Here is a 72,089-nt window from a genome sequence, read left to right as displayed (position 1 = left end):
GCATCCGTGTTATGCCCACATCTAGTGTAATCTGTGCCACATACCATTTTGTTGATAGCGCTAATGTGGTTGCTAGCAGCGCGTGGCAGTGGTATACACAGTAGATAGATCATGATACCACATGGTTTATGAAGTTGATCTGACACCTACCAGCTTCTCCATTTCTTAAGCGTGCACAGCTGCTGTATGTCCAGCAGCAGGAAGGAATCCATACCTACCTACTTTAGTTAAAGGCATCATTAATTATTTGTTGGTTAGCTGTTCATTGTTTTATACTGTTTCAGAACAGTAAGTTCTCTACTCTACTTTAAAATTAGAGAGGTCGGCAGAGAGTAGTTTGGCATGTGGAGAATATTTTGCATTAACTTCGAATATTGAGGTGAAACCATTTTCATCCAGTCAAATGTTCTATACATATCATCTCCCTGGAGCTGTAGCATGACAGGGAGTTTGAACAAAGGCTGTACAGGCGTGGACAAGGTACTTATGGTGGGGGGGAAGAGGAGGGGGTCAGATTTGTCATCAGCAAGATGATCTATGGAGCGCATGTCCCTTATTTTATAATCTGGTGAGATCAGTCCCACTAAATATTTTTCTAAACATGTAACTATTACACATCGCTTAAACTTAGTTTAACCAGCTCCAAAGTGGAAAGTCAATTCCAAGATTTTCTTGTGTTAAATAAGGTGGACCTTTAGTAAATATATTATAATGAGAAAAATAGCAAATAGCAAAATCCAACACACACACACAAAACAGCTTAAACTGAAGTAGGAAGAGGTTGTCTTCCTAGACCAGGAGGTACAAACAATTAAAGTTTTAAGTTTTCAGAGTCTTTGAGTTGTGAGAGTGGAACGTCTCAAAGATTTTACTGTTATTCTTGTTTGCCCCAGGTATGGTGAGGCTTGCGAATTACCTTGATTTCTTGGTGAATGCTGATTTTTCCAAGTTGCCTTTTCACCAGCATCGGTTCCTGAGATTAGGAGAGAAAAGATCTTTCAGTTTCCTTACTGTTATCAGTTTGTGTGACAGTATCTTCCTTTTGCTGCTCAAAAGCTGCGATTGATACATCGTTGCTTGTGGATTCTGATATTTGTGTCAGTGTTCTATGCCAAGCTTGTTAGTGAAAGTAATGCTGCATGTTTCAATATATCCATTTTTCATGCGAGTGTGAGTAAAACAGGAAATGCAAATTTCTTGAAACCTCACTGTGTGTTTCATTACTTCTTATTTAAAATGATAACAACAGTTCAATTGGTTTTCTATGTAGGCTGTTTGAACTTGTCAGATGATCATAGCAACCATTTTTAGTATCTTTTTGCCTAACCAAGTTACATGCATTGATATTAAATGATGGAAGCTGAAAATGAACAGTCCATTTTAAGACTATTTTAACATCTTACTTTAGACAGGAATATGGGCCACATCATTTCCATTTTATGAAATACATGTTCACAAAAATCTCTTGCAGCTAGACCTGCAACTTCAGAGCATGAAATGTATGGCCAATGGCTACAAAGGAAACTGTGGCCATGAATTTCTTTGCATCAGAACCCTTCAAAGTTGACACATGGAGCACTTTGAAAGTCTTCAAGTTTGTGTATGTAGGTTTGCTCGCTGAGCTGAAAGGTTCATTCCCAGACATTTCATCACCCTACTAGGTAACATTTTCAGTGGGCCTCTGAACGAAGCACTGCTGATGATCTCTGCCTTCTATTTATATGTTTGGGTTTCTTTGGGTTGGTGATGTCATTTTCTAAGGTGATACCATTTCCTCTGGTGATGTAATTTCCTGTTCTTTTTCTCAGTGGTCATAGATGGGTCTAACTCAATGTGTTTGCTGATAGTGTTTCGGTTGGAATGCCATGCTTCTAGGAATTCTTGTGCGTGTCTCTGTTTGGCTTGTCCAAGGATGGATGTGTTGTCCCAGTCGAAGTGGTGTTCTTCCTTATCAGTACCTAAGGATACTAGTGACAGAGAGTCATGTCGTTTTGTGGCTAGTTATGTTCAAGTATTTACAAAATACCATGCAAGAACTGTAACAAACACTACATTGGTCAAACAGGCAGAAAACTAGCCACCAGGATACATGAACATCAACTAGCCACAAAATGACATGACCCTCTCTCACTATTATCCTTACATACAAATAAGGAAGGACACCACTTCAACTGGGACAACACATCCATCCTCAGACAAGCCAAACAGAGACAGGCATGATAATTCCTAGAAGCATGACATTCCAACTGGAACTCTGTCAACAAACGTATTGAATTAGATCCCATCTACTACCCACTGAGAAAAAGAACAGGAAATGACATCACCACAGGAAATGACATCACCAATCCAATGAAACCCAAACATATAAATAGAAGGCAGAAATCATCAGCAGTATTTCACCTGGAGGCCCACTGAAGATGTTACCTAGTAGGGTGACAAAACATCTGGAAATGAACCTTCCAGCTCAGCGAGCAAACCTACATCCAGAACCTTCAACCTGAGCTACAAATCTTCTGAAAACCTGCTAATCTTCAAGTTTGTTTCCTACTGCTGTCCAAAGGAGGTAACCGATGCTTTTTATGCCATGACAAAGGTTGAACTTGTCTCTGGCTAATACATGTGGCTTTGACAGGAAAGTCAGCTTCTTCATGGTGCCCTCCACTGGCTTTATGGGGAATGTATCTATATTGTGAGACAACCGAGAAAGAGTTGAAATCATGAATGTGTAACTGGTGTGTGCCCATGCTCAGCACCTTATGCTGATGACTACCCAGTATCTTGTCATCTACCCAGAACAGGATGCCTTTATTCTCTATCGATTCACTGTACTCTTATCATTACCCTGTCAAAGCAAAGAATGGCTGCTGGAGAACAAGGACTATCCACTCACTGATTAATTAGTCTGTTGTTCAACTGAAGCTCAGGTAGTCATCATATTATCATAATATTTAATGCAAGCCATACTACCTCAAGAAACGTAATCAAATATACCCTGAAGCAGTTGTTCTCATGCCTGGACTGATCTAGAGAAACAAGGTAGGACCCAAAAAATGAAATCTCAAAATGTGTGGTCTACTATATTCTGAATCATCTCAACATCAGGAAGACACAGATCTTCCCATTAGGAATCTTATATGCAGTTATAGAGCCGAGGAGGAACAGCAGGAAGGGAAAAGGCAACTGATATCCTTCCTTTCTAACCAGACTGTTCATGATCACCTCATCGGACACCATCATCAATGAACGCAAATGTCCATTCTACAATTGTTACCCACCTCATCTTTTCACTGTCTCTAACAAACACGTCATCACTTTCCCAACAATATTGAAACAGTTGCAGAGTTTGCAACTAATGACAAACTATTGTGAAGCAACTTTATCAGACAAAGCATTCATAAAAAAATGATACCATCACACTTATGCCTTTTGTCAATTGCTGGTCATATAAGGCTTTGCTTAATATAATTTTCCAATGCAGTGCTACCTTAGTGGTGTAAGCATGCTTGACCTTTCACACAGAAAACTGCTGACAACTTTGTGGGACACCAGTACTGGGTTTGGAAGGTGCAGCTTTGACCTGTACACTTTGGTTTGGGTATTAGCAGTCTAACAATCTGGCTGATAGGAAACAGCGGAGGCCGTGATGGGGATAACGGTGGAAATATAAATGTCATCATCCTGAGGGAGAGCATCGGGTTCTTGCTGTATGCAGCACAACTCCTGATCAAATTTATCAACATCAACAAACTTATTGAAATTATAGTAAAGCCAAATAACACTTTTCTCTGGTGAGATTTGCAACTGGCCACCTCCTGCACTGACAGTGTGCTATTCCATTTCCATTCTGATGAGTGGGAATAATGTCTCTGTGGGCACTGAAAGGTTGAAAATTAATGTCTCCTAACACCAGGATGCCATGTATTGACCTGGCAGGTCGAAGCAACATATCGATGTAGGACTTTTCAAACAACAGCAGAGACAATCTATTCTTCACTCCTTGACAATCAATGCCATAAATATTAATTTCCCCACCCACTCAGTGTTGCACTGAACTGGATCAACCTTGTAAATACTGTGGCTACAAGACCAGGTCAGAGGCTAGGAAATCTGTGATGGGTATCTTATTTCCTGTTTACCTGACATCTATTCACTGTCTACAGGACACAAGGGAAGACCATGATGGAAAACTCTCCAATTTGCTGGATGTGTGCAATTCCAAGACAGAAACCATCCAGGAGAAAGCAGCCTACTCACAACTGGCACCTAATCCAGCACCTTCAACATTCACTGCCTTCAGCCCAGGACTGCAGTAGTTTAAGAAGTCAGCTCATCAATGCCTTCTCCATGGCTATCAGAGCTGGGAAATAAAAATTCTGGCCTAGGCGGCAATACCCTCTTCCCATCAAAGAATCATTTTAAAGAGTTGCAGATGGCCTATGCACTCAGGGTGAACAGCACAGTTGTAGTTCAGGCATTTTCAAATAGCTTCTTCAATTACAAAGTATCTGGATGTCCTCTAAACAGTTTTCAAGGCATCACAGGAGCTCAATGGTTAGCATTGCTGTCTCACAGGGCCAGAGACCCAGGTTAAATTCCAGCCTCAGTCTGTGTGGAGTTTGCATATTCTACCTGCATCTGCGTGGGTTTCCTCCAGGTGCCCTGGTTTCCTTCCACAATCCAAAGATGTACAGGTAAGGAGGACTGGCCATGCCAAAGTGCTCCATAGTGTCCAGGGATCTGCAGGTTAGGTGGATTAGACATGGGAAATGCAGGGTTATGGGGATTGAGTAGGGGTCTGTCTTTGGATAGGATGTTCTTTGGAGGATCAGTGCAGACTCAATGGGCTAAAGGCCTCTTTCCATGCCATAGGGTTCGGTGATCTAGGTGTTGTAGTGAATTCTTGGAGTTGATAGGATATTACTGCAATCAACCAGATCAAACCAGTTGGATTTGGTGAAAGGTTCAAACAGAGTCTACAAGAAGTATGCAGAGAGCAGTGCCAGTGATTCTCAGTCCATGGAACAATGGATGAGGTAAAACAATTATTGAAGAAAAGGAAATGTCCTGTGCCAACTTAGACTTGATGTGACAGGAGTCTGCCTGGCATGTCAACCCATATATTCAACATCTCTATGTGCAAGTTTATCAGCTCTCTCCTCTATGGAATCCTATTAATATCTTGATCTGAGTCTCTTCATTTGATTTTGCTGTTATTAATTTTGTCCCTTCTTGAGTTGCTGTGACTCGACACATGGCAAATCCTAAAAGCAGAAAATTAAATAGTGTAGGGGCAGGGGAATGGGGAAGCAAGAGGTTCATCATTACACCTTTAAGGGACTCGCTGATTTGCCAGACAGCAGAGTAAATGGATGCTGAGAGTTGAGGATGGATTGTAATATGTAAGATGCAAAATATGGAGGGTGGTCATTAATTAATACTTGTTCTAAATTTGGAAAATTCCTTTAGCAATCTGTCCAGTTTCAGAACTATTTACCCAACCATACCCAGAGTGATTAAGACAACTTAGAGCTTGGAGTAAATTTAACTCCATAGAATGCAGGGAGGTAAGGTGCTAATGTAATTCCTATTCCATTAATGTATTGGATGCTCAACAAAGTATTTAAATTATGACATCCCGAAATACTTCAATGCAGGAATGGTGAATTGGTCTTTAATTGTAATATGTTTTTAACTTAACATGTTTCCTTGATATGCTGTTTACCACTTACCTGCTGCCAGCTGAGTGTGTTTGTCTATTTTTGTTGCTATATGATCGTTGCCTGTTTGCACCTTTCTAATCTGAATACTTTGTCAGTATAAGAATTTTTGGATGCATGTCAGTGTGGTTCAACTGTTGGGCTAGGAATGTGTCTGTTGGATATAAAACCTTAATTATTGAATGACAGTCAACGTTCTCAATGATTTTGGATTCCCCAGACTCTGTCACAGCCAGCTGCATGATATAGCGAACAATCTCCTCCACAGGGCTCTAGAGGTGAGTTTCATGGACTGGGATTCTGCAGAATGACATGAAAAAGGAGGTGACTGTTCCTGTGAGAATGGCTGTTTTTTTTTTAGTAAATATGAGACCGTTGAAGGAGTCAAGGCTCTGGCAAATGTTGAAGGTCTGAAGCACTGTGCACTGTTGGAGGCTTCAAAGCTCAAGGTGCTCTTTGTGCATCTAGGGTTGTCCAAGGGAATGCATCTCGTATTAGGGGCTGTTGCAGAGGGTTAAATTCCAGGCAATGATGGGGTTGGGGGCTGCTGTGGATACTGGGGGCTCCTGGGGTTTTGTCCCTGAAAGTGAGACCCTGAAAGCATCCCAACACCCCAAAGACTGCAGCAGCTCAAGAAGGAAGTTCACAACACCTTCTCCAGGGCACTAAGAGACAGACAATGGATGTTGGCCTTGCCAGCATCATCAATATCCCACAGCAAACTAAAAATAAACTGGGGTCTGTCAGAGGAGAAGACTCTCTGGAGGCTATTTGGATGGAGTGAGGTTCAAGGAACTCGGAGTAGGGTGAGGCTCTGTCTCTATTGGAAAGGGCAAGTTGTGAAGGCTATTGGACTTTTCAACTTGCTGAGAGATTTTGTGGGCTGATGAAGGTGGTAAGGTTTTGTGGCTGTTTGTGCAGTAGTTTCTGGTGGTGAGACGAGATATAATTTAGGGAATTGGGGTCATCATTGGTGAGAACTGATAATGAAAAATTCACTTTATTTTGACACACACAACATTTTCAAGCTTCCTACCCAGGTGTTAATGCCTCTAGAACAGAATAGCCTTCAGCAGGTAATGGGCAATTTATTGTTAAAATGTGGAAAACAATTCCATATCTATTTTTCTAGTTCCTGATTATCTTTTGCAATTGCCCAGGAAGTAAGAAATAATAAGAATAAGAAATGATAATACAGAGATCCCAATTAATCAGTTGCTTTCAATAAAATTCTGTTAGTGTTTTTGCATTTTTATATTTTCAGTAATTGTGATGTTTCTGCTTATTTCATAACCTAAGATGTTGGAAAAGTCATCAAATGAACTGTTAAACAATCAAACATTTGCTTCGGTTCAATAGACTTCAATTTCAGGCCTGCCTTTCAGTTTTTTTTTAACTGATCATAATTTTCCTAAGAGCATTGAATATGTTGGAGAATTGTTAGCTTTTTATGCCAATTCTAAATGCCTTTCAAAGGGAAAGGTAGGGCAAATGAATCCAGAGATCACAAGATGATAAATGAGAGGGAATTTAAGTAAAAAGAAACAATTGTTTCTGAAAGATATCAAGCACAGAGTACGATTGACAATGAGGCCAGTTCAGAATTGAGCTGCTAAATGGAAAGGCAATGGCTCAGTGGTATTATCATTAGACTATGAAGCCAAAGTTCTTGGTAATAATCTGAGGAAAGGGATTCAAATCCTGCCATGGAGAGTGGTGGAATTTGAATTCAATAATCAAAAAAAAACCTTTGGAACTATGGGTCTGCTATGAAGGCCCATCTGCTTCTCTAATGTCTTTTTGGGGAAAGAAACTGCTGTCCATTTCTGAAATGGCCTACATGTGACTCCAGACCCATAGCAAAGTGGTTGACTCTGTTTTGAAGTTGAAGGTGTGTACTGTACCTTTAAGAAAGTGTAAAGGCTGTTTTAGCAATGAGAGCTTGCAGGCAACTGTCATGCAACTGACCAGCAGTGTCAGAGTGTACTGGAAAATTGAAAAAAATGTAACGTGTGGTTGTAAACTAGATACCACAGTTGTTTTGATCACCATTTAAATTTAATCAAACAGTTTAAATTATGCCCCAGGATATTAAAACCTAATTGAATTTTAATTTTACTGTTTTGACAACATTGAACCAATGAGATGATCCAATGTTCGGGGTATAAATAAGCTGGCATTTTATGGGTTAGCCAGGCAGAGAGCAACAACTTACCATCGAGAGAGAGAGAGAGAGAACTTCAAACAACTAGCAAAGTTAGGGTCTGGGCTACTGTCTTGAAATGTTTTGAGGAGTCTGGCCTGGTCCATAACAAGGTACTGAGACCACCATATCTTTCTTGATTTCTCTCAGAACTGTGAGCCCTTCATCAGGATGGCTTTTGCCTGAAACGTCGATTTTCCTGCTCCTTGGATGCTGCCTGAACTGCTGTGCTTTTCCAGCACCACTCTAATCCAGAATCTGGTTTCCAGCATCTGCAGTCATTGTTTTTAACTGGTTGAATTTTGTATTTGTCAATTAAGGGAGAATTGATGTTGGCAGCTAATCACAGAGAATGTTAATAAAAGAGAGGAAGAAGAGTGTGAACATAGTCCTGACTGGGATTTTAAATCCGTGAGGGTGTTTAGAAAAAAAAGGGATGGCGCTGCTGTGTTTTGCTCTCTCTTTCTCTCTTTGGTTTTCACTGTGGTTGTAGACTTGGTAAGAAAACATGAGAGGGATGAATAATCCTGGAAGGCTATCAGTCCTGCTTTTATAAATTGATGATGTCAGAATTCAAACAAGACCTACAGATTTGTTAATTCTGCTTTCTCTCCAAACACATTGCCAGACTGGCTGAGTTTCTCCAGCAATTCTGGTTTTGTTTCAGATCTTCAGCATCCCTAGTTCTTTGTTTTCGTTTCTCCTACAGTTTACTTGTCTGCGAATAATTCCATTAACCAAGGATATCTGAAGGCCTAGTAGCCATCATTAAAATAGTTATCAAACCGACAAATAACAACCCTTTTATTTTCTTCTTAATCTATTCCTTACCGTCTGTCTGTCTATGGGAATGTCTGTCTGTGAATGGGATGTATGATCAAAGAAGGTTGAGAATGTCAGAGACATTAATTAGCTTACCTTGTTGTTCAGCTTTATTCTGCTAAAGTTACAGTATTAATAACAAAGTGTTAATTTCTGTTTAAATTATAAACTTCATGTCAGATATCTGTTATTCTTAAAGTCTGTTTAGGAACAACTGGTCATCAAATGTCTTAATTTCACTGTGTTGTGAATCTGGAGTTAAGAAGCTTGAATTGGTCTAGCTTGCTATTTCTGTGTCCTAATACAGGACAGCAGCACATGTACATTTTTGACTGTGCAGTAGCAGTTACAATGAGAAACAAAGTTAATAACGAACCAATATTATACATGAGATAGAGTTTAACCTATCTATTGAAGCAGTGTCCAGAATTCTATACCACATACAAGTTGTGTGCAACAAAGAAGCACTGCAAACTGACATGCAGAAACTAATTGTTAAGAAAAGCCCAAAATGCAGCACAAAACTCAACAACACTTGGAAAAGATTCAACTAAAGTCCAAGACAAAGGGTTTTGCCAACATTGCACACTTGAAGTATAAATATATAGATGAAGTTTAGTAAATACCCGTAACAAAGCAGCTTCTAGATCCTAGGCAAATTATACATCTGGTCAATCTGACACACCACATCGATAACTTTGAAGAGCTGAAGCATCTATTATGATCTGGATTATGTATTCCATTAAAAAAATGGACAACACAAATTGTAACCCATGCATGTATGAGTGGTAACATATCTATTTATTCATCCTAGCTTTATACAAGTACATACAACAATCTGGTGAACTAACACATGTTAAACTCACTGGTAAACTCACTGTTTATAATGGATCTGTGATCCCATGTATTGGCATTGTTAGTCTCAAATGCTAATATTGTTCTTCTGGATACACTCCAGAAATTCTCTGCATTGCCAAACAAATGGACCAGACACTGGCTTAACAGTGTGCACTGATCTTTGCATCATAAGGATCCATGACGTAGCAAAAACATTTTTTTATTCACTCATGAGATGTGGGTATCTGTGGATGGGCCAGCATTTATTGCTCATCACTCGTTTCCCAGTTAAGAGTCAACCACCTTGCTGTCTATCTTGAGTCAGATATAGTTCAGACCAAGTAAGGATGACAGATTTCATTCCCTGACGGACAATAGTGAACCAGATGGATTTTTCCTGACAATCAACATTGTTATTACTAGATCCTGAATTCCAGATTCTTTATTTAATTGATGTTCCACCATCTGCCAGGGCAAGGTAGGAGACAAAAGAATTGACCTAATCCACTTTGGTCATAAACTGACAGAAGCAAGTCAACATGCTACATCTGACCATGACCAGCTATACCAGCGGAAATTAATCCTCATTGACATGTGGCCTGAACATTTTAAATAGATTTCTGAACCACTATGTCATTTTTGGCCATATAGGTAAGAGTTAAGTCTATTTAGAAACATCACTTTTAATGATAAGGACGTTGTGATTTCCAAAGTCTTGCATTAAAACATGTTAGGGCATGTCCACCTAAATCACATGGGCACAGAGAAACCCAAAAGATTGGTACACACATCCGTCTATTGGCCTGGCAGATTGATTGATACCATCAGGCATAGCATAACAACTTCACCAATCCCAGGAGTATTAAGAATAATGTATTCTCCATAAAATTCAATCTGAACCATGACACCAGATTGCTAAAGGTGTATGTCAAGTCCACAGTTCTTGGTGAGAAAGTACTTCACCAAATTTCCTTTTCCTAGGCAAGCCAAGGACAGCAGTAATATCACAGTCACTGACAAGTTAATTGCTACCTTCGCCATGTTTGGAATTGTACAGCAGATTGTGTCAAACAACAGTCCTCAGCGTGTTGGCAAGCCATTCTGAGATATGTGCAGGAAGAGAGGAGCATATCACCTCCTCTCTACATTACTCACAATCCAACAGTCTGGCAGCACTTGCTGCATGCACAGTTTTAGTAATTACCATAAATTTAAGGCAACTTATCAAACCCTTAGGATTGCTATGTTAAACTTGAGCTACAATTCAAGGTAAAGATCTGCCATCAGCTGAAAGAACTTATATTCTATGTCTTCCATTTTACAGGCTTTCTTCCCAACCAGATGCACATGATTTTTGTTGGAAAGAATAGAGAAAAGGATCTAGGAAAATTATCACAGAATGTACAGACAATTACCTCAGCTTCACCCAAATACAGGTCAATTTGTAAAGCCTATTTTTATTTTATGAAGTAATACAGAATAGTTACAATGCAGAAGGAGGCTATTTGGTTCATCATGCTTGCACTGTTTCTATGACCCAGTGCTAACCTCCTGTACCCCAACTAACATACTCGCTTTGTGAAAACATGTTTTCTTACATCACATGCTCGGCAAGTCAACAAAGAGCTGGCAGATCGAATACTTCGTGGCAAACTGTGAGGTTGCATATTTTGGCAGGAAGAATAGAATAGATTATTTTCTGAACGGGGAAAGGCTCCAGAAATCTGAAGTGCAAAGATCCTGGGAGTCCAACCTCAGGATTCTCTTATGGTTAGATAGGCAAATGCAATGTGAGCACTCATTTCAAGAAGGCCAGAACACAAGAGCAGAGATGTGTGTGAAGGCTATACAAGACCGCATTCAGAATGTTGTGAGCAGTTTTGGGCTCCGTATCTGAGGAAAGATGCTTTGGAGTTGGAGGGATTTTTTTACCATTTACAAAAATGATCCTGAGGATGAAAGGCTTGTTATGTAAGGAGCAGTTGAGAAATTTGGTTCTGTAGTCGATGGAGTTTGGAATGATGAGGGGGGCAGAACAAATTGAAATTTACGGGACTGTGCAAATAAAGTCATTGAGTGTATTTATGGCAGAGATAAATAGGTTCTTGATTGGTAAAGGGATAAAGGGTAAAGGGGAGAAAGCAGGAGAATAATAACAGCCATGATCAAATGGAGGAGCAGACTTGATGAGCCAAATGGCCTAATTCTTTTCCTATATCTTATGGTCTTATAGTCTAGAGTCATAGATTTATTGAGGTCTACAACACAGAAAAAGGCCGCTTGGCCCATCAAGTCTGCCTTGGTCAAAAATTGAGCTGAGATGGCACCTGTTGTTAAAGCTAACTTGAAAATATAACTTTAAAAAAGTTCTGGATTTACATATGAAAGAACTGAAACTTACATGGTCATTCTAAAAGATGCCAAGAGTAAAGAAACAATCCAGATTTTTTTCAAAATGTCATTTTTGTGGCATCACACTGTAATCTTTTGCTATAAATTCTGTGTCATAGAGTCATAGATTCTTAGAGATGTACAGCATGCAAACAGACCCTTCGGTCCGACCTGTCCATGTCGACCAGATATCCCAACCCAATCTAGTCCCACCTGCCAGCACCCGGCCCATATCCCTCCAAACCCTTCCTATTCATATACTCATCCAAATGCCTTTTAAATGTTGCAATTGTACCAGCCTCCACCACTTCCTCTGGCAGCTTATTCCATACACGTACCACCCTCTGTGTGAAAAAGTTGCCCCTTACGTCTCTTTTATATCTTTCCCCTCTCACCCTAGACCTATGCCCTCTAGTTCTGGACTCCCCGACCCCAGGGAAAAGACTTTGTCTATTTATCCTATGCATGTCCCTCAACTTCCAACGCTCTATAAATCACCCCTCAACTTCCAACGCTCCAGGGAAAACAGCCCCAGCCTGATAAACCTCTCCCTATAGCTCAAATCCACCAACCCTGGCAACATGCTTATAAATCTTTTCTGAACTCTTTCAAGTTTCACAACATCTAATCTAATCTAATATAATCTTTCCGATAGGAAGGAGACCAGAATTTCACACAATATTCCAACAATGGCCTAATCAATGTCCTGTACAGCCGCAACATGACCTCCCAACTCCTGCACTCAATACTCTGACCAATAAAGGAAAGCATAACAAATGCTGCCTTCACTTTCCACTTTCAAGGAGCAATGAACCTGCACTCCAAGGTCTCTTTGTTCAGCAACACTCCCTAGGACCTTACCATTAAGTGTATAAGTCCTGCTAAGATTTGCTTTCCCAAAATGCAGCACTTCCCATTTATCTGAATTAAACTCCATCTGCCACTTCTCAGCCCATTGGCCCATCTGGTCAAGATCCTGTTGTAATCTGACGTAATCTTCTTCACTGTCCACTATACCTCCAATTTTGGTGTCATCTGCAAACTTACTAACTGTACCTCTTATGCTCACATCCAAGTCATTTATGTAAATGACAAAAAGTAGTGGACCCAGCACCGATCCTTGTGGCACTCCACTGGTCACAGGCCTCCAGTCTGAAAAACAACCCTCCACCACCATCCTCTGTCTTTTACCTTTGAGCCAGCTCTGTATCCAAATGGCCAGTTCTCCCTTTATTCTGTGAGATCCAACCTTGCTAATCAGTCTCCCATGGGGAACCTTGTCGAACGCCTTACTGAAGTCCATATAGATCACATCTACCGCTCTGCCCTCATCAATCCTCTTTGTTACTTCTTCAAAAAACTCAATCAAGTTTGTGAGACATGATTTCCCAAGCACAAAGCCAGGTTGACAATTCTTAATCAGTCCTTGCCTTTCCAAATACAAGTACATCCTGTCCCTCAGGATTCCCTCCACCACAACCTGCCCACCATCGACGTCAGGCTCACTGGTCTATAGTTCCCTGGCTTGTCCTTACCACCCTTCTTAAAGAGTGGCATCTCGTTAGCCAACCTCCAGTCTTCCAGCACCTCACCTGTGACTATCGATGATACAAATATCTCAGCAAGAGGCCCAGCAATCACTCCTCTGGCTCTCCACAGCATTCTTGGGTACACCTGATCAGGTCCTAGGGATTTATCCACCTTTATGCATTTCAAGACATCCAACACTTCCTTCCCAGTAATATGGATGTTTTGCAAGATGTCACCATCTATTTCCCTACATTCTATATCCTCCATATCCTTTTCCACAGTAAATACTGATGCAAAATACTCGTATAGTATTTCCCCCATTTTCTGCGGCTCCACACAAAGGCCGCCTTGCTGATCTTCAAGGGGCCTCATTCTCTCCCTAGTTATCTTTTTGTCCTTAATATATTTGTGAATCCTCTTTGGATTCTCCTTAATTCTATTTGCCAAAGCTATCTCATGTCCCCTTTTTGCCCTCCTAATTTCCCTCTTAAGTATACCTCTACTGACTTTATAGAACATAGAACATAGAACAATATAGCTCAGAACAGGCCCTTCGGCCCACGATGTTGTGCTGAACATTTGTCCTAGCTTAAGCACCCATCCATGTACCTATCCAATTGCCGCTTAAAGGTCGCCAATGATTCTAACTCTGCCACTCCCACAGGCAGTGCATTCCATGCCCCCACCACTCTCTGGGTAAAGAACCTACCCCTAAGTATTCACTTGATCTATTCTGTCTATGCCTTATATATGCTTCCTGTTTTTTCTTAACCAAACACTCAATTTCTTTCTTCATCCAGCATTCCCTATTCCTACCAGCCTTTCCTTTCACCCTGACAGGAATATACTTTCTCTAGATTCTCGTTATCTCATTCCTGAAGGCTTCCCATTTTTTACCTGTGAACATCCGCCCCAATCAGCTTTTGAAAGTTCTTGCCTAATACTGTCAAAATTAGCCTTTCTCCAATTTAGAACTTCAACTTTTAGATCTGGTCTGTCCTTTTCCATCACTATTTTAAATCAAATGGAATTATGGTCTCAGGCCCCAAAGTGCTCCCCCACTGACACCTCAGTCACCTACCCTGCCTTATTTCCCAAGAGTAGGTCAAGTTTTGCACCTTCCCTAGTCGGTACATCCACACACTGAATCAGAAAATTTTCTTGTACACACTTAACAAAGTCCTCTCCTTCTCAACCCTTAACTCTATGGCCATCCCAGTCTATGTTTGGAAAGTTAAAATCCCCTACCATAACCACCCTATTATACTTACAGATAGCTGAGATCTCCTTACAAGTTTGTTTCTCAATTTCCCTCTGACTCTTAAGGGGTCTACAATTCCATCCCAATGCGGTGATCATCCCTTTCTTATCACATGATCTTATACTCCATAGCCACCTGATGAAAGAGCAGTGCAGGAAAGCTAGTGCTTCTGAATAAACCTATTGGACCATAACCGGGCATTGTGTGATTTTTTAACTTTGTCCACCCCAGTCCAACACCAGTACCCTCAAATTCTGGTCAAAAGCCACTCTCTTACTTTTCTAATCCCATTTCCAGCCCCATGGCCATGTATCGAGAATGTTGTGCTGGAAAAGGTAACATCCAAGGAGCAGGAGAATCTGATGCTGCTTGACCTGCTGTGCTTTTCTAGCACCACATTCTCAACTCTAATTTCCAGCATCTGCAATCCTCACTTTCTCTATAGTCATGTATGTCTTGGTATTGCAAGTGTACATCTAAATGCAGCTTAAATGTCATAACAGTTTCTAGCACTCTTACAGGCAAGGAGTTCTAGATTCCCACCAACCTCTGGGTGAAAAGACTGTTTCCTCACATCTCCTCTAAACCTTCTGCACTCCGCCCCCCCCCCCCCCACCTTAAATCAATGCTCCTGTCATTGTTCCCTCCCCCGAGGGGAAAAGTTCCTTCCTGTCCACTCTATGTATGTCACTCAAAATTATATGGTTCTCAATCATGTCACCAACCCCCATCACCTCAGCCTCCTCTGCTCCAAGGAAAACATCCATAACTTCAGCCTTGGCAATATCCTGTTAAATTTCCTCTGCATCCTCTCCAGTGCAATTACATCCCTCCTATAATGTGGATTCCAGAACTGCACATGATACTCTGAGGCCCAACCAACATCTTACGCAGTTCTGGCATAACCTCCCTGTTCTGAAACTACACACCTTGGCTAATAAAGACAAGTGTATCGTATGCCTTCTTAACCACGTTATCTACCTATCCTACTACATTAAGGGGTGAGTATAAATGCTCACATTTCTTCAGATCATCAGTGCCACTGTTCATCATGCATTTCCTTGACTTGTTTGTCCTGCTAAAATGCATCACCACATATTTTTTCCAGACTGAATTCCATTTACCACTGATCTGCCCACCTGGCCAGTTGTCAATTCCCTCCTCTGATCTAAGCTCATCCTCCTCAGTATTTACAACACTAACTTCCATAAATTTACTAATCAATTCTCTGAAAGCCAAATTTATTTTTTTATAAAGGCCATTAACAGCAAGGGTCCAATGTTGATGCCTTTAGAACCTCACTGTACACAGGTATCCAGTCACAAAAATACCCACCAATTATCATCCTCTTCTTCCTGCCACTTGGCTGATTCTGGATCCAATTCAGCAAATTTTCTTGGATTCTATGGGCTCTTCCTTTCGTTGCCAGTCTCCCAAGTGGGACCTTATCACAAGTTTTGCTGAAGTCCAAGTACATTACATCGAATGTATTGCCCATATCTACACAACTGGTTACAACTTCGAAAGATTCAATCAAGTTCGTCAGACGTGACCTCCCCTTGACAAATGGTTCTTGATTAATCTCTCCCTCTCCAAGTTACTGCACAACAATATGAAATTGTTTGACCATATCTTGAGAACTATACAAGAATTTGATTCAGTCACCTTATATGTCCCCATCATACGATCTTAACACGTATCATTAATGTGTGAATGCACCTCTGTTTCTTTTAATCACTATTCTTATGCTTGTTTATTGAGGAGAAATCTTACTTTGTAAAGGAAAAGAGTGGATATTGTAATATCACATAAATCTACAAATAAGCAGGCATGATTCTTTAAAGGTGATGATATCGGTGTAACAATATGTTATGTGATGCTGGAGTATAAAGACAGCAGCTCCATTTTGAATAACTACTGCTGTATTTTATAATTCATCAGAAACAGCAGTTAGTCAACCAGCTTGAGCCCAGTGCATACCGATGTCAATAGTTGAGTTGGAATGTATTTAGCTGCTGTATGGATTAATCATCTGAAAATTTGTTCTTAGTAGAAATTTATTCATAGTGTTTGTGTTACCAGAGTTACAACAATTACTTTCAGGGGAGCAGGCTAGTCAGAAATGAACCCACTGCATCTCCCTTATGTACTTCAAATAGTGAACAGTCAGTATGGATTTCACAAAGTTCAATTGTATTGCTCTACCCAGTCAGATTGATTATTGATTCACTTCTAAGCCCACACATGAAAATATGTATTTGGACAAAATAGCGACAACTTGCAAAAGCTGTTGACTCCAAGAAGGGTCAGGAGGATCTCAAGAAAAGTTGGAAGAAAGGAACAAAAATAACCATTTGGACTGGACCATGCCAAGCACATGAAGTGAGCTCTTGAGACAGGCCAGAAAGAAATTGTGGTCAATGTCTTTTTATTGAGCAGCACATACTTTGCTCTGTGGTAATAAGATCAGTCTTTAAAGTATCTGCAGGATGTCATTTTTCATTATTACTGAGATGCATCAAATAGGAATGAAATTCTGTGATGTAACCTCTTGTTCAGCATTTCCTTTCAATGGTTTTCTTTGCTTCATGTCCTTATCAAATCCAATCGATTGGCAGAAAATAAAGTTGAAGAGAAAGAAAACCTACTGTTTTTCCTGAAATCGGATATTATTGTCAGCAGAATATCAAACATAAAATTAAACATTAAACATGTTTGGTACAATCAGGTTAGCTTGGGTTCTGCTCAAGGGTGGTATGTAAATTTGTCAAACATTCACATTTCTGTTTAAATTTGCAAAATTAAGGTAAAAGTGTTAGAATATGGGATGGGATGACAAGGCAAAGCAGGTCAAATGACTGGTAACTAGGTGACACTGATTAAAAGTAATTGGAACACAAAAAAGAAACAAAGTCCGTATGAAGAAATGTTTGTTTTAATGCTGCAAACCACTGTGATCTAGAATTGCACAGCCTCAAAGAATAGCAGAAGCATATTAAATTGTCAATTTCAAATTCAAAATCACAGAATTGGTACAGTGTAAAAAAATACTGTTTTGGTCATTGTGACTGTTCCCACCCTCTGTCAGATCAAGGTACTGAGTGTCACTGCCCTTCCTTCTCCCTACAGCCTTGCACTTTCTTCCTTTTCTGACAGGAACCAATTCCCTCTTGATTGTCTCCATTTAATTTGCTTCTGTTACATTCTCAGGCAGTGCATTTCGTATCTTAACCATTTGCTGTGTGAAAATCTTCTTCACCTTTGCTTATTTTCCCAATGCCTTCAACCTGTGACCTCTTGATCTTGACATTTCTTTCAGTGCAAGCACTTTTCTCCCTGTCTATTCTTTCCAGACCTTCCCATGATTTCAACCACATCTATCAACATTCCTTTCAAACTTTGGTTTGCCAAGGTAATAAATTCCAACTTCTCCAGCATATCTGCACAACTATATTTTCTCATCTATGCAATTATTCTTGAGAATTTTCTGCACACTCTCCCTAATGCCTTCACATCCTTCTGTAATTGTGACACCCAGAACCAAGCTCCAGCTGAGGACCCATTAGTGTTCTATGCAATTTTAACATAAGTTCCTCAATACATTTTTAGATTAGATTAGATTCCCTACAGTGTGGAAACAGGCCCTTCGGCCTAACCAGTCCACACTGACCCTCTAAAGAGTAACCCACCAGGACCCAGTTTCCTCTGACACCTAACACAAGGGGCAATTTAGCATGGCCAATTCACCTGAACTGCACATCTTTGGACTGTGGGAGGCGACTCACGCAGACATGGGGAGAATGTGCAAACTCCACACAGACAGTTGCCCAAGGCTGGAATAGAACCTGGGACCCTGGTGCTGAGAGGCAGCAGTGCTAACCACTGAGCCACCATGCCACCTGCTGACATGCTACCAACATGTCTTGACATATTCAATGATACATACATATATACCAAGTTCTCTCTGCTCCCCTACCCCTTTTTGAATTATGCCCTTTGTTTTATATTGTCTTTCTGAGTCTCTCCTATGAAAATAAATGACTTCACAGTCGTGGCATTAAATTTCATCTGCCACATATTCACCCATTCCCCAACCAAATTCCTTTTGAAGTGCTGCACTATCCTGATCATGATGCATCCAAATTTTATACCATTAGCAAGTTCTTAAATTATGCCATTTACACCATGATAGAAATCATTAATATGTGATGAGGAAAAGCAAAGTTTCCAACACTGATACCTGGGAAATTTCACACCAGAACATCCCCGGTCCAAAAACAAACCAGTTTCTGCTCCCACCAGTCAGACAATTATGTATCTATTTACTAATTGCCCGTCTTATCTCATGATCTTAAATTTTCTGATAATTCTGTTACACAGAACTGCATCATTGGAGTTTGCACATTCTCCATATGTCTGCGTGAGTTTCCTCCGGGTGCTCCAGTTTCCTTCCAAAGTCCAAAGATGTGTAGGTTTGATGAATTGGCCATGCTAAATTGCCTATATTGTTGAGGATTGTGTAGGTTAGATGCATTAGTTCAGGATAAATGTAGAGTAATAGCGTAGGGGAATGGGTCTAGATAGGTTACTCTTCAGAGGGTCAATGTGGACTTGTTGGGCCAAAGGGTCTGTTTCCACACTGTAGGGATTCTATGATTCTATGATCAAAACTGAAGAAAATCCATTTTCTCTTTGCCTACAGCATTAGCCTCATCCTACATCTCTGTTACCTCATCAAAAAACTCAAGCAGTTCAATTAAACATGATTTGTCCTGGCTTTCTCAAATTTAACTGCATCTACTAATTTGCTATTTAAAAAAAAATTGTTTCTAGAAGTTTCCTGATCACCAAAGTAACTGCTCTGTGTTGGCTAGGTTTATCCTTAACATCTTTTATTTTTGAGTATGTTATCGTAAATAAGCTTGAACTGAGCTCAACCATCAATAAAAGTAAGTTTTCTTTAAGATTCTGGAAAGTTGCCACCTGTTCCTGACTCCAGTGCCATTGCTGGCATTTTTTTTTGTCAAATGTAGTCCTCTTTGTGTAGTAAATATATGGTTAAGATCAGGATTAAGTTTCCCATCAGATTTAGCACCAAAAATCATTTTTGGGCTTTAGTGCTGGAATTCACTGATGGCCCTTGTCTTCCTTAGATCCACAATGATAACTCCTTCTCATAGACAAATTGTCCTTAAAAAAAAAGGGATTATTGTTTTCAAGAATTAGCATCCCTCATTTATTGCAGGTCTCAGGAGTGCAAAAGCAAGATAGCTTTGCTCCAATTGTGCATGGCTTTGGTGAGACCAGAACTGAAATGTTTTGCATAATTTTGATCTCTACATCCAAGAAAGAATATATTTGCATTGGAAACAGGCCATTGAAGGTTCACTACATTGATTCTTTGCTGATGGGCTTGTTCTTTGATCAGAGGCTGAGTGAACTGAGGCCTGGGAATGAGGAGGTCGAGAGATAATCTCATTGAAATGTGGAATCCAGAACATGAGAAAATAAGAAATCCAATATTGAGGTTTACCATGAGAAAAGCATTTCTTCTCTCAAAGCTTTGTAATTTTGAGAATTCTCTTCCCCAAAGGCTTATGAATATGCTTAAGGCTGAGAAACAAAACAAAACTTTAGACGAATCAAGGAATAGAGAAAGCAGGCAGAAAAATGAAGCTTGAATAGCTGAGATTTTATTGAATTGTGGAGTGGGCTTAAAGGTCTATTCCTCATCCTACTTCTGATGTTCTTTTATTTACTGTACTTTGAAATGTTAACACATATATTAACATAGTAAAGATAAATTAAATGCTTTTATGCTCCTTACTGTTGGTCAGTAACATACTTACAGCAGTGTTGGTCTTTATAGTCACTAGCTGCACCATGTATTCTCATTAAAATGATTGATAATTACAGACATGCAGACATGAGCACACGAGCACACATAACAATAAAACACAACTCACTTGCTGTTAATTCTTAAACACTCTAAAAGAATAATTTTCTAACATTTTCACTCCATGAATAATAATGTAATTACAGAGTTCTGGCTAAAATCTCTATCTTCAGAAAGAGATATATAATTACAATGGTAAACACCACATTTGAAGCAATTGAGATAGATTTAAATCACTCCAGTCTCCAGCATTATGGCCTATTTTAAACAGATCATAAGAATATGTTGATGCTTTGTTTGTCTGGTGGAAACCTGGATAATGTGAAAGAAAATAAATTGATTGTGTTGTGATGAAACTGAACCTGTTCACAATAGTAGTACATTATAAGTCACTGGTTCAGCCCACACATACTTACCTTGCTCGGATTACATATCAATCTGGATTACTTGCACAGGAAATCCCAACAACCTATTAGGTTGATCTGTAAATTCACAGATAACACAAAATCAATAACAAGAGGAGGAAAGCCTGAGACTACCAGATGATATAGGTCATGGTCAGATGAGCTGAACAGAGGCAAAGTGAACTTCATCCAAAAATAAGTGTGTGGTGATACAATTTGGGAGGATTCACCAGGCAAAGGAGTATGCATCAAATGGCAGGCTCGTAGGAAGTGCAGAGGATTAGAAGAATCTTGATGTGTACGTCCAAAGATCCTTGAAGGCAACAGGACAGATAGTTAAGGTGGTTCAAGAAGGCATATGGGATATCTGCTTTTATTAGTGAAAATATTGAATTATAAGAGCAAGAAGTTAATGTTGGAGGTGTATATAATTTTCAGTGGCCTCAGCTAGAGTACTCTGTGATGTTCTGGGCACTACACAATAGGGAGGATATAATTACACTGGGACGTGTGGGTATAGAGGTGATTCACTAATATGTCACCAGGGCTGAAGCAATTCAGCTATGAAGAGAGACTAGACAGGCTGGGGCCATTTTCATAGAGCACAAAAGTCTGAGTGGGGACCTGATAATAGTTGACAAAGCTCTGAGGGGCACAGACCAGTCAGGGAGAGAAAAATGTTCCCCTTCAGTAGAGGAAGTAATAACCATGGGGACAGTTTTAAGGTAAGAAGCAGAAGGTTTCCAGAGACCCGGACACCCAGAGCTTTTTATGAACCATTCTATTATCAATAAGTCCAAATCAGTCACCTTTGAGAAAATGCTGTATAATTTCTTAGCAAACATTTTCCGTTCACTGCAATGACCCAAAAAGCAGATTATTTACCTATCTCCAGTTTTCCACAAACCACGAAGAACTTATGATGTATCTTAATCGTAGCATATGTGTCACATTTCAGAAAGATGAAACAGGGCATGAGTATTCACAATTAATGAGCAAAAACAGTCAAATGCATATGTTGTAAAAGTTTCAAAACTAGAGAAAGCAATATTTAAGGATGTAAGAATCAAATTCCACTGATAAGGGAAAAACTGTTGTAGCCTGTTGGTTATCAGTATGAAAAGAAAACATTCTTTGTATTAAAGTTATGCCTTCTTGGAATATCTTAGATTTGAACTGATGTCTATGCACTTCATTTAAACGTAGTATCTGGAGGGTTACTTAATTGCTTTCGTGAGCTATCTTTATACTCAACGCTTGCAATATCTTTATGAGAAAGATCTCATTCTTCCTTATCAGAACTGCATGCTAATTTGTTCTCCTCCATGATATTAACTTTAATTGCTAATTCTAATCCAGACTGGTGCTTCAATTTCCAAACTGAGCTTTCTTGCTTTCAAGAACCTTGAAATTTAGTTCTGAAAGCTCAGCTCAGACTTGTCTTGAATGTTGGAGAGGATCGTAACAAGCTCCAGAATGACATTGACAGACTGGTGAAACAGGCAGACACATGGCACCTGTACTGAAATAAGAAGTGTGAAGTGATTCATTTGAGTGGGAATAATGAGGAGATGGAATAGGAACTGCACAGTGTATGTTAAAGGGGGCACAGGAACAGATCTTTGGAAATAGCAAGACAAGCTGAGAACATGTGTTATATCCTTGGTTTTGTTATGAGAGGAATAGAGTATATAAATAAGGCTCTGGCATGACCTCAACTAGAGTATCATATCTAATTCTAGGAAGCATATGTTAGGAAAGTTATCAAGGAGGTAACACAGAAGTGATTTACTGGAATGGGACAAGAGATGGATAACTTAAGTTATTAGATTAGATTACATTACAGTGTGGAAACAGGCCCTTCGGCCCAACAAGTCCACACTGACCTGTCGAAGCATAACCTACCCATACCCCTAACCTAACACTATGGGCAATTTAGCATGGCCAATTGACCTGACCTGCACATCTTTGGACTGTGGGAGGAAACCCACGCAGACACGGGGAGAACATGCAAACTCCACACAGTCAGTCGCCTGAGGCGGGAATTGAACCCAGGTCTCTGGTGCTGTGAGGCAGCAGTGCTAACCACTGTGCCACCGTGCTGCCAGAGAGACTGGAGAAATGAGGATTGTTCCCATTATAACAGACAGGGTAAACAGATAATTTAATGGATATGTTCAAAATATTGAGGAATGTTGATAAAGTAAATTAGGAAATATTGTTTTCAAGTGGCAGAAGTTTCAATACACAAAGGATACAGATTTGAAACGGATGGCAAAAATACCAAAGTATCATGAGAACTTTTTAAATACGATAAAATGTTCTGAAGATCAATGGAAGCGTACTCAATGGGAATATTTAACAGAGAATGTGAGAATTTGATAGATTCTTGAAAATAAAAGAAAACAAGTCAATGGGGACATTGTGGATGATCGGAACTAATTTGATAACTTCTCCAATGATCTGGCACAGTTCAAATGGGCACATGCCTGCATTACTCTAAAATTCCACATTGTAATCAAAATATTCAACTGCTCAGAAACATTTTATTTTTATCCATTCATGGAATGTGTGTGTGTGTCATTGGCTGGACTAACATTCTTTGCCTGCTCCTACTTACTCTTCAGCTGGAGATGGTGAGCTGCCCTCTTGAACCGCTGCAGTCCATGTGCTGGAGGTAGACACACAATGCTGTTATGGGAGGGAATTTCAGGATGTTGACCCAGAAACACTGAAGGAATGGTTGGCGACTCTCATATTAGAGGTAGGGAAATTACTGGAGAATGTACACATGTACACTCTCACTGTCCCAATAAATAGCTTGTAATGGTGAGGATTCAGTAATGACAGGGCCAATAAAGAAGGACAGTTAACTTTTCGCTGTTGAATCAAAGCATTTGGTATTTAATCTGACAAGAGTTACCCCACCAAAATGTCAGGCAGCATCCGAGGACCAGGAGAATCAACATTTTGGACATAAGCACTTCATCGGGATGTGAACCTTTCCTGATGAAGGGCTTAGGCCCTAAACATCGATTCTCTTGCTCCTCAGATGCTATCTGACTTGCTGTGCACAACACCCTCAACTCTGATCTCTAGCATCTGCAGTCCTCACTTTCTCCACCAAAATGTCATCCAATTCTTATTATAAATTGACATCAGAAAAAGAAACAGATGTAATGCAGCAGAGTCATAGAGTCATACAGCACAGAAACAGACCCTTTGGTCCAACTCGTCCAGGCCGACTAAGTTTCCCAAACTAAAATAGTCCCACTTGCCTGTATTTGGTCCATATTCCTCCAAATCTTTCCTCTTCATTTACGTATCCAAATGTTTTTTAAATGTTGTAACCCTACCTGAATCTACCACTTCCTCTGGTGGATCATTCACACTGAATACAAGTGAAATGTCTCCAATGTCAGAGCCAGGCTGAAATCCAAGGCCCTGATTTTGGGGAGTGCATAATGGGCAGAAGGTAAGAAGACACACACATGTCCGGATGGCTGAAATGGAAGTAGATGGCACTGCCACTTGCATGCTGGGAACTGGACAACACAAAATTATTATTAATATTGAAAGGATGTGAACAGGCACACAAATAGATATGATTACATTGCAAGGACAAGTGTTCATTGGATAACCCTGCCGTGTGATGACAAATCAGCAGTTCTGGGCAAGCTTTAAAAAAGCTTAATGTCCTACCTCCCTTCCCATCAGTATTCACATCAAGCGATGAGCTGCCACTTCCACCAGCGCCAGCAATATGTCACCACCAGATGCATATTCCCCTCCTCTCCCTTGTCAGTCTTCCGCAGGAACCATTCTGCCTGGGACACCCTGATTCACTTCTCCTTCATTCCCAACACCCCTCCACTGTCTCACGGCACCTTCCCCTGTAGAAAATGTAACTCCTGTCCATTTACTTCCTCTCTCCTCAGTATCCAAGGGCCTAAGCATACCTTCCAGGTGGGAACAGTGCTTTACCTGCACTTCACACTATCTAGTCCACTGCGTTCACTGTTCACAATGTGGTCTCCTCTACATGGGGGAAGCAAAGTGCAAACTGGGTGACTGCTTCACTGAACACCTCTGTCTGCAAAAAGGAACTTGAGCTTCTTGTTGCCTGTCACATCAACACACCACCCTGTTTCCAGGCCAATATCTCTGTCTCAGGCTTGCTGCAGTGCTCCAGGGAAGCTCAGCACAAGCTGGAAGAACAACACCTCATTTTCCGCTTGGGGACCTTGAAGCCTTCTGAACTCAATATCGAGTTCAACAACTTTAGGGCTGGAGGTCTCCTATGTCATAAACCCTACAGACCAGGCCTTCTTATCACATAGTCTGCTATTATACATCAACAATTAGCCACTAACAGTCTCCACTAACAGCTATTCACCCTTCTAGCCAGACTATTATCCTCTCCTTTGTCTGTCCAACTGTTCTTCCTTCTCTTTGGGCTCTATACCCACCTGTCGTTTACTCTTTACCCTCTCCCACCACCCTATCTTCTGCATATAATCAGATATTTTCCTAGCTACCATCAGTTCTGAGGAAGGGTCCGTCAACCCTGAAATGCTAACACTGATTTTTCTTCACAAATGTTGCCAGAACTGCTGAGCTTTTCCAGCAATTTCTGTTTTTGTTTAAAAGAGCTTCTTGGATGAACAGGAAGCTCTGCATCACAGCCACAACTTTCACACCCACATCGCTTTACATAGTTCTCTGATCCATCTGTCACCACCTTCATCCTCTATCTCAAACTTCTCTCCCCATTATTACCCTCCAAATTTAGTTTAGTTTTGTTTCTTCGTGAGATGTAAGTGTTATTGGCTGGGTCAAAATTTATTGCTCATCCTTACTTGTTCTCGAGAAGGAAATGTTGGGCTGCCTTCTTGAACTGCTGAAGTCTGTGTGGTGTAGGTTCTGCTGTGATTAGGAAGGGGGGTTACCAGTGATAATTAGAGACAAAAATATAGTTCTACATCAGGATGGTTTGTAGCTTGGAGGGGAATGTGAAAGTGGCGACACTGCCATGTGCCGACTAACGTTGTCCTACCAATAGGTTATTGGTTTAGAAGGTGCTGTCTTAGTGATAATGCATCTTACTGCTGCCACTGGTGGAGAAAGCGAATGGTGAAGGAGTTAGCCTGTGTGCCAATCCAGTGAGCTGCTTTTTCCTGGATGGTGTGGAGCTTCAGAGTGTTTTTGGAGTGTTCTTGCACTCCTCCAGACAATTGAAGGGTATTCAATCTTTATAGATGATGAGCAAGCTTTAGACAATGGGGAGTTGAATTGTAAGCTTTTTTTGAACAATCCTTCTTGTCCTGGGTCCTGTTGTGGTACACCATTCCACGGGTTATCTTTAAAGTTACATTTGCTGAATTCATTACTTGAGAGAAAATGGCGGGGGGGGGGGGGGGGGGTTGAAAAATGTGGTGCTGGAAAAACACAGCTGGCCAGGAATCTATTCCTGAAGAAGGGCTTATGCCCGAAACGTCGATTCTCCTGCTCCTCGGATGCTGCCTGGCCTGCTGTGTTTTTCCAGCACCACATTTTTTAACTCTGGTACTCCAGCATCTGCAGTCCTCACTTTCTCCTCCTTGAGAGAAAATGGTGCAATATGTCACATGATTCGTGAATAAACTGAGACTGAAGAACTAAACAAGTCTGACATTTTCTCCAACTTGAGAATATTACCACAATTTTAAAAGCACTTGAAAATATGTGTGTAAATGAATCCCTTATGCATTGTTGATACCTTAATTGTTTATTTATGCATAAGCACAGCGAGAAGGAAAACATAACATCACCCTCCCGCCCTCCATCATGGTGAAGTTCCTACAATTGCATCATTGTGAGGGCTGCGTCAACACTTGGACCCAGCTGTACAGTTTAGTGACAACCCTCTACAGATCCTACTCTGGGCCATGAAGGAATGGTGGGATGTGCTATTACCCACAGACCTAACAGGTTAATCTTTCAAAATTGCTCTATTGACTGAAAATACTTTGATTGTATATTCAAGACACATGAAGATGAAGGCTCACAGACGTTGAAAAGGTAAAACAAGATACATTTTGCAAAGAAGTAAAAACCAGTGTTTCAAGTTTCATTTCAAACACAGGTGATTTATTTGGCAATCACACCTTGAATCATTGCACATGAAACCACACAACAGCGTTTTTTTTTATATGTGGCGTAATGTCTAATAAGAATTTTTAAGAAGTGTTTAATCTGCATTTCTTTTTCTTAGCACCCAGGGGTGCAGATATGAATGTGGTGCTGTCATAAGTTATTATCAACTTCAACACAATGAGGTCAGGATTGCAGCTGTCTTACAGTCTGTGAAAACTATGCTGATGGCAGATGCTTGGCAGAACTCTCAGTAATTTAAGCTATTCATAAACCTGTAACTTCAAATGGCTTGAGTAATTCACTGAATCAATTTACTTCATAAAGACCATTTGTATGTAATTTCTCTAGGGACTGCAGTGCCTTTTGTTGATAATTTTATCTGCACTCTGGATTTTGTTTGTTATCATAATCCTGAGGAGGAAATTTATCCTCCCAATGTATTAAGATGGACTGTGCTATATTGGTTAATGAATAAATTATTATGTCGAGCAGTTGCGAAAGATATTGATAATCTCTAAATATGCAATACCAGCAAAATAATTCAAGCTAGTATCTAACTCCTGCCCTTGGTTTTGTCTCTCATTCAATTTTACTGCTGACTGGCAAATAAAGAATTGGTAGTTAGGTTCATTAAATATGTTCTTATATCAGAATATTCAAAAATAATATTTATTTAAACTTGCTCTGTGTTATATCATCTAGCTTACTGTTCATTTAACTATGTTAGCTATAGTAATACATGATTTCATTTTTTTACAACATATATGGAGACAAATTAAAGTGTAAGTCTAAACTTCACGCAAAGGATAAGATGATATCTGTTATCCCAACTTATTCTTGAACATCACTGAAGATGGGGGAACATCCAATAAAGGAACTTTAATTAAATGGTCTGCTTTGCTTCTGAGTGGGGCCATAGCTTTTGTTGTGAATCACATTGTGTATTGTGACAAAATACTATAGCATTAGATTGTTTCAGATTTTGCTTTGACTTTGTAACAGACAGCACTTTATTTTCAGATATTTGTATCCTCTGATGTAAAGCTGCTCTCTGTTTTAAGTAATCAATGTTCTCTACTGAAATGTTCGACATCAATGCTCCTTGAACAGTTTTCTACACTCGATATTCAATCTATTTAGACTGCTCATACCAGAGGTAGATCCTCTTTTGATTGAAGCAATTCAATCTCAGACTGATATATCTGAGAGACCAACAATGCTTCTGTTGCAAATGAACACCTGTAAATTTTAGTAGCTTCATGGTTCAGAATGGATGTTACTGTGACAGATTCTTTTGGAAATTAATATCTGCTATGGAAGCATCGGCATTTATTTGTTTTTGTTGTAAAATATTTAACCAAAGTTATTAAGAGGTTGTGTAACGTTACGTATTTGTCATCAGACTGTTTTCTATGGAATGCTTATATGATATTCATCGCAAACAGTAGAGAAATCTGTTCCGCATTTGATTTGACATCCAGTCCTGAAGCTGTTCAAAATCTTAGAAATGCTACTTTCCACATCTACCAATTTGGTGAACTATCAAAAGGACCTATCACATATCTGGTGAAAAGATCTGTATCAATTAATGTTGTTGCATTTGTTTATTGTTGATAGGCACTAGTTGCTGATTATATTCCTATTTGAATGATTATTGTTAGGATATTTATCTCTTTGGTACCACACATTTTATTGTTTTGTTACATACGTAATTGAAGAAAGAAAAAAAGAACTGCAGATGCTGTAAATCAGAAATAAAAACAGAAATTCATGGAAAAGTTCAGCAGGTCTGGCAGCATCTGTGGAGAATTTTGAGGAAGTGTCACTCATCCTGAACATTAACTCTGATTTCTCTCCACAGGCACTGCCATAACTGAAGGAGATTATTCTTAAATGTTTTGAAACAATTATTGTTGTCAGACTACAACTGAAAGTTGTTCAAATTTCTGCTTTTCTAAACACTGTTTTCAATGCATAGCTTTGTTTTCCTTTACCAATATGGTTCCTTCACAGAGATGAATACAGATACCCTTCAGGAAAGAAAATCCATGATCCTTACCTGTTTGGGCTTATATGTGACTCCAGAGTGTGGCTGATCCTTTACTGCCCTCTGAAATGGCCAATCACTCAGCTCAAGGACAATTTGTGATGCGCAACAAATGCTGACCTTGGTTCCACAAAATAATAAAAATGTAAAATAATTTTTTTCTTAAGATGGCTGAAAAACGAAAAGGCTGAAAGACATTCTAAAAATCTATTATGGGTAGAAACTTTCGCAAAATGGTTTCTATCAATAAAATTCTTTTGTTTTTCACTATAACAAAAATAGCTACCGGACATAATTTGTACCCTACAGTGTGGAAACAGGCCTTTTGGTCCAACCGGTCCACACCGACCATCTGAAGTAACCCACCCAGACTCATTCCCCTATTGTCTTATATTTATCCCTGAATAATGCACCTAACATGCACATCCCTGAATACGATGGGCAATTTAGCATGATGAATTTACCTAACCTGCACATCTTTGGACTGAAGGAGGAAACTGGAGCACGCAGAAGAAACCCATGCAGACACGGGAAGAATGTGCAAACTCCACACAGTTACCTGAGGCTGGAATCAAGTCCAGGTCCCTGGTGCTGTGAGGCAACAGTGCAAACCTCTGAGCCACTGTGCCCTACCTCAAACTCAACATATGATTTGCACATTTGCTTTATCTTCAGTGCTTTGCTTTAACAACTAAATTGGATACAACCTCTTAGTTTCTAAAGAAAATTGAGTTTCTTGCTCAAACTGTTGAAATAAAGATTTAACATACCTAATTATAGAGTCATCGAGATGTACAGCATGGAAACAGACCCTTCGGTCCAACTTATCCATGCCGACCAGATATCCCAACCTAATCTAGTCCCACTTGCCAGGACATTGCACATATCCCTCCAAACCCTTCCTATTCAAATACCCATCCAAATGCCTTTTAAATGCTGCAATTGTACCAGCCTCCACCACTTCCTCTGGCAGCTCATTTCATACACGCACCATCCTCTGTGTGAAAACGTTGCCCCTTAGGTCTCTTTTATATCATTCCCCTCTCACCCTAAACCTATGCCCTCTAGTTCTGGACTCCCCCATCCCAGGGAAAAGACTGTCTATTTATCCTACGCATGTCCCTCATGATTTTATAAACATCTGTAAGGTCACCACTCAGCCTCCGATGCTCCAGGGAAAACAGCCCCAGCCTATTCAATCTCTCCCTATCGCTCAAATCCTCCAACCCTGGCAACATCCTTGTAAATCCTTTCTGAATCCTTTCAAGTTTCACAATATTCATCCAACAGGATGGAGACTGGAATTGCTTTAGCATAATCAATGTCCTGCACAGCTGCACCATGACCTTCCAACTCCTGTACTCAATACTCTGACCAATAAAGGAAAGCATACCAAAAGCCTTCTTCACTATCCCACCTACCTGCAACTCTGCTTTTAAGGAGCTATGAACCTGCACTCCAAGGTCTCTTTTTTTCAGCAATGTTCCCTAGGACCTTACATTAAGTGTTTAAGTCCTGCTAAGATCTGATTTCGCAAAATACAGTGCCTTGCATTTATCTAAATTAACTCCATCTGCCACTCCTAGCCCATTGGCCCGTCTGATTAAGATCCCATTGTAATCTAAGGTAACCCTCTTCATTGTCCACTACACCTCCAAATTTGTTGTCATATGCAAACTTACTAACCATACCTCTTATGCTCACATGCAAATCTTTTCTATAAATGACAAAAATTATTAAGGCCCTGAGGCTTCAAATTTCAAGAGATAATTCTTATTCCTGACTTTTTACATGACTTTGAACCTGTTTCTCAAGAGTTCTCTCAACTGGCTTGATATTAATTTTGCTTTTGGGTAAATACTCTGTTAAAAGTCTTAACTCTGTTTCCCAGACAAGTTTTTCATGTTTCTCCCTCTAAGGAATCAAATTTGCCTCAGGCGTCCAACAACTGGCTTCTTTTCATGGGTGTTCCATACAGATTTGTTCTCTTGGCTGCAAGTGGGCTTTAGTTTATTTAACTGCCTTTTGTTCATTAGAAGCTTGCTTCCCCTATTAATGCTTTTATTAAGAGTTGTTTTTTCTTGATTTCTCATGAAAAAAGAGTTTTCCTCTACAGCCCTGTGGCTCTTCTGCCTAGTCCCAAAGCTGTAACAACAATTTACTGAAATAGGAAATTTTTTCTGAGTTTTCTTTGCTCTTTAGATGATTTCAGATGGTTTTATTTTCTCACTGCTGTTATAACTTTCTCGGCAGTGGATTCAGTCACTCCCATCATCTTTTGACATGTGTTCTTAATGTTCACATCCAAGAGTTAGGGTTCAAATCCCATTGGTCAAGGAGAAGACTAGATCAAGAAATGTGTTCCTGTGGAGGTTACTTTATGATGCTTTTCATTGTATATTATAACTAAATTGTACATGGTATTCAGAGATGCACAGTCTCTAATCATACTGTTACACTTTTGAAAGACTACTCCATCAACTTTATTGCTTAATGCTACTGTATTTTTCTGCATGTGTTTCTCCTTTCCTACTTCTTCTCTTTTCTTCCTAATTCTATCTATACTGTGCTATTTATTCTTTGGAGAGGGCTGCTCTCCAATATCGATGCAATGTTACACCATTTCCTAAATCCTTTATTTTATTCCTAACATTTCATGTGGTGCAACGCTTTTCCTGCCAATTTCCAGCACAAATCCTGCTGTAGTCTGGAAATTGGCTGATTCAGTTTCTGGGCTTGTGACTAAAGCACCAGTCAATTCACAAGGAGGCACTCTACTCTCAGCTCTATCACAGCAGATGTGCCGCTGATGGACTGAGGAAGTGCTTCAAGGATACCATCAAGGCCTCACTGACTCCTGGGAATCACTGGCCCAACACGGTCCAAAGTGGAGAAGGAGCATGTGGGAAGGTGTCGAGCACCTCAAGGCTTGCTGTCGGAAAACACCGGTAACCAGGCAAAAACAGCGTAAGGAGTGTGCTACCACATCAACGCCCCACCCACCCCTTCCTGTGACCACCATCAGCCCCAAGTGTGGCGGAGTCTGTGGAAGCCACATCAGACTGTACAGCCTCTGGACTCAGCCTGACAGTGGAAGAGACTCATCCACATCTACGAGAAATCTCCAATGAATTTTGCAATGGTCAGCAACATATTTCATATATGTTGCTGACCCTCACAAGAACGGGGTACAATACCCAACTCATTGACCGCCAGTTCTGACGTGCCACAGCAAGGAACCGTAATGACCTCCTCAGGAGACAGACACATGCTGCAACCGACAGGGTACCCTTCGTTGTTCAGTATTTCCCAGGAGCTGAAAAACTATGCCATGTTCTTCGTGAGCTGCAACATATTATCACTGAGGATGAGCACCTCACCAAGACCTTTCCCACACCTCCACTACTTGCCTTTAAACAACTGCCAAACCTCAAACTGATTATTGTTCGTAGCAAACTGTCCGGCTCTCAGGACAACTCCACACAACCCTGTCACGGTAGGCGCTGCAAGACGTGTCAGAGTGTGGACATAGATACCACCATTATGCATGGGGACACCTCTCACCTTGTACATGGCAGGTACTCATGTGACTCAGCCAACGTTGTCTATCTTATATGTTGCAGGCAAGGATGCCCTGAGGCATGGTACATTGGGGAAACCGAGCAAAGTCTATGACAACGGATGAATGGGCACCGCACAACAATCAACAGACAGGAGGGTTCCCTCCCAGTTGGGGAACACTTCAGTGGTCCAGGACATTCAACCTCGGAACTTCAGGTGACCATCCTCTAAGGCAGACTTCGGGACAGGCAGCAGCGAAAAGTGGCCAAACAGAGGCTGATAGCTAAGTTTGGTACCCATAGGGAGGGCTTCAACCGGGACCTTGGGTTCATGTCACATTATGGGTGACTATCATTGCACTACACACACACACACACACACACACACACACACACGCTTAAGGCACTCTACACTCACTACACACACACATACACGCTTAAGGCACTCTACACTCACTACACACACACACACACACATACACTTTCTCACATTCACAACCCCCAACCCAGACAGACAAAGACTCACATGCACACATATATTCTGTGGGGTGAATTTGTACTTGTAGGGTTACATTGTACTTTGCTCAAAAACTGCATAAATTCATGTAAAACTTTGTTATCTCACTTTTTAGATTAGAATCAATCTAAACATCATGGCATAGACAGAGAACACAGGGGGCTAACACCTTCAACATATTGTCTAGCTATCACCATTGTTAACAGCTAACCTGAGAATGCAACTTTTTAAAAAAAGGTTTTGTGATTTACACATGAAAGAAGTGAAACTATCATGATATTCAAACAGATGAAAGACTTAACAATCAATATTTCAATGTATAATTTCAGTTACATCACACCGTAAATTTTTGCTTTCAATTCTGTGTGTTAGGATTGAGCCCTCCACTACCACCTGATGAAGGAGCGACCCTCTGAAAGCTAGTGTGCTTCCAATTAAACCTGTTAGACTATAATCTGGTGTTGTGTGATTTTTAACTTTATATTTCATACAGGAAGTGTTGGCCATGCCTGGGTGAAAGAGGAAAAGATTTATGAAGGAGGTTGTTAGAAATATGCTGATATTTGTAAAGGAAATCCATAATTATCTGAGAGAAAGTGAGAACTGCAGATGCTGGAGATGAGAGTCAAAAAGTGTAGTGCTGAAAAAGCACAGCCGGTCAGGCAGCGTCAGAGAAGCAGGAGAGTCAACGTTTCGAGTGTATGCTCTTCATTGGGAATGTGAGGGGGCCCAAGGGGGCTGAGAGATAAATAGGAGGAGAGGTGGTGCTGGGGGGAGGGTAGATGGGAATACGATAAGTAGATGAAAGTGGGGGGTGATGATGATAGGTTGGAGTGGAGGGTGAAGCAGATAGGTGGGAAAGAAGATGGAAGATAGGTTAGTTCAAGAGGACAATGCCAAGTTGAAGGGTTGGTTCTGGGATAAGGTGGAAGGAGGGGAGATGGTGAAACTGATGATTCCGTGAGGTTGAAGGGCCCAAGGCAGAAGGTGAGGCGTTCTTCCTCCAGGCTTTGGGTGGCTGGAATCTGGCGGTGGAGGAGGCCCAAGACTTGCATCTCCTTGGTGGATTGGGAGGGGTGTTACAAAATTTGACCTCAGTTTAGTGCGTGTGTCCCAGTGATGTTCTCTGAAATGTTCCACAAGTTGGCGTTCTATCTCCCCAATGTAGAGGAGACGACATCGGGAGCAAAGGGCACAGTAGATAACAGATGTGGAGTTGCAGGAAAATCTCTGATGGATGTGGAACGATCCTTTGGGGCCTTGAACGAAGGTGAGGGGAGAGGTGTGGGCAGCTGGAATTTTCTGCTCAGAGATTTTTCCTGTACAGCCCTGTGGCTCTTCTGGCTAGTTCGAAAGCTATAACAATAATTTACTGTGATAGGGATTGTCTGTGAGTTTTTTTTTGTTTTTCAAATGATTTCAGATGAGTTTCTTTTCCCACTGATGCCACGATTTTCTAGGTAGTGGATTCAGTCACTATCATCGTGTGTTCTTAATGCTCACACCCAAGAGTTAGGGTTCAAATCCAATTAGTCAAGGAGAAGACTCAGTCAGAAAATGTCTTCTTGTAGAGGCTAGTTTGTAATACTTTTCATTATATATTAACACTAAATTGTACACGGTATTCAGAGATGCACAGTTTCTAATCATACTCTTACATTGTTGAAAGACAATGGGCTGGGCATTGGTGCTGCCAGGGATGCCCACATCCTGCAATTAAATCATAAAGAAACGTGAGATGACTTCACCCTCCACAAAGTTGCATCATCTTTCTATAATGAAGCCAGACACTCCAAATGGCTTCGGCTACTTCCTGACCAGCTCTTCACAACATAGTCTTATTGCGGAGTGGGACCATTTGGTGCAGTCATTTTGGCGCGAGCAATTTGGCACGGCCTGTTTGGTGTAGCCTATTTTGCCACAGACCTCGTTAGGCGCAGAACTATTTTGGCGCAGATATATGGTAGTAATCAACGAAAATCAACATAATAGTAGAATTATTAAATGGGTAGGTTACAGTAGTATGTAGCTATTTGTGTATCAACTGCATTTAGTCTGTGGTTAGTCCACACCTGACCGTGGTTCCTCAAAATTTCTAAAAAAAAGAGAAAATCTAACCCATTAAATTCCCTGAATTTCTTTAATTTCAATGGAATATCGTGCTCTACTACGAGATGTACAAGTTCAAAGTCACAGTTGATAATGTCAGGGTGGCATTCAGGCTGTATTTCCAGAACCATTTCCTATAATTTATCATATGTTGTTCGTAGCTTATTTGGGAGTAAAGCATACAACAGTGGGAACACACCTTTATATATTTCCCCTAAAATAACATACACTTGTGAAAATAGAGGTGGGGAAATTTTTAATGTTCCATCAACATATAACTTTTTTGATTGTTTCAGAAACTCGGCATTCCTTTTTCTTCCAAATATAAGAATTCTGCAGGTGGTGCGACCGCTGTCGGCTAGTAAAAATTGTTCTTCATTATATTCATTAACAGAATATGTTTTAAAGCTATCTGGAATTACAAGTTCTTCTAAATTTCCTGGATTTACTGGGGAAGCAGCAATTTCTTTCCTTGTCCTACGAACCATTTTCTTCAGCGCTCTGTTGTTAGGCATTGTTCCTTGGCAAGCTCCCGACAAATTTTCTAAGCACTCGTTAATCACTTGTAAAGTTCCCTCTACAGTTGTTTTTCTTTTTCTCTTATTTTAATAACAACTACAAACTACTGGAAACTACCCATTTAATAATTCTACTATTATATTGATTTTTGTTGATGACTACCGTATACCTGCGCCAAAATAGTTCTGCACCTAAATGGGTCTGCGGCAAAATAGGCTGCGCTAAACAGGCCACGCCAAATGGTCCTAAATCCATCTTATTGAGTTTATAAGCATGGTAGGAAAAGAGAATCCACCACTTTCTTTAGTAAGTGTTGCATTTGTCCATCATCAGTCTCCTCTGATTGTGTTTCAACTCTTGACAGCCATGCAAAGAATTCCGTGTAAGCAGCAGGCCTTTAAGGCTTAAAAGTCTTCCCAAACTTTCTTTACTTCAGTCTAGAACTCTAAATAATACTCTGCTCTACCAGGTCACAGAAAACCCCTTCTTTAAATATTCCACCACAATAAACATGCCAAGAGCTCTGACCACTATGCAGTGTACTTCCAGTATGTTCAGAACATTTTAACATACAGATCATTGGGGGTGGTATAAAATCGGCCCATTAAGTTTTTACAAAAAGATTTATTTTATGACCTGACATAAGACAGGCACATTATTCACAATTGTTCAAATCAAAAGAATTACTAGCAATTATCATTTATGAAAAAGTGACAGCTTATTATTAATATCTGACCATATCTGAAATAGTCTGAGTTCAACTCAAAGTTAAATCAGTTTCGTGTTATCACGATTCACTAGTTCGGTAAGTATGCTGAAAATCAAGTCTTGCTGTTTCCAGAGTCATCATCAAGTTAAACATTTGAAAGTGAAAACAGAGGAACTTCGATCATCTGGCATTCGATTATCTGAACTTAGGATCATCCGAACAAGATCCTATGGTCCCGAAACGTGGCCAACTATGTTATCATTATCTGGTATTCGATGAACTGGATGAAATACTCTCTGCCCAAGTCCTTCAGATAAGCGAGTTTCCTCTGTACACAAAGTTCCATGATCTACTTGATATTCAGATCTAGTTGATAGAAATCATGGAATAGATCTCTGTACTTAGCAATAATTTCTAATCATCACAACTAACTATGCTCTTGCTACAGGCAAACAATTATAAATCATCAACATACAACATGACAGTTAAGACTCTCGCTCCTTTATCAACTCTACCCCACCCCCATCACCCCTGCAACACACACACACCAAAATCAATATGGACAGAGGAAAACTGGAAGACATTTCATTGCTTTCTATTCAAGATCCTTGTGATGCTTATGCTGGTCAAGTTACTCTCTAGTCATCTTTCTCCAGAAGCTTCACTATTTTGCAAGAAAATACAGTGTGGCTGGTTTGCTTTTCAAAACTCTTGGACTTATCAGTAAAAGTCACAGATTACTACAACTGTGGAAGGAGCGATTAAGTTGTTTACTTCAGCCAACGATTTACTTAGCATTACCTCTCTAGTATTGGTGATTTTCCTGAGTTCCATCTTCCTTCAAGGTGGGTACGAAGCATAGGGACGGAGGAAATGCAAAAGAAATAGGCAAGAAATCTCACATCCTTATAAGGCCGGCATTCCCCTGGCTGCAGCAGCACCACTCTGAATAGTTTCAATTCTCTCTCTCACCCTCTCTTACTAATTTTCTCATCCTATCCCTCACTGGCGAAGTCAGTCTCTGAGTTTGTAACACCTATGAAGTGATGGGTCCCTCAAGATGTAAAGCTCCTCAATTCCCTAATTTGCCTGCACTAGCTGAAGTGGACTTGGAAAACAGTCTTCCCGTGAACGTTGCCTCATATGGTCTCACACTGGAATTCATTCACCTGTTCATGCCTTTATTTAATGGAACCTTCACATGCTACCTTGTCAGTTTGATAATGTCACACTGTGCATTACAATCCTGTGTCGTTTAGAGCAATGAGCAGCCATTTCATTGATGGCTCTCCTTGAATTGTTTTTTTACAGAAATTATAGGTTCAATGGTCTCAGAATGAGAATTATTAGATATTTAAGCCAGTACCTCTTTCATTTGCAAATAGCCACAGCTGTCACTTACCTGCCATTGAACTCTCAGCACCTTTCAGTGGATGAATTGCTGACATGCTGTACCCTGCATGGTCCATAGGAAATTTAAAATCTATTTCAAAATTGCTTATTAAGAGCTTAATTGCCGACTTGCAACCATTCTTTAAGTTACCTCATCAGCTATGTGACCACTCTATGAAATCCTGGTGTCAGATTCCTCACGCTCCAGTCTCATTTTACTGCCACCCCACCTTCCTTCACCCTGTCCCCACCCCAACACTTATTTCCAAGGCCATAGTCACAAATTCCATCTATTATTGTCAGCAATCAGCAACCCATACCGGGCAGGCTCAGTGACTCAGTGGTAAACACTGCCCCCTCACAAGTGCCACAGATTCAGGTTTGATTCCACCCTCAGGTGACTGTCAATGTAGAGTTGGCACTTTCTTCCCATGTCTGCGTGGATTTCCTTTGGGTGCTTTGGTGTCCTCTCACAGTCCAAAGATGTATACGTTAAGTGGATTGGCTGTGCTAAATTGTCCATAGTGTTCAGAGGTGCGTATGGGAAATACAAGGATAGAGTAAGTGTCTGGGTCTGGGTAGGACGCTCTTCAGAGGGTCAGTCTGGACTTGATGGGCCAAAAAACCTGTTTCCACACTGTAGGGATTCTGTGATTCATACGGAGAGAGAATTTTTTTGGACAGGAATGTTAATTTACATATCGAAGACTAGGTCTCCAATGAATAGTACAAAATAAGCTGATAATATGCACTTTCAATCTTGTTGATTAAAGCTAATTTGTTCATTGCTCCCATTGGATTGTCTTCAGAATAAATTGTCTCAGAATGAGAGTTATTGGATATGTGAGCTATAAACTGTATATACTCGAGTAATAGTCACATTTTTTGACTACTTTTTAAGGTTAAATTTATGGGTTAGACTGTTACATGGATACTATTTTTGAGGGGCTGAAATTCATGCTTGTCAAAATTCATACCGTATCATTAGTAGAAGCACAATTGATCTGTAAATGAAAAAAAAACAAAGAATTATGGTAAATCTGAAAACCAGGAGTGGAACTCAACAGCCAGCAGACTGAAAGACCGGGAGCGGAGCAGAACAACCGGCAGATTGGAAAGCTGGAGCGGGCTATGGTGGGTGGCACACTGATTCATAAATGTTGATCTGTTATCTGTGAAGAACTAAGGTCGACCTTTACACAAGTTATAGTGAAAATTCCAGATCATTTGGCCAAAAATAAGGGGTTGCCTTTTACATGACATCAACTATTACTCTGCAAATGACCCACAGAAGACTTCAAGGTAAAAACAATGACTGCAGATGCTGGAAACCAGATTCTGGATTAGTGGTGCTGGAAGAGCATGCTGCCTGAACTGCTGTTGTCTTCCAGCACCACTAATCCAGGACCACAGAACACTTCAGCTGAATTAACCGGGTTTGTAATATCTGCTATAAAACCATTGCTGTATCACTTTATTCTAAGAGGTATGCTACTTTTGCATAATTGGAAACTGTGAATTTCGCACAAACGATTCTCATTGGAGCTTTCAGTTGTTTTCTTAATTCTGGATAGTGGATTTGGTAAGAAAGAGCAGATTAGGTAAACTTTAATTTTGAATGTTAATTGATGCATGCACAGAGCAATTCTGATCTTAAAAAACTAATTTTAATGTATTTCACATGCAAAAAAAAGTGCTACAGGAAAAGTAGATGTCTGATACATACTGAGAGAAGAGGCCTCGAGATATGTATAAAATATTCGTTTGTTCAATGATCGACCAATAGACATTTTAAAGCACTTTGAGGACATTAACCTATATAAGAAGTTATGTTAATAATGTCGATGACTAAATACCTAGCTCATTTGTATTGTTTTCCTGCCTTGTATGTTAATAGAATATTTAATCCTTTCAAAATGAACAGGACATAAGGACGTGCTGGTTGCTAAAAATATGAATTGAAGAAATGAACACGAAATGGGCTCGCCACCTCAATCCATCCTAACACAGAGAACTTGAAGAGGAATTCTGAAATGTTCTTCATTCACTCCCAAAGGTAATCAAGCACAATGACAGAAAGTTAGGTGATGTTAAAGAACAAAGGATTTGATACTTCAAATTTACAAGACAATAACTCAGGACTTTGCAAAAAGAAGTATTGAAAGAAAATGAATGGAAAGCTGATTTTATTGCAAGAGGTATAAAATGCAAGCATCACAATGTAATGATGGATCAATTTAAGACCCATGTAAGACCAGGGTTGGATTACTTTTAAACTCAAGGCTATAACAAGGACATCTTCGCAGTAGAGACTGCAGACCCACCAGGATGCTGCCTGATATGTGGAAAGACAAATACATGTTGTCCATGCTTTGGACACTTTGACCAATATATTTATTAAAAACATTTTACACAAGCATTGTTACTCATGAGTCACACAAAGGGACACAGATTTTGGTTTGTGGTTCAACTTTGTTTAATTTACAAAATTAAATTTGGGCGGCACGGTGGCACAGTGGTTAGCACCAGAGACCTGGGTTCAATTCCTGCCTCAGACGACAGACTGTGTGGAGTTTCCACGTTCTCCCTGTGTCTGCGTGGGTTTCCTCCAGACACTCCAGTTTCCTCCCACAGTCCAAAAATGTGCAGGTTAGGTGAATTGGCCATGCTAAATTGCCCATAGTTTTAGCAGAAGGGGTAAATGTAGGGAAATGGATCTGGGTGGGTTGCGCTTCAACGGGTCGGTGTGGACTTGTTGGGCCGAAGGGCCTGTTTCTACACTGTAAGTAATCTAATCTAATCTAAAAAAAACTATTCCTTATTAAGAACATCCTGTGAGCATTTCTCAAACGCCCACAATATTTGCTCTCTATCTAGCTCTATCTGCCTGAGGAAGGATCTTACCCGGAACGATCCACATGTTTGAGCTGGGCTGTTAGAATCTCCTTCCTCTCTGAAGTAGGACTGACTCTCTTCTATAAAGGTGGATCTTGCAGGTCAGGGTTGATGCTTTTTCTCTCTCTCTTTCTCTCTCTCTCTCTCTCATCTCAGCCATGTTAGTTGGAGCTCTGCTGCTGGGCCAGCTCAAGGCTTTGCTGAGGGTCTTCACTGAGGAGGTGACTTCCAGGTGTGTATATTTATCCCTCTTGGCCTGGGCCTTCCTGAATATTTTGTGGCATTTGGCCAATGGGGTAATGTGAGGAGTTCAAACCTTCCAATAGGATTGTGCCAGCTCTTCACTATCGCGAGGTCAGAGACATGTAAAATGCATGGCCTCAAGCACTGTCTGGAGGTTAAGGTGCTGGAAAATCTGATTGATATTTCTCCAATACACAGCCCTCAGCTGGTTGTAACTAGTTTCCAACCTTTGTGATCTTGGTTTCCACTGTGTACTGGCTGTTAATTAATTTAGTTTGGTCAATTTTCTGTCAGACTTAATTTTTCTTGCTTTGGGTCAATTTAGAATGTCCAATTTAGAATGTCCAAATGTGACTGAGGAAAAGCAAGATTAATTGTCAAAGAAGGTTCTGATTTGGATTCTGTTTGACATGAGTCCTTCATTTCCTTCCTTCATTTTTTTGTGGCAGTTGGAGTGGGAGGAGCAACAGAGAGAATCAGAGGCCTGACGGGAAGGTAAATTTTAAAAGATTTAAAATATATAAAAGCTTACCTCGTGTATAGGCAGAGTGCACACTGAGAAGGGGAGGACACGAGACTGCTGGATAAGTGAGGCTTTATACTTGGATGATTGCTGAACCAGAGGGGTACCAATATCCTGGGGGGGGGGGGGCGCTGGGGGGAGCTTTGCTAATGCTCTTTGGGTGGTTTTAAACTAATTCAGCAGGGTGGTGGGATCCGAAATTGTCGTACAGGTCGAAGATCCTTTATCCGAACATCCAAAAACCGAAAGTCTCCGAAATCCAAAAGTTTTTTTGTGAATTTTTTTTCTCATTAACAAGGTTGTTTGGTGAGCAAACAGTTAACCCAAATTGACTCATACTCGATGTGTGTCACTCAGATGCAACGTGGGGGTTGTTGCCAAGCACTGACAGGCCTGGGGTTTCTCTGTGAACACCCCTTGTTGCACACCCACTCGATGTGTGTCACTCAGATGTGACGTGGCGTGGCATGTCCAAGCACCTTCTGACTTAGAAGTCTGCTTCTCCTGTAAGCTTTTTAAAAAATTTGACCATTAAACTGTCACTATTCTGAAAACTGAAAAACTCTGAATTCCGATAGACAGCTGGTTCCAAGCATTGTGGATAAAGGATCTTTTCCCTATATAACGAAACTGAATATATACAGGAGGTTGAGAGTAGTGAAGTCAGAACTAAGATTTCAAGATTGCAAGAAGGCACCAGCAAGCAAGAAGTTGATTTGAAGCATGTCTATTTCAACGCCAGGAGCATCCAAAATAAGTTTTGTAAACTTGCAACATGGCTTGGTACCTGGGATTTCAATGTTGTGACCATTTCAGAGACATAGATAGAGCAGGTATGCTTGTCCGATTTGCCACCACTTGGCTCATATCCCTCTAAACTCTTCCTATTCATATACCCATCTAAATGCCTTTTAAATGTTGTAATTATACCAGCCTCCACCACTTCCTTTGGCAGCTCATTCCATACACGCGCCACCCTCTGTGTGAATAAGTTTGATCCCTTTTAAATCTTTCCCCTCTCACCTTAAACCTAGTTTTGGACACCCCAACCCCAGACTCCACACTCTCCAATGACCACCCAAGGTATCAATGCCTCTCATGATTTTATAAACCTCTTTCAGGTCATCCCTTAGCCTCCGATGCTCCAGGGAAAATAGCCCCAGGGAAAATAGCCCCAGTCTATTTAGCCTATTATCGGATGATGTGGAGTCTGTGTGGGTGGAATTGAGGAACCACAAAGGCAAAAAAACCATAATTGGAGTTGTGTACAGACCTCCTAACAGTGGTCAGGACCAGGGACGCAACATGTACCGGGAAATAGAGAAGGCATGTCAGAAAGGCAAGGTTACATTGATCATGGGTGACTTCAATATGCAGGTGGACTGGGTAAATAATGTTGCTAGTGGATCTAAAGAAAGGGAATTCATGGAATGCTTACAGGATGGCTTTTTGGAACAGCTAGTCATGGAGCCCACAAGAGAGCAGGCTATTCTGGACCTAGTGCTTTGCAATGAACCAGACTCTATAAAAGATCTTAAAGTAAGGGAACCCTTAGGAAGTAGCGACCATAATATGGTAGAGTTCAGTCTGGAGTTTGAAAGGGAGAAGGCGAAATCTGATGTAATGGTGTTACAGTTGAATAAAGGTAATTATGAGGGCATGAGAGAGGAACTGACTAAAATAGACTGGAAGCAGAGGCTAACCGGGAAGACACTAGAGCAAAAATGGCAGGAGTTTGTAGGTATAATTGAGGACACTGTACAGAGGTTCATTCCCAAGAAAAGAAAGATTAACCGGGGAGGGATTAGACAACCTTGGCTGACAAAGGAAGTCAGGAAATGTATTAAAGAAAAAGAGAGATCCTATAAAGTGGCTAAGAACAGTGGGAAATCAGAAGATTGGGAAGGATACAAAAGCAAACAGAGGATAACAAAGAGTGTAATAAGAAATGAGAGGATCAAATATGAAGGTAGGCTAGCCAGTAATATTAGAAATAATAGTAAAAGTTTCTTTCAGTACATAAGAAACAAACGACAGGCAAAAGTAGACATTGGGCCACTTCAAACTGATGCAGGGAGCCTAGTGATGGGAGATAAGGAAATAGCAGGAGAACTTAACAAGTACTTTGCGTCAGTTTTCACAGTGGAAGACAGGAGTAATATCCCAAAAATTAAAGGGTGTCACCGGGCTGAGTTGAGTATGGTTGCCATTACGAAAGAGATAGTGCTAGAAAAGTTAAAAAGTCTTAAAATTGATAAATCTCCTGGCCCCGATGGGATACACCCTAGAGTTCTGAGAGAGGTTGCTGAGGAAATAGCAGAGGCATTGGTTGAGATCTTTCAAGAGTCACTGGAGTCAGGAAAGGTCCCGGACGATTGGAAGATGGCTGTAGTAACCCCCTTGTTCAAGAAAGGATCAAGGCAAAAGATGGAAAATTATAGGCCAATCAGCTTAACCTCGGTTGTTGGTAAAATTCTAGAATCCATCATTAAGGATGAGGTTTCTAAATTCTTGGAAGAGCAGAGTCTGATTAGAACAAGTCAACATGGATTTAGTAAAGGGAGGTCATGCCTGACAAACCTGTTGGAATTTTTTGAAGAGGTAACAAGTAGGTTAGACCAGGGGAACCCAGTGGATGTGGTCTATCTGGACTTTCAAAAGGCCTTTGATAAGGTGCCACACGGGAGACTGCTGAGCAAGGTGAGGGCCCATGGTGTTCGAGGTGAGCTGCTGGGATGGATTGAGGATTGGCTATCTAACAGAAGGCAGAGAGTTGGGATAAAAGGTTCTTTTTCAGAATGGCAGCCGGTGACGAGCGGTGTCCCGCAGGGTTCGGTGCTGGGGCCACAGCTGTTCGCATTATATATTAATGATTTGGATGAGGGAACCGGGGGCATTCTAGCGAAGTTTGCCGATGATACAAAGTTAGGTAGACAGGCAGGTAGTACTGAGGAAGTGGGGAGACTACAGAAGGATCTAGACAGGTTGGGAGAGTGGTCCAGGAAATGGCTGATGGAATTTAACGTGAGCAAGTGCGAGGTCTTGCACTTTGGCAAAAAGAATATAGGAATGGACTACTTTCTAAATGGTGAGAAACTTAATAAAGCCAAAGCACAAAGGGATCTGGGAGTGCTAGTCGAGGATTCTCTAAAGGTAAACATGCAGGTTGAGTCTGTGATTAAGAAAGCGAATGCAATGTTGTCTCTTATCTCAAGAGGGTTGGAATATAAAAGCAGAGATGTACTACTAAGACTTTATAAAGCTCTGGTTAGGCCCCATTTGGAGTACTGTGTCCAGTTTTGGTCCCCACACCTCAGGAAGGACATACTGGCACTGGAACGTGTCCAGCGGAGATTCACACGGATGATCCCTGGAATGACAGGTCTAGCATATGAGGAACGGCTGAGGATACTGGGTTTGTATTCGTTGGAGTTTAGAAGATTAAGGGGAGATCTAATAGAGACGTACAAAATAATACATGGCTTTGAAAAGGTGGATGCTAGAAAATTGTTTCTGTTAGGCGAGGAGACTAGGACCCGTGGACACAGCCTTAGAATTAGAGGGGGTCATTTCAGAACGGAAATGCGGAGACATTTCTTCAGCCAGAGAGTGGTGGGCCTGTGGAATTCATTGCCACGGAGTGCAGTGGAAGCCGGGACGCTAAATGTCTTCAAGGCCGAGATTGATAGGTTCTTGTTGTCTAGAGGAATTAAGGGCTACGGGGAGAACGCTGGCAAGTGGAGCTGAAATGCGCATCAGCCATGATTGAATGGCGGAGTGGACTCGATGGGCCGAATGGCCTTACTTCCACTCCTATGTCTTATGGTCTTATGGTCTTATAGCTCAAACCCTCCAAACCTGGTAACATCCTTGTAAACTTTTCTGAACCCTTTCAAGTTTCACAACATCCTTCATATAGCAGGGAGACTGGAATTGCATGCAGTATTATAGTGGTCTAACCAACGTCCTGTACAGCGTAACATGACCTACTAACTCCTATACTTAATGCACTGACCAATAAAGTCAAGCATACCAAATACCTTCTTCATTATCCTAGCTATCTGTGACTCCACTTTCAAGGAACTATGAACCTGCACTGCAAGGTGAATTTGTTCAGTCACACACCCAAGGACCTTATGATTAAATGTATAGTTCCTGACGTGATTGCCTTTCCAAAATGCAGCACCTCACATTTGTCTGAATTAAACTCCATCTGATCCAGATTCCAATACACTTTGAGATAACCTTCTTTACTCTCCATGACATCTCCAAGTTTGGTGTTATCTGCAAATGTACTAACCACACCGCCTATGTTCAGTGATTATAAGAAGCTTGTAATGGCAACATGTTTGACTTCTCAACTACGTTGATCATGGAATGCATCATTTTTATTTTCCACACTTTCATGTTATGTTTATTGGTTTATTAGCCCATTACAAATGCAATCATTAGATAAAGGCAAGGAGGAATAACACCACATGCATGGCACAGATATTAGGTATCAATTACCAATTATATAGCTAGTTCAGAGCTAGCAAATGACAGATGTACTGTTCATATATCACCAATTCCTTTAAGTCTTCAATGGAGCAGTTTGCAATCTGATATGGCCCTGTCTCTGTCATTCCTTATTATATCATTACAACCTTGGTCCAATGTTGGATATCAGAGCTGAACCCCAGCTAGAGGGTGAGAGTGACTGCCCTTGATAGCAAGGCAGCATTTGACTTAGTGTGGTATTAAGAAACAATGCAAGTACTTCTTAAAAATGTTATATTCCTACGCTGGACTTTATTTATCAATCTTTCAATTTTATAACAATTAATTAAGTATCTGTATCTAGGTACCTAGCACCAAAAGCGGTGAAATTGCAAATGTTTCACTGCACTCATTGGAGTACTCATGACAATAAAGCTAATTCTAATTCTAAGCAGTCCTAGCAGATATGGAGTCAATGAAAAACAGGAGGAAATCTCTCCGCTGGTTGGAGATATACTTAGCCCAAGGGAAGATGGTTGCAGTTTTTGGTGGCCAAACATCTCAGTCCCAAGTCACCACTGCAGAAGTACCTCAGGGTAATGTTCAGGCCTAACTATCTTCATCCATCATAAAGTCAGAAATGGGGATCTTCACAGATGCTTGCATAATGCTCAGTGTCATTTGTGGTTCCTCAGACACTACAGCAGTCAGTGTCCATATGTGGTGAGATGTGAACAACATCCTAACTTGGGCTGACAAGTGACATGTAAGATTCATGTCCTGCAGGTGCCAGGCAATGCTAGTATCCAACAAGAGAGAATCCAATAATTTCCCTTTGATATTCAATGGTACTACCATCACTGATCTTCCATTATCAGTGTTCTGAGCATTACCATCGAGCAGAAGCTGAACTGAGCCAGCTAAATAACAACTGTGGCTATAAGGGCAGATTGCAGTAATCATACAGTATTTTGTATCAAGTAACTTACTGCCTGAATCCACAAAAAAACTGCCTCTATCTCGGCACAAGTTAGGAGTGTTATGGAAGTCCCTCCAGTTGCCTGGATAAGTACATATCCAAGTAAGCTCAAAAACTTAACACCATCCATGACTTAGAAACCTACTTGATTGACACCCCATCATCCACTGTAAATATTCCCTTCACCCACTGTTATTGCACAGTATCAGTATTGTGAACAATATATAAGATGCAATGCAGCAACCCACCAAAGCATTTTTGACAGCATCTTCGAAATTTGCAAACTCCACTAGCCAGAAGGTCATAGGCAGCAAGTGACAGAGAATAATTTCACCTGCAAGTCTCTGTGCAAGCAATACACCATCCTGAACTGGAACTACATTGTCATTCTTTCACTGTTGCTGGGTTAAAATTCCACCATATAAACTGCAGTGGATCCAGCAGGCACCCAATCCTTACTTTCTCCAGGCATTTAGGGATGGGCAACAATTTCTGGCCAAGATAGTGATGCCCACATTACATGAATAAATTTAAAACAAATCAGGCTTGAGTAAGTCAAGATTGCCTACTTACTCAGAAATGTTTTCATTCTATATGTTTTAGTCAATTAATTCAATTCAAGCCAAATTGAATTAATCATCTCTGTTAATGGCCACAAAAATCTCAATCCCACTTTTTAGGAACAGAGAAACACAGGAACAGAAGCTGTCTATCGAGCCCATCAAATCTATTCTTCAATTCAGTTAGATTACAGTTGATCATCTGTCTCAACTCCACTTGCCTGCATTATCCCCTAGTCTCTTGATTACATTAGTCTCTAGAAATCTATTTCCATCTTGAATGTGCTTAATGATTGACCATCTGTAGCCAATTGCAGTCAATAATTCCAAAGATTCACCACATTTCCCGTGAAGAAATCCTTTTTTGCTCAATCTTAAATAGTCTCTTATTTTGGAATGATGTCTCTTAGCTCTAGAATCACAAGTCAGGGGAAATATCCTATCTACTGTGAGAGTTTTGTAATTCTCACTTACATCATGTTTAATTCTTTGAAATTTCTTGGGAGCACAGACCTTGTCTCCTCAATCTCTTACAAAACAATCATTCCATCCCAGGGATTCACATGGTACACCCTCTTTGCACTCTATAGCAAGTACATCCTTCTTTATATTAGGAGGCCAGAATGGTATGCAATAGTCCAGATGGAAGTCTGGCCATATGTCTATACAACTACAGCAAAGTATCTTATTGTCTACTTATTAAGTGGCAGAAACATAAGGTTACAGAGAGATGAAATAAAAGCTGCGCTATGAATTGATGTGGCATTTGGTCAAATCTATTTTGTGTGATCTAATTTATTAACAGTACAGCCAGTTAGAACAGGAGATCCAAATAGTTAATGAAAAGAATTCTTTGCCATCCCAATTTCATTTGTTATTTGTTTCCAGTATTTTATATTTTTACCTTTACATCTTTTGTATTTTTTTAGTAATTTTGTGAATCTTGCTGATTAAGAGTGATTAACTGCATTGAGTTTCAAACCCTGATGATATTCTAACTATTATTGTCTTCGGCTGCCGAGGTGACAGCAGGGTGAGGTTAATTGGCAATTAGTGTGGGCTGGTGACTGGTGGAGGAGAATTAGCAGATTCTGCCTCAGGACTGGAAGATTGTGAGTGCTATTATGGAGGGAGTTAGCAGCTGAAGACACAGCAGCTGAAGGCATGATTAAAACTGGGCATACACAAGAGGCTAGAATTAGAAAAGGTCTAATTTATTTTTAATCAGTCATTGGCAAGGATATGTGTCTGGGTGTTTCCTAATGAGTGGAAGTAGTCAGTACCTGGTGTGGAAACACATGGTCATCTGAATGGCTTCTTACTAGCATGACGTGTGTTGCCTTGACTCTGCAGAATGTTACACAAGGATGAGAGTGTCAGGTAATAGACCTTCACTTCTACATTACATCTGCTATTTTTTCTTCAACTTACCTCCATTCCAAAACAGACAGAGGTATGACAATGTGGACGCAAGAGTTAGTAAAGTGAATCAGCCAATTTGGGAGGCAACAGTCAAGTGGTATTCTCACTGGACTTAATCCGGGGATCCAGATAAGGTTCCAGGGACCAGGATTTGAACCCCACTACAGCAGATGGAGGAACTTGCATTCAACAAAATCTGTAATTAGGTGTCTGTTGATGAATATGAATATGAATATGACTATGTCAATAGTCATAAAAACCCAGCAGGTTCATTAATGTCCTTTAGGAAGGGAAATAGGCTTTCTTTACCTGGTCTGGCCTAATGTGACTCCAGACCACACAGCAATGTGGTTAACTCTTAATTGCACTCTGGTCAATTAGGGATGGGCAAAAAGTGCTGACCTAGCCAGTGATGCCATCATCCTGTGAATGAGTAAATAAAAGTTTAGCAGATTCAGTATAATATAGAAAAGGAGTGTTCATGTCCATAAAGATATTGTGAAAGCATATGGGGCTGGAGTATAAAGATAGGGGTATCTTGCTACAACTGTAGATGGCTATTGATGAGACCACATCAGTGCTATAGTTCAGGTCTCCTTATTTAAGAAGAGAACCATGGTGTAGGTGGTACCGATGTGGGACTGGGGTGGGCAAAGTTAAAAATCATACAACACCAGGCTATAGTACAACAGGTTTATTTGGCAATCCGAGCTTTCAGAGCAACAGACTACAACCTGATGTGGTGTGATTTTTATATTTAAGAAGAGACACACTCGAATTGAAGACAGTCCAGAGAAAATTAACCTGGTTTGTTCCGAGGCTGACGGGATTGTCTTATGAGAGAAAAAAAATGAACACAAGATCTAGAGTTGATCTTATTGCCTCGGATTCTAAGGGTTCTGGTTAGAGTAGATACTGAATGGATATTTCTTATCATGGGGCACCTAAGCTATGGGGGAATAGTTTAAGATTAAGAGATCTTGCATCAAAGATAAGGCAGAGTTTCCTCTGTCAGACAATTGTTACTCTTTTGATTTCCCAATCCTAGCTATCAATCAAGACTGGATCAATATAGCGAAAGATAAGTTTAACGGACTTTTGATTGACTGATGAATGACAGAGCAAATATGATTGACTGAATAGCTTGCTCCTACTCCTTTTTTTTATAATAGTAGAATCAAAAGGTTTATGTTTCTGTTGGGGCAGTAATGTTAAATTAGGTCCTAGCTAATTAGTGTTATATTAAGTCCTAAAGATGCTTACACCACAAAGCTGACCAGAGCTCAGCAGAGATCAGGTTCTGAACATAATAAATGAATGGAAAAGTTTAGGCTTACAGACGCAGACCTTTAAAAATTAAGATTTTATAAACTTTCACCACTGTCTACGAGATGGATGTATAAGAAACTCAATTAATTGAGTTAACTGTGGCCAGAAGACATGAGAAGCCAAGTACACGAACTGTTATAGCCAAACTTCAAACCTACTCTAATTTCTGCTAAAACTCTGCTTAAACTCAATGTTATATGTTCACATTACTTGGAAGAGTACTGGGGATGAGGTTGACCAGTGTAGTATAATGGTTCTGGCACCAGAAAAAAATAATGTAAAAGGTTTAAGTGTTCAAATCTCACCAGGTCAATGAATGTACTTGTGAATAAATCTGATGTTTTGTTGATTAAAGCCAGAAAGCTGTGCATGAAAGTCAATAGATTGTCACTTAAAATGTCCTTCGGGGAAAAGAATCAATCTCCATCAACTAAGCACCTGTGACATTTGATTTCAGTGCCACAATGTAAGGTTGCTCTTCAATGCCTTTTGAGGACATTTACCAAGCCATTTGCTGGTTAAGGATGTTAATGAGGAACCAGAGTGTAATTCAAGAACAATTTTTAAAAAACACTTACAGTAATTAGTAGTGTTGCAGCCTATGCTCATAAGGTGCTTCTGATATTTAATGATCAGCTACTGTGGGTTTAAACCCTTGTTTTGTTATTGAAGAATCTTCACTCGGAGAGAAAGAGCTGTACTATCAGCAATGGAATATCAGAGTAATGTCATTTTTATATGGTGTCAGCAAACCAGCACCTGAAGCAGGTAAGTTGGCATTGATCTTAAGAATTGTTGACAATTTAACAATCACCTGCTGGTACATCCTGTAGTAATTGTAACAAATTCAGCCAGGTGGACCTGCTGCAATACGAGTAACCTGATTGGGGCTGTTAACCTGGTCCAATCAGGGAGCCCTGGCTGACAGATACAAACAGGAGATAAGAAGAAAAGAAAAAAAGAAAAAAGAAAGGAAAAAAAGAAAAAAGAAAAAAAACAAACAGGAGATTAAAAGAAAAAAACAGGTGTTCCACAGTTCAGTTCACTAAAAAAAACAAACAGGAGATTCACTGGCCACTCGGGTGTTTTCCTTTCTTCCTGGTAGTGGAAATTGAATAAAGATTCGTACACCTTGTGTCTTTCACTGTGTCTCACACCTGCACACACACAACGTGGGTGCAGGGGATAAAAATAAGCACTACTGCACTTAGGTGGTAGTGTGGGGGTTAAATTAAAAAATATATAAAAAAGAAAAAAAAAAATAAACAGGAGGTTGAAGGGCAGTGCTTGTCACTAAAAAAAAGAAGAAAAAAAACTAAACAGAAAAAAAAACAAAAAAAACAAACAGGAGATAAGAAGAAAAGAAAAAAAGAAAAAAGAAAGGAAAAAAAGAAAAAAGAAAAAAAACAAACAGGAGATTAAAAGAAAAAAACAGGTGTTCCACAGTTCAGTTCACTAAAAAAAACAAACAGGAGATTCACTGGCCACTCGGGTGTTTTCCTTTCTTCCTGGTAGTGGAAATTGAATAAAGATTCGTACACCTTGTGTCTTTCACTGTGTCTCACACCTGCACACACACAACGTGGGTGCTGGGGGAAAAAATAAGCATTACCGCAGTTAGGCGGTAGTGTGGGGGTTAAGTTTATTAAAAAAATATAAACAACAGTTTTACACAAAAAAAAAGAAAAAATATATCCAGGAGAGTCACACCTGCACACACACAACGTGGGTGCTGGGGAAAAAGAAGCACTACTGCAGTTAGGCAGTAGTGCGGGGTAAAAAAAAGAAAAAGAAAAAATAAGAAAAAAAACAAACAGGAGATAAGAAGAAAAGGAAAAAGAAAAAAAGAAAGGAAAAAAGAGAAAAAAGTAAAAAAACAAACAGGAGATTAAAAGAAAAAAAACAGGTGTGCCACAGTTCAATTCACTAAAAAAAAGAAAAAAAAATAAACAAGAGATTCACTGGCCACTCAGGCATTTTCCTTTCTTCCTGATGGTGGAACTTGAATAAAGATTCATACATCTTATGTCTCTCACTGTGTCTCACACCTGCACACACACAACGTGGGTGCTGGGGGAAAAATAAGCACTACCGCAGTTAAAAAAAATAAATAGGAGTGTCAGAGGTTCCATTCATTCTGAGAGCTGGATCAGTGTGTGTGCAAGGACTCTCCTCCTTGACGGTGTCTGAGAAAATAAAGAAAAAAAAACAAAGAGGAGATTCAGAGTCTCCTCAATTTAGGGGACTGACTCTGTGCTGGTTGGTACGACAGTCAGTATGTTACTGTTAGTTTCTGCTTCCCTTTTTTGGAGGGGGAAACCTGATTACTGAACTGGCTGAATTATTTAGCCAGTTTGTTAACTGGCATTCCTTTTAGTGAGGAATGATTGTTAAACTCCTGATGCACATGATGTGTTTCAGGTGTAACTCAGTTCGCATTAGGGGATTATTGTTTCACTGGCTGGTTACAGCCTGTTACTCTTTTCTCTCCTTTCTGTATCTGAGAAAAGGACAATGTTAATTTTATGGTAGGGCTTAGCCCTTGGACTGTAGTTTTCTTTGGTTTTTGTATGTGTCTTCACTTTTTATCGGTGTTTTGACTGAGCCCTGTGGAAGACATACATTTTACCAGAGGAGCTGTTCCTGTGGGGAGGCCTAGCCCTGGGACTGGGCCTCTGAAGATTGAACACCTGTGTGTGTGCTGGGATGTGAGCAGTTGCTGTATCCTGGAGGCAGACTTTTCCTTCAGGAGTGGACCAAACCCCTGTGAGTTAACTGCACCTGTACAATGTACTGTTCCTGTGAGTGGGCCTGGTTTTCCAAGGCTGGGCCAGGACTCCATGGAGACTGAATACCTGTGGGGTGTGCATTTGCTGCCTTCAGGAGTGGACTCTGCCCTTGGTTGCGGACTCTGTTTTTAGCAACAGACTCTGCAGTTTGGAGTGGACTCTATTTCTGACAACGTACATCATATACAGGAGTGGAGTCTTCCTAGAAATGGATTCTATATTTTGAAGACTGTAGAGATTTGGACTGTGTACCAGAAAGGACTCTGTTTTTTGGTAATTAACTGTATTGTAGTGTTTTCTGGGTCTATCACCTGCACTGTCTTGCGTGTCCCTGGGTCTGGCAGGGCTTACTGTGAGCTAGGAGGCTCATGGGTCGTCCTGAAAGCTGTCACCCCGAGAGCCGGAGGGTGGGTAGGCCATCCTGTGAACCTAAAGATTGGTAGGCTGTCCTGAAAGCCGGAGGGTGGGTAGGCCAGTCGCCCTGAGAGCCAGATGGTGGGTAGGCCGTCCTGAGCGCTGTCGTCCTGAGAAGGGGTAATCGGGATGGGCTGTCCTAGAGGTGGTCAAAAGGTGTGTCAGAGCAGCCGAGCACCAGGAGGTGTGTAGGGACGGGCTGAGATCTGGAAGGCTTGTGGACTACCCGGCACTCTGTTGTCCCAGGGAAGGGGACGGGCTGTCCTAGAGGTGGCCGGAAGGTATGCCAGAATAGCTCACTGGCCAGAGGGTGCATCGGGGTGGGTGAGAGCCCAGTGGTACGTAGGGGTAGACCGAGAGCCGGAAGGCAGGTAGCCGTCCTCGGCGCTGTCACCCCAGGCAGGTACTGTGGCGGGCTATCCCAGAGGTGGTTGAAAGGTGCTGAGGGTGGTTTGTGAAGCCGGAAGGTGGGTAGGCCGTCCTGACCGCTGTCACCCCGGGCGGGTACTGGGGCGGGCTGTCCTAGAGGTGGTCGAAAGGTGTGTCAGGGCGTACCGAGAACTGGAAGGGGCATGGGGTGGACTGAGAGCTGGAAGGTGGGTAGGGATGGGCTGCCTTAGCATGGTTGGAAGGTGGGAGGGGCGGGGGCTTGCTAGGTCTGTATTGTATGCACTTTTGTAAGTAACAGTCTTGTCTAATGTACAAATGTCATTGTCACTGTCTTGTCATATGTGGAACTGGGATTTGAGGTTTGTCCTCATCTCCCAGTAAACTGGTTGAACGGTAGGCTTTGGGGCCTAGCTTTGCTGCTCCTCTCCCTTGTAAAATTGCTGTTGTATACAGCTGTAAATGTTAACTGTTTTTTGTAAACTGTGTTTTGTATTTGTTTAACAAAATAACAAACAGGAGTGTCAGATGTTCTGATGCTCTGAGGAAGCCGGACCATACACTTGTAAATGGTGACGTAGTGATGGGAATACCAGTCTCTGTGGAATTATTTCAGATCCAGAGGGAAAAGCTGACAAAAAGCCAGTAGCATGTGAAAATGGATGTACGTGTTATACTGAAGCTCTATTTTGGTGCAAGCAAGGCAAGTCAGACCAGCATCTGTCATTTGCTAGTTATATTGTCTGTTTCTTCTTGGCTGTCACTAAAGTTTTTTAAATTTGAATCTACGTAGTTACCAAGACTTATGTTGCTACCTCTGCAATGTTGCTTATCAAAGCTCTATTGGCTGCTTCTCTGCAGCAAAAACCCATTTATTAAACCTCCCCATTTGGCTGCTCCAATACAGATCACACAGCCTTCCAGCTGACAATGTCTGGAAACGTGAATCTTCCAGATAGACAATACTCTAACTCTTACTAAGTCACCTTCACCCATCACATACACGGTCACTGAATTACATTGAACAAACCTTGATTTGGAGATGCCGGTGTTGGACTGGGTGGACAAAGTTAAAAATCAAACAACACCAGGTTATAGTCCAACAGGTTTAATTGGAAGCACTAGCTTTCAGCGTGCCACTCCTTCATCAGGTGGTAGTGAAGATCCCAAAAGGATTACAGATCACGAACCTGCTCAAGTCGACCTACAGAAAACCAATTGTTACAGTTAACCTGAGAATGTAACATTTTTTAAAGAAGTTTTGTGATTTACACATGAAAGAAGTGAAACTATCATGGTAGTCGAACAGATGAAAGACTCAACAGACAATCAAGGTATTTTTCAATGTATAATTTCAGTTACATCACACTGTAAATTTTTGCTATAAATTCTGTGTCTTACAATTGTATCCTCCATAATCACCTGATGAAGGAGCGGCACTCCGAAAGCTGGTGTTCTTCCAATTAAGCCTGTTGGACTATAACCTGGTGTTATGATTTTTAACTTTCAACAAACCTTGGAAGTTAAAATCAACACCTTGTTTTCTAGTCCCATCCAACCTGCCTTGCACCCCTGCCTCCAAAACTCTCTATAAACTTCTCTAGCACACAGCAATCAGCATGTTATCTCAATGGTTAGCACTGGCTTACAGCTCCAGGAACTGGAGTTCAATTCCATCCTCTCTGTGGAGTTTGCACGTTCTCCTCATGTCTATGTGGGTTTCCTTTGTGAGCTCTGGTTTCCTCCCACAGTCCAAAGATATGCAGGTCAGGTCGATTAACCATGTGGGAAAAGTGAGGTTAGTGGGCTTGACCTGGTTGGGATTTACTTTGGACAGTTGGTGCAGGCTGAATGTTTTTTTTTTCTGCATGTTTGGGAATTTATGATTCTACAAACAATCAACTAATTTTATGCTGGGCTGGCCACCCAGTTGGTTATGTAACATCAGCATTACATAACAAAGCCCAATGTAACAAAGGTGGCAGCAATGTGGTGATATTGTCTCTGAGCAAGTAATCTAGAGACTAGGTAAGGCTTTGAGAACTTTGATTCAAATCCATCAGAGCAGATAATGGAAATTGAATTAAAACATTAGAATTAAAAGCCTAATGGCGGCCATTAGTAAAATCTAATCTGGTTCAGTAATGTCTTTTACTTAAGGAAATTTACTGTCTTCATCTGGTCTAGCTTACAGGTGCTGCCAGACCAATGCAGTGTGGTTGACTTTTAACTGCACTCTGAAGTGGCCTTTATCATAACAACCAATAAAAAGCCTTAAAAAAGGGAACGGGGCCAAATAGCCAACCTGGCATTGATTACAGTGCCAGAAATGAATAAAAACAGGCCTGTAAATCCTGCAAAATCCATCTTCCCAACATTTGGGAGAGCTGCCCCACAGACTAGCTGAACAAAATCTTTATATGATCTTTCTCACTGAACACTATCCTATTCACAATGTCCCAGACAACATTGTCTTCGTCCCTGGAAATGTAGGCAAACGTGAGGATTGCAGATGCTGGAAACCAGACTCTAGCTTAGAGTGGTCCTGGAAAAACACAGCAGGTCAGGCAGCATCTGAGGAGCAGGAAAATTGACATTTCAGGCAAAAGCCCTCCATCAGGAATGGAGGCAGGGAGCCTCTGGGGTGGAGAGATAATGGGAGGGGGTTGGGGCTGGGGAGAAGGTAGTAAAGAGTACAGTGGGTGAATGGGAGTGGTGCTGAGCTGGAAGTTTGGAACTGGGGTAAGGTGAGGGAAGGGGAAATGTAGACACTGATGCCCTGCAGTTGAAGTGTTTAGATTAGATTACTTAGTGTGGAAACACGCCCTTCGGCCCAACAAGTCCACACCGACCTGCCGAAGCGTAACCCACCCAGACCCATTCCCCTACGTTTACCCTTTCACCTAATACTACAGGCAATTTAGCATAGCCAATTCACCTAACCTGCACATTTTTGGATTGTGGGAGGAAACTGGAGCACCCGGAGGAAACCCATGCAGATACTGGGAGAATATGCAAACTCCACACAGAGAGTCGCCTGAGGTGGGAATTGAACCCGGGTCTCTGGTGCTGTGATGCAGCAGTGCTAACCACCGTGCCGCCCGAGGCAGAAGATGAGGTGTTCTTTCTCCAGGTGTTGGGTGGTGAGAGAGTGATGGTGGAGGAGGAGGCCCAGGACCTGCATATCCTTGGCAGAGTGGAAGGGGGAGTTGAAATATTGGGCCACAGGCCGGTGGGGTTGATTGGTGCGGGTGGCCCAGAGATTTTCTCTAAGGCACTCTGCGAGGAAGCATTCAGTTTCCCCAATGTAGAGGAGACTGCATCGGGAGCAACAGATACAATAAATGATATTGGTGGATGTGCAGGTGAAACTTTGATGGATGTGGAAGGCTCCTTTGGGGCCTTGGATGGAAGTGAGGGAAGAGGTGTGGGCGCAGGTTTTGCAATTCCTATGGTGGCAGGGGAAGGTGCCAGGAGGGGAGGATGGGTTGTTGGGGAGCATGGACCTGACCAGGTAGTCACGGAGGGAACGGTCTTTGCGGAAAGCAGAAAGGGGTGGGGAGAGAAATATATCCCTGGTGGTGGGGTCCGTTTGGAGGTGATGGAAATGTTGGCGGATGGTGCAGTTAATGCGAAGATTGATAGGGTGGAAGGTGAGGACCAGGGGGGTTCTGTCCTTAATATGGTTGGAGGGGTGGGGTTTGAGGGCGGAGGTACAAGATGTGGATGAGATGCGTTGGAGGGCATCTTCAACCACGTGGGAAGGGAAATTGTGATCTTTGAAGAAAGAGGCTATCTGGTGTGTTCTGTGGTGGAACTGGTCCTCCTGGGAGCAGATACGGCAGAGGTGGAGGAATTGGGAATACAGGATGACATTTTTGCAGGAGGTAGGGTGGGACGAGATGTAATCCAGGTAACTGTGGGAGTCGGTGGGTTTGTAAAAAATGTCAGTGTCAAGTCGGTCGTCATTCATCGAGATGGAGAGGCCCAAGAAGGGGAGGGAGGTGTCGGAGATGGTCCAGGTGAATTTAAGATCGGGGTGGAATGTGTTGGTGAAGTTGATGAACCGCTCGACCTCCTCGCGGGAGCATGAGGTGGCACCAATGCAGTCATCAATGTAGCGGAGGAAGAGGTGGGGAGTGGTGCCGGTATAATTACGGAAGATCAACTGTTCTACATAGCCAACAAAGAGACAGGCATAGCTGGGGCCCATATGGGTGCCCACACCCACCCCTTTGTTCTGGATGATTCGAAGGAGAAATTGTTAAGGGTGAAGTCCAGTTCAGCCAAATGAATGAGTGTGTCAGTGGAAGGGTATTGTTGGGGACGTTGGGAGAGGAAGAAATGGAGGGCTTGGAGGCCCTGGTCATGGCGGGTGGAGGTGTAGAGGGATTGGATATCCATGGTGAAGTTGAGGCATTGGGTGCTCGGGAAACAGAAGTCTTGGAGGAGGTGGAGGGCATGGGTGATGTCTCAAACATATGTGGGGAGTTCCTGGACTAGGGGGGATAGTTCTGGAAATGTCCTGTCCCATCAGCAGGACAGACCAAGATAAGGAGATGCAAGATGCAACAGTGGTATAAATGGGGACAGAGTTGCCCTGGGAGTACTCAACACTAACTCTGGACACCATGAAGTCTCATGGCATCAGGTCCATCATGAGCAGGGAACCCTCCCGTTCACTACCACTACCAGCCTCAGTTAATGAATTAGTGCCACACCAAGTTGAACACCGTTAGGAGGATGGTGGCAAGGACATTGAAGTCCCCCACCCAGAATATATTCTATGTCCACCACCAACAGTGTCTTGATAATACCTCAACTGACTGATCTAGTTGAATCCAGAAGGGCACATTTGCTAGACTGGGTCTGCAGCAGGTGTTGAGGGAACCAAAAAAAGAGGAAAATATCTGCAGCAGAAGCATCTATCTATTGTGTTGTGTGACGCCATTACCATGCTTAATGAGATAGATTTCAAACTGATCGAGCAACTCAAAAACTGGGCATTTATGAGACGGTGTGGGTTATCAGCTGCATCAGAAGCCTAGTCCAGCACAATCTGCAACCTCATGGTCCAGCATATCTACCACTCTACCATGATCAGCAAATCGGGGATGAAGGATACAGGAGGGTATGTCAGGAACAGCACCAGGCAAATCTAAAAATGAGGTGTCAACCTGGTGAAGCTACCAAATAGGACTACTTGCACACCAGACAGTACAAGCAATGAGTTATAGACAGGGCTAAATGACTCTACAATCAACAGATCAGATCTAGGACATCTGTATTGCAGCAAACGTAACATCAAGCTTAGTCTGTGAAGTGAAAAGTAACATTTGCACCACACAAATGCCAGGCAATGATCATCTTCCAGAAGAGAGAATCTAACTATCGCCCTTTGACATTCACTGGCATTGTTATCACTAAATCCCCACTATCTATATTTTGGGGTTTGCCATTGACCAGACACTGAACTGAACTTGCTGTATAAATACTATGACTACAAGAACAGTTCAGAGTCTAGGAATCTTGTAACAACTAACTCACTCCCTGACTCCCCAAAACCTGTTCACGATCCACAAGGTACTAGTCAGGAGTATCATGGAATATGCCCCACTTGCCTGGATGAATGTAGCTTTAAACACATTCAAGAAGCTTGACAGTATCTGGAACAAAGCAGCCCACTTGATTAGCATCACATTCCATTGCATCAACTTGTTCCACTCAGTAGCAGCAGTGTCTATTGTCCAAGACTGACATCAGAAACGTACTGAGGCTCCACAGACAGCACTTTCAAAACCCATGACCACTACTCAAAGGACTAGGGCAGCAGATGTATTCAAATATCACTACTTGCAAGATTTCCTCCAAGCCACTCACTATCCTGACTTAGAAATATATCACCTTCCTCAGTGGGGTCAAATCCTGAAATTCCCTTAAATTGTGTCTCTTGTCAGTGAAGAAGGTAGCTAATTGCCTTCTCAAAAGCAATTAAGACATAGGCAATAAATGTCAGCCCAGCTATCAATGACTACGTCCCTTAATTGAAACAATTAAGGTGCTTAATCTAGGATAGAAGTTCGGCACAACATCGTGGGCCGAAGGGCCTGTTCTGTGCTGTATTGTTCTATGTTCTATGTTCTATGTTCTAACCAAACCAGTGAACAGTAATATTTGAGGTGAATGGATGCCATCATTATTATCTGCCTGTCAATTTAAAAAGCAAAGTTAAAAAGGTTTGAGTCCAATGACTGATTTTTCTTTGCTGCAAAGTCCATTTTTACAAGTCACACCTTTTACAAGTCAGTTCATTTATGTAGATTCAAAAGTAAGGAGAGAGTGTATGAGAAAGAGACCTTAAATTTGAGGACATAACTGATGTCCCAGATAAAGTCTAACCCCTCTAATACCTGTCTCTCCATGCTAGTTGTTATTCACAATGCTTATTTGTAAGTATTCCCACTGGCTGACCTACCGGCTGCTCTGTTTTCTGGCCGACACTTAATTAGCCAGGGTGAAACAAGTGGAGTGGGGAGTGAGATGACTATTGCCTTCCTATGCTAGCCCCCTTTACCTCACCAGAAATCATAAAGTCATATTTCTGCACACCTCCTATTCTGGTTCTCACACATCCCCACGTTTCATAATTCTACTTCTGGCAGCTGTGCTGCTTACTTACCAATTTCTCGACACACCTTGCCTGAGTCCCTCCTTCTTTGTTTCACCTACGATAGGGTTAGGGTTAGGGTTTTTTAAACATTGACTAAGCTTTTAGTGATGTCTTCTATTTGGTCTAATTGTGAAGCACCTTGGAGCATTTTACACTATGTTGTCCTAAATGTTTCATGAAGCATAACAAATTGTATGCAGTGCTAAATTTCACATGCTTTGGCTGTTAAGACTCCAACTGTATCACCATTACACACTAATCAGATCCCAGATTTAGGGTCTGTGTCATTTGATCCAATTGCTTCAGACACTCTGAAATGTAGATTCCTGTTTGACTGGAACCTGAATGGCCAAAAAAGGCCATATTGATTCCTCGCAGAAGAGGTCTGAGACAGTCTATTGGATTATTCTGTATAAAGCATTAAATGCAAGAGCAAGAAGCTGATTGCAATTACCCACATGATACTTTTCATCCACATATTCTGAGGTGTGTTTAATTTTGGCCAACTTATTGCAGTTAGGATATGAAAGAAGATGCAATACAGACCTATTCAGAACAGACAGATATAGCTGGATACAGTTATGGTGAGTAATTTATAAGATAGAGCAGAGAGGCTGAAGGAAGATGGAAAGTAATAAAAAATGAGAAGGACAGATTTCAAGAGGACATAGATAAACTGATGAAATGGGCATATGCATCACTCATGAAACTTACCACAGAGGCATGTTTAGTGGTACATTTCGGTCAGGATGATAAGGAGTCTCAATGTGAACTAAATCATATTGTTTTTAAAAGGGTGCACAAGCAGAGAGACATAAGGGCTCTAAGTTGTTAAAAATAATCATGCAGAATCCTAAACTTTATTAATAGAGAAATAGAGTACAAATATAACAGACACATACCTATTACTTGCACAATATTAAAGGTTTTCTGGAGTTTTGTGTGCAACTCGATACAACACAGTTCAGGAGAGATATCAAGGCTTTGGACCTGGGTGCATAAGAGATACATTTGAATTGTACCAGGATGAGGAACCTCCATTATGCTGGGGCTCAGCATAAACTGTTTTGAAGAGTAATGTAGTTTATTTCATGATAACCTTTAGTAATAAGTTAGATGCTGTTTATTATCATGCACAGTATTCAGCAAAATTTATGATGGTTTTCACTGAAATTTTGCACTACATATAATTTTAGGTATGTTTGTTTGCACTATTATAAAAGCTTAAATGCTATGTTCATGGATGAACACTAATTAATAAAACAACTGGTAACCTAATTGTATATCATTCAATTTTAAATAGACTTCTCTTATTGAACATACTGGTTTTGTTCTTTTTGCTGAAGAAACTGTAACATTTGCAGTACAAGGAAGCAGAACAACTTTTTATGTTTCATTGTTAATGACAACATCAAGTGTTTTACATTGTTCTCCATATCAACAGTGGAACTTCAGAGAAAATTTTATTATGGTGTTTAAAATCGTGTAAACAGAGAGACACTGCTTCCAGATACAGAAGGTATAGCAGATGTTTTTACAAATACGAACCTGAGGCAGAACCAGTAAATGCTTCTTTTATCCAGAATTAGTTCTTGACCTGCAAAGCATTACCTGACAAAGAGGTGGAAAAACATTGATCAGTAACACTCAATAGCAAATTGATAACGGTGGAAGAAAATGCAGGGCTATTAGGAAGGAGTTGGGGAGTGGGATCTATTAGAAGTCTTCACCAAAGATCCAGCACAAGTAAGTTGGCCTGAATAGCTGCAAAATCTATGATTCCACGAATCTAGTCGAAACTAATGATAGTTTCTGTCAGGCTGAATAGCAAAATCTTTGGCCAATGATTAGTTAACTCAGATACATAGAGATCTACAGCACAAAAAAAAGGCTTTTCAATAGAATTCCAATGAGGAAAGAAGGTTAGAGGGTTTACTTCATACAAAAGGGTCAGTGGCAAAAGAAATGCTTTGTCACAAGCAGCTAGTGAAGTCGTCAATCACAGCATTTAAGAGAAGATTAAATAAGCACCTTCAGAAGAAAAAGAGCATGAAAGGTTATTTGGAAACCACAAAGAAATGGGATTTGAAAACAGCTCACTCAGACAAAATTCACTTGGGGCTGAATGGCCTCATTCCAAATTCCAATTTTTATGGTTCTATTATAAATTAGAAGCCTCATTCAGAGACATCATAAAACGGCTGGAGTGGCAACTGGAAGGAAGGTGACCTTCTGATGCTTAGATTGAGGTTGATTGCTGGAGCAGGGAGAATCTCCCGGTACATCCAACCTACACCATAATTAATCTGGGAGCACTTGATACTGTCATTAACAATAAACCACAAAAAGGTGTTCTGCTTCCTTCACTGCAATGCTACAGTATTTTCAGCAAAAAAAAAACAAACTCAGTATGTTCAGTAAGAGAAGGGTCTGTTTAAAACTGAATGATATACAACTAGGTTACAATTGTAGTATAAATGAGTGTTCATCCATTAACATGGCATTTAATCATGTTAGCTTTTAGTTTTTATAATAGTGCAAACAAGCATACCTAAAATTATATATAATGGAAAATTCCAGTGAAAACCATCATAAATTTTACTGTATACATGGTAATAAACAGCATCTAATTTATTACACTAATGGTTATCATGAAATAAACTTTATTACTCCTCAAAACAGTTTACAATTTGCACTCATACAACATAAAATCCAGGTATTTTATATAAACACTGGGAAGTGCATCATGGTAACTTAAAATATACATGAAAGAAGATTCATTCAATCATGCCAGTGACCATAATTCCATTAGATTTAAAATAGTGATGGAAAAAGACAGACCAGATCTAAAAGTTGAAGTTCTAAATTGGAGAAAGGCTAATTTTGAAGTTATTAGGCAAGAATTTTCCAAAGCTGACTGAGGGCAAATTTTCACAGGTAAAGGGATGGTTGGAAAATGGGAAGCCTTCAGTAATGAGATAACAAGAATCCAAAGAAAGTATATTCCTGTTAGGGTGAAAGGAAAGGCTGGTAGATACAGGGAATGCTGGATGACTAAAGAAATTGAGAGTTTGGTTAAGAAAAAGAAGGAAGCATATGTAACATATAGACAGGATAGATCGACTGAATGCTTAAAAGAGTATAAAGGAAGTAGGAGTATACTTAAGAGGGAAATCAGGAGGGCAAAAAGGGGACATGAGAGCTTTGGCAAATAGAATTAAGGAGAATCCAAAGAGCTTTTACAAATACATTAAGGACAAAAGGGTAACTTGGGAGGGAATAGGGCTCCTCAAAGGTCAGCAAGGTGGCCTTTGCGTGGAGCCCCAGAAAATGGGGGAGTTACTAAATTAGTATTTTGCATCAATATTTACTGTGGAAAAAGATATGGAAGATATAGAATGTAGGGAAATAGATGGTGACACCTTGCAAAATGTCCATATTACAGAGGTGGAAGTGCTGGATGTCTTGAAATGCATAAAGGTGGATAAATCCCCAGGACCTGATCAGGTGTACCCGAGAACTCTGTGGGAAACTAGAGAGGTGATTGCTGGGACTCTTGCTGAGATATTTGTATCATCGATATTCACAAGTGAAGTGCCAGAAGACTGGAGGTTGGCTAACGTGGTGCCACTGTTTAAGAGGAGTGGTAAGGACAAGCCAGGGAACTATAGACCAATGAGCTGACTTTGGCGGTGGGCAAGTTGTTGGAGGGAATCCTGAGGAACAGGATGTACATGTATTTGGAAAGACAAGGACTGATTAGGGATAGTCAACATGGCTTTGTGCTTGGGAAAGCATGTCTCACGAAATTGATTGAGTTTTTTGAAGAAGTAACAAAGAGGATTGATGAGGACAGAGCGGTAGGTGTGATCTCTATGGATTTCAATAAGGCGTTTGACAAGGTTCCCAATGGGAGACTGGTTAGCAAGGTTAGATCTCATGGAATACAGGGAGAACTAGCCATTTGGATATAGAACTGGCTCAAAGGTAGAAGACAGAGGGTGGTGGTGGAGGGTTGTTTTTCAGACTGGAGGCCTGTGACCAGTGGAGTGCCACAAGGATCGGTGCTGGGTCCACTACTTTTTGTCATTTTCATAAATTAATTGGATGTGAGCATAATAGGTACAGTTAGTAAGTTTGCAGATGACACCAAAATTGGAGGGGTAGTGGACAGCGAAGAAGGTTAACTCAGATTACAACAGGATCAGGACCAGATGGGCCAATGGGCTAGGAAGTGGCAGTTGGAGTTTAATTCAGATAAATGGGAGGTGCTGCATTTTGGGAAAGCAAATCTTAGCAGGACTTATACACTTAATGGTAAGGTCCTAGACAGTGCTGCTGATCAAAGAGACCTTCGAGTGCAGGTTAATAGCTGCCTGAAGGTGGAGTCACAGGTAGATAGGATACTGAAGAAGGTGGTTGGTATGCTTTCTTTTATTGGTATTGAGTACAGGAGTTGGGAGGTCATGTTGCAGCTGTACAGGACATTGGTTAGGCCGCTGTTGGAATATTGCATGCAATTCTGGTTTCCTTCCGATCAGCAAGATGTTATGAAACTTGAAAGGGTTTTTGAAAAGATTTACAAGGATGTTGCCAGGGTTGGAGGATTTGAGCTACAGGGAGAGGCTGAACAGGCTGGGGCTATTTTCCTTGGAGCATTGGAGGTTGAGGGGTGACCTTATAGACCTTACAAAATTATGAGGGGCATGGATAGGGTGAATAGATAAAGTCTTTTCCCTGTGGTTGGGGAGTCCAGAACTACAGGGCATAGGTTTAGGGTGAGAAGGAATAGATATAAAAGAGACCCAAGGGGCAACTTTTTCACACAGAGGGTGGTACGTGTATGGAATGAGCTGCCAGAGGAAGTGGTGGAGGCTGGTACAATTGCAACATTTAAAAGGCATTTGGATGGGTATATGAATAGGAAGGATTTGGAGAGATATGGGCCGGGTACTGGCAGGTGGGACTAGATTGTGTTGGGATATGTGGTCGGCATGGACGGATTGGACATGTTTCCATGCTGTACATCTCTATGACTCTATGACTCTATATCTACTTCTATGGAAAGATATTCCACTGATATATACTGGAGGTCTATGGTTGTCCTAATTTTATAAATTGGTAAGTCAGTAAAAGTGTCACTTTAGGTAGCTACTAAAATATCTATATAGTGTTCCAAAATTAACTGAAACAAGATGAATCAATCAACTGAAAATGAAATGTTGGATTTACAATGGCCCCATATTACAGTAACCAGGCTGTTGTACTATTAGACTTCGCTGTAATAAAAACATAATCCGTCATTATGTCAAAATTGGCAGCCCATGACATAAAATCTATTCTGTTTTACCTTGCTAGGGGTGTGGCAATAGTACATTGTTTACTGCACTCGGTTGCATGACAGGCTGCAGCATGTTATTGCTAAAGACTGCCATCTGCTAAAGAGTCTTAGCAGAATAATTTTATGTATAGCTGTTGAGGCTACTTAAGCAGGAATGATGCAGTAATTCCCTACAATTAGTACACCAGTACTAATACCAGTTTGACTCCTTTTTCCTCATTTTAATTTAATGTTAACAGTAAATTAGACATTCATTAGAATGTTGGATATTCTGATTAAGCAACAGGAAGTCAATCACATCATTTTTAAATAATAGATCAGGCTTTTTTTTTCACTGATATAATGCAGTTTAAAACAGTTTGTAAATCCCGTAGAAACATAAGGGCTTTTTTTTTCAGAATATAATTGTGACTTAGCAAATTAATTTTGAAAAATGAAAAGTAATGCAGACACAGATCTTTATATCTACACAAGTTGATACAAGAAAATAGACTGGACCTAAGTGAAGTGTGTCGAAGACTCTCGATCCTCATATATCCATTTATTAACAGAATAAAAAGATAATTCCATACTCCATCTCTCATAGAGGAATAAGGGGCAGCCTAGAAATTTGAACTCGCATAAAAATTGAATGCCAAATTCTGTTCTAACACTTGAATGAATAGTTCAAATGTATATGCGATATTGAGCCACGCACTTTATTATCAGGGAACGAAAATGAATAAATGTCAAAGATTAGGCATTAAATTGCCTGTAAAAGGCATTAAAGAACACAAAAATGTGGTCACTGTGATTGGGTCGTGAAGGACTGCTGTCGGATTGAGAGGCAAATCTGGGACGGAGGGGGCTGATGATCAAACGCAAGCCATGATGAGGGGAAGGCTGGGTGGCAATTGTGGTGGTAGAGTGGGGGCTCAGGAGTGTATGGGTCAATATTGGCCTACCTGATAGCAATGTTTGATCTGGCTGGCTCTCCTGCCTCCATACTTTAAAATATGTTAAACACGAACATTGTTAATCTTTGTTAGTTACATATGCAAGGGGTCACTTTATGGAATGCCTTTCATAGTGCAGATGGACCTGGCTTTCCTGGATAATACAGGAGCTGGCTATCTCATGAGAAATCAAGGGGATGAGAAGAGAGTGCTCAGTAGATATTGATATCTCGGATGTGCAATTGGCTGTGTTCAAAATGCTTTTAAATATCTAGTACATGCTACATTTCTAGCTTCTAGCTCTTACTGAACTTTTCCCTGAGTCCACACCCAGGCTTATTTAATCAAAGCACAGTTCACATCAGTGTTAATCAGATAATACTTAAAAAAACGCAGAGCAACTCATCATCCAGCAACCTACGTGAGAATGTTGGTGAAGCTTTCTGCAAATCAACCACTATTTCTGTTCAGATATCTTCATTGTTGCTTCAAGATGCCCATGCATGTTCAGTGGTAGTGTTAATAGTGGAATGAGCTCTAGTCACAGAGGGAGAAACCTGTAGTACTGGACCAGGAAAAGACCAGTGTACTATGGGAACCAAGACCAGGAGATAATACAGGATTTGAAACCAATAAAGTTGATCACAGTGGCAGTAACATTGGCCATTGTGCCAGTCTTACTGTTCATTGTGCCAGTGATGCTGTGCACTGGAAATGTTTATTATGGAACCAGTCTATATGCAGTAAGTGTTTCTTCCTGTGGTGCTTTCTCTAGATATCACCCAGAAAGTTTCTCCTTATTTTCCTGGAGTCTAACAAACCATATAAAGTACACTCACTGTATTGTAGGATGTCATACTGCTGAGGGTCTATGTGGCAATATCAATTGCGGCACTCAATTAAGAATTTGAATAATGCTTCATTAAAAATGTCAATAGAAGTGCACAGCTAATATAAAATAAAGACAATTCACAAAGCAAAAAACACCAAAAGGAACTACAACTCCCCTACCCCAAATAAACATGACCTGCCTTCTCCAAGTCTATTCAATTCCATTATCTGAGACATAACTGTGGACTCAGGTTTATTCCTCATGTTCTTCAATCATACACTTGAAGTAAAGGTGACAGCTGAAGCAAGCTGTAGATGGGGAGAAAAGAGTGTGGAATAATTATTGCTTGCAAATCCAGTAAAGTCAACTAAGGGATATGAAGAGCTCAGATATTGATCTAAGCTGCTGCAAAAAGGTATCAATGGCATGTAGGTGAACTGTTTACAATAGAGCTTACCTTTGACAAAACTCTGTTCAGGATAATTGTCTGTGTTGATGGAATGGACACCCTATCTCCCTGGACTAATTTGTCACAGAAAATGTCTGAGCTTTATACAAAAGCAGCAAGATCTTTGACAAACTTCAAGTTGCATCTGGAACACAATAAGAAAACGTTGGGGTGTAGGCTATTTTCTTAATGTATTTTGAAGGGGTTTGGTCTGGTCCATAACTATACACAGCACTAAGTTGCAAGAAAGCAACTTGCTTTTATAGAGTGGCTTTACTGACCTGGGATTCTTCCAAAGTATTTAATAGACACTTAAGTATTTGAGATTAAATCTATTTTGAGTGTTCTCGTATTCTGTGTGCATGCTGAAGTAGGCAGCATTGGAAAAGTAGTTAGTTGGGAAAGCTTTATAACATGTATCAATGAATACCTTAAATGTGGAAACAGGCCCTTTGGCCCAGACAGACCCATTCCCCTACCACTTTATATTTACTCCTGATTAATGCACTTAACCTACACATCCCTGAAACCCACACAGAGAAAATATGCAAACTCCACACACAGAGACAGCCAAGGCTAGAATTGAACTCAGGTCCCTTATGCTATGAAGCAACAGTGCTAACCACCATACCACCCAGTGCTTGCATTATTTGTTGTTGGCTGATAATAAGGGCAGGAGTCACTTAGAAATCTTTGAAATGTTCAAGGGTCACTGAGCAGTAGTCTAACATTCAGTTTGTCAGTGAGATTGAACGATTCAGAACAGGTTGCTTTACATTACAAAGATACTGCTGTCAGCTAGCTCTGTGCTTTTGGGACAACAGATGACTTGTGGGTAATAAGGTTCTGCTCAGAGCAGCCAGAGAGCTAACATTGTGCTCATGATTAGATGTTGGGGTGGAGCCTTGTGAAACTGAGCAGAATGTAATCTCTGGAGAAGAGGTTGAATAGCTGGGAGATGAGTTGTTGTTTTCTGCCGTGTTTCTGAGAAACTGGAACCATACCTGTATCGAGATGCTCAAATATAACTTGGTGAATATATGGAACAATGTCTGGAGTAGTTCAATTCAGCTAGAAAAGAAAACAAGGACATTTGGGTGAGTTGCTGAAACATTCATAAGATTGGTCATCACTGCATCGGTAAACTTGATACATTCTGTGGGGTGTTAGATGATGTTTTATCTATTTAACCATGTTTGCTTATTGTTCATACAGCTACTCTAGGTTGTTTTACTTTTCTAATGTTGTATAGCGAAAGTGGTTTTGTTTGTTTAAAACTGGAATATTGTGGTTTTATTCTACTTTATTCTCTCTGCAAACCTGAAATTTCAAATGTTGCCCATGTTCAACAAAAGAAACTCAGTCCACGACTGGATTGTTACATAAATTTTTAAGACCCTGCAATCTTGTTACACATTTTGCAATCTTGTCGGCAATTGGAACATAAATTGAAGTTCTGTCACTATTGGTTTTGTAGAGAGCATGACAACCACAGCAAGAACCCTGAAGCAGGAATGAAACTGTGGCCAGAGAACCAGTTTTAAAGCAAGTGATTGTGAGATAAAGATTGGGTAAGGAACGGAGATAAGGATTTTCCTCATGGACTCCGGAATTAATAGGCACAAATGCAAGTCATGACACCTAGGGAATAGACACCTGACTGATTTTCCTCAAATTGGTCACTTAATTGACAGAAGGTGGGATCACCATCCAATTAAGGATGGTGGCAGCCTCTTGAAGCTAGACACTGGTAGTGGGAGACACAACAGGATGGCTTTCCAAGTAAGTGAAAGGGAGGTCGCTCCACTGTTTGTTGACTTCAAAGTAAGAAAAGCTTTTATAGCGGTCCTGCCATCATTGAGTAGAGGGAGCTCTTCCATAGGATTGCCTCTAAACCTGCCTAGAATGTTGGCCTTCACTTCCACAGCCAGTTGCCTAGCTCCCAGCTGCTCTGGGGACGGGAGGCCTCTGGAAAGTTCGGACTGGAAATTTTCTCATCAAGTATCTTCTCTCTGCCTGTGATCAGGTAGCTCAGCCACCAGCCCACTTTGGTAGCTGATGATTGGACATGCTAGTTTAGAGCTAGGTTTTGCATCACTTCCTATCAAATAAGGTGTAGTGCACCACTATTACAAACGGCAAAAGAGGCACAGAATCTCTTATTTTCTTCCAAGCCTTTGCTTTGGTGGTTCAGCAGGATAGTGTGATTTGTGATTGATTGATCATTTGATTTATTGTCATAGGTGGGCAGCACGGTGGCACAGTGGTTAGCACTGCTGCCTCACAGCACCAGAGACCTGGGTTCAATTCCCGCCTCAGGCAACTAACTGTGTGGAGTTTGCACGTCCTCCCTGTGTCTGTGTGGGTTTCCTCCGGGTGCTCCGGTTTCCTCCCACAGTCCAAAGATGTGCAGGTCAGGTGAATTGGCCATGCTAAAATTGCCCGTAATGTTAGGTAAGGGGTAAATGTAGGGGTATGGGTGGGTTGTGCTTCGGCGGGGCGGTGTGGACTTGTTGGGCCGAAGGGCCTGTTTCCACACTGTAAGTAATCTAATCTAGGTACCAAAGTACAGTGAGATGTTTTGTTTGCAGGCTGATCATTGTAAACAAGGGTGTACAGATCAGAGGTTGTAAAATAACAGAGATGTAAAGGTCACATTGCAGAGGGTGTTTGATAGGTGAGATCAATGTTAGCAAGGTCAGCATTCATTAAGGCTAGACAGTCCATTTGTCAGTCTAATAATGGCTGGGTAGAAGCTGTTCCTGAATCTGCTGGTGAATATGTTCAGGCTTCAATATCTTCTGCCTGACGTAAGAGGTTGTAGGGGGTCATTGCCAGGGTGCGATCCAAGTCCCATGGATTGAATTGCAAATTGAATGTAATTAACTCCACCATGCAGTCAATCTGCTTAAATAGACTCACAAAACCTTTTAGCATGATCCCATGGAAATCACATGTAGTTCTAAGAAGCATGGGCAAAAATGCAAAAGTGATAAGTAAAACGTTTAATGATAATTCAACTACAAACTCTCAAATTCTAATTTGAATCAAGCTTTTGTTTTACGTATCCATTGATGGGATGAGGGCATCATTGGCTGGGCCAGTATTTATTGCCCATCCCAGAGGGCAGTTAAGAGTCAACCACATTGCTGTGGGTCTGGAATCACAGGTCAGCCAAACCAGGTTAGGATAATAGGTTTCTTCCCTGAAAGACATTAGCGAACCAAGTATTTTTTTTCAAAAATTGACAAGAGATTCATAGTCATCATTGGGCACTTATTTTCAGATTTTTAAAAAATGTTGAATTCAAATTTGAATTCCTGTACCCAGAACATTTCCTGGGTCTCTGAATTAACAGTTCGGCAAAAATACCATTCAGCCATCACCTTCCCCCAGTGGTTCAGTCAATAGTGACTACCTCTAATAAAGATGTTCTGATTGATATCAAAATTATCCTTATCCTTACTTAGATGGTGTTGACAGCATGCAAGTTGTTTATTTGAATGTGGCAGAGGACTGATCTTTGCTGTGTTATTTAATTCAAAAATTCTTATCTCAAATAGAAGGGATTGACATACCATAACCACACAAAAGCTGGTTCATCTATGCTAGGGAGATAAACATAATAACTGCTACTATGTTCAGATACTTTTTCATTTTGAAAAATCAAGTTACGTATTCTCGGATCCCAAGTTGAAATAAGCCTGAAATTCTTATTTGCAAATACAATTATGATCATTATACACTTGACCTCTCGCAACCAGTAAATAACAATTTATCAATTTTGTTATAGT

Source organism: Chiloscyllium punctatum, chromosome 5 (genome assembly GCF_047496795.1).
Source record: "Chiloscyllium punctatum isolate Juve2018m chromosome 5, sChiPun1.3, whole genome shotgun sequence".
Lineage (NCBI taxonomy): Eukaryota > Metazoa > Chordata > Chondrichthyes > Orectolobiformes > Hemiscylliidae > Chiloscyllium > Chiloscyllium punctatum.
This window is presented reverse-complemented; position numbering follows the sequence as displayed.